Genomic DNA, 71,589 nt, shown 5'->3' on the forward strand with positions numbered 1-71,589 from the left:
TTCTGTATTTTTGCTCCTAAATGTTATATTATATTACTTAAGCCTGAGAAGAATACAAAAAAACATTTGATGGGAAAAGTGCCCTCAAAATCACTTTAGTGTGCTTTAAGATTCATGTTTAAAAAAACAAAAACACAAAATAAAAATGAAACATAAATTGAGAATTATATCATACCAAGTTTGTCATTAATACCTTTATTCTAGGTACAGTATTAGATTTTACAGTAGCTATGTCTGTAAGCCAGCACACTGTATTATCAGGCAAAATTTTCTGTTCCCAGGTTAGACTGGTTTTACCAGTACTAAACACTACTGGATGCTATAAATTCTGTAATAAGTTTTACAAATGCTCTGTAGTTAAGTGAATGCTATTAACATATTTGTACGGTTTGTAACGTCCTATAAAAAAAAGATTTCAGATGGATATTTTTAGCTGAGATATTACTTGTTAGTGTTTGCAAATATCTGTATTTGTTTATTTTGATATTGAAACATTTCAGACCACTGAATGAAGTGCCTGAAAAAAAAAATTCATAGAAAAATAAACAATTAACATAAACATTTTCTGTCACCCCTAAATGTATTTAATATCTGGGTTAGGATCATGGTCATAGAACAATTAAAATAAAAACATTACATGCATATTATTTTATCAGTTTGTTTAAGGTCATTGCCCTGTTGTAGAAACTTATGCTTAGAAGTAAATTCCATAGACAGTAAAACAACATTATATATGAATGTTTGCTTATTTAGCTAATGCCAGGGAACCAACCATTTTCTCCAGATCTACTGTACCTGATGTCACTTTTATAGAGGTTAAGTTTTCTCTTTCAAACCAACAGAGCTGTTACTATTTAGCACACTGATTGGATACCCTTCTTTTGCTAGTAATGTTATATTTAAACAGATGTGATAATATGATTGATCCTTTAGATCCATTAGACTCTAAAATAGCTGATTGCCCGTGGGGATTTATCAGTGTTAAAGTGATTATCAAAGAGAAAACAGGACTTGGATTATAACATTTACATTTAGCTACTCTAATGTAAACTACATACTGATTAAAATGGGGAATTGATCTAATTGTCACCTGTGTTTATTATTTTTCCTACATAAAATTAATTGATAGGCTTCAATATAAATTCTCTATAATGTACTGAAGATCTCAATACTGAATAGTGATGCACATTTTAACATTTATATTTACTCTGCATGTATTAACACATTTATGATAGTAGTAGGCCGAATAGTACATTTCAAACAGGACAGTAGTTAGACAACTAAACAGAATAGCGTATATAGCTGTGAAATACAGGACTATAACACAAAATAATGTACTATACCAATAAACACATTAAGGAATAACTTGAAAGTCTGTTTAAAACTGCATATGGAATGTGCCATATCTTTCTAATTATTCTCTCTATATAGAATGGCCATAGCTTCAAATAAAAAAGTATATCTCTTAATTTCACATTTCCTAAAGATTTGTTGTATGCATAAAATAAAATTGTGCATGTTTACACTTTTCTCTGTACTTTTGTAGCTTTCAAATCGATATAGTAACAGTACAGAAATTACAAAAAAAAAAAACAAACAAAAAAAACCAACAAATGCACATATCCCTTTTTAAACTTAAACAAATTTAAATGAATCCCACTGTATATTTATTTCAGTCAGCTGTGCTATTATGTGCTACCATATTATCATAAGCATGTTTTATTAATAGCATGTGCTTACTGTATTTTTAATCAACTACTATACATGTATACCAATGTAGTGCACTATATTATTTTTACAATACTTGGAACAATACTGATATCTTGTCATTTTCATGTGGTTATATTTCCCTATTATCAATTCATTTATTATTAACAATATTCACCTTTAATATACGGGTCATTACATTACAAATAAACACAGTGTTCTAAATTAATTACAAATATAAAACAGAAAATAATTGATTGCATAAGTATTCACCCCCTTTGCTATGACACACCTAAATGAGCTCTGATGCAACCACTTGTCTTTATAAGTCACATAATTAGTTGAAACGAGTCCACCTGTGTGCAATTAAGGTGTTTCACATGATTTCAGGTTATATACACCTGTCTCTGGGAGGTCCCACAGTTGGTTAGTACACTTCCTAACAAAAACTACATCATGAAGATGGAAGGAATATTCAAAGCAAATCCGGAATAAGGTTCTTCAAAAGCACCAATCAGGGGTAGGATATAGGAACATTTCCACGGCACTGACTATCCCTTGGACACAGTAAAGTCCATTATTAAGAAATGGAGAGAATATGGCACAACTGTGAATCTGTCTAGAACAGGCCGTCCTCAGAAAGTATCCGGGCGAGAAGGTCACTAGTCAGGAAGCCCACCAAGAGGCCTATGGCAACTCTAAAGGAGTTAGTCTTCCACGGCTGAGCTGGGAGACCCTGTGCATACGGCGACAATAGCCCGGGAACCTCACAAAACTGGCCTTTATGGAAGAGTGGCAAAAAAAAAACCCACTGTTGAGACTAAGTGGAAGAAGATTCTATGGTCTGATGAGACCAAAATACAGCTTTTTGGCCTCAACGCTAAGCGCTATGTTTGGCGCAAGCCTAACACCGCACAACATCCTGAGAACAACATCCCTACCGTGAAGCATGGTGGTGGCAGCATCATGCTATGGCGATCCTTCTCTGCGTCAGGGCCTGGAACGCTTGTAAAGATAGAGTGGAAAATGGATGCAGCAAAGTACAGAGAAATCCTGGAGGAAAACCTGCTGAAGTTTGCAAGAGACCTGGGACGTGGGAGAAGACTCATCTTCCAGCAGGACAATGACGCCAAACATACAGCCAAAGCCAAACTGGAGTGGCTTAATAACAAAAAGGTCAATGTCCTGGAGTGGCCCAGTCAAAGCCCGGACCTCAATGCAATTAAGAATATGTGGAAAGAGTTGAAAATTGCTGTTCACCAAAGGTCCCCATCCAACCTGATGGAGCTTGAGCAATTTTGCAAAGAAGATACAGATGCAACAGGAGCTTGTTTACTAAATTCTACTCAAGTGGATTATGTTTTTATTTCACATTGCAAAAAGTTGAAACAGAGCAGTGGCAGACGTATGAGCCCCCTTCCAAGCGAATCGAGATGACCATTTTGTGATCTCGGTTCACTTGATTTGAAGCACATCCTGGTGTGATTACGTGGTTCTCAGAGCTTTCACATATCACTCCAAGTGAACCGAACAGCACAAAGGGTCAAACAAACTAGGTGTGAAAGTGCCCTAAGACTCCCATTGCATAGCAGTTTGAACCATTCTGGGTTTTACTATAAGTTCTCATGAGCATGTTACATATGCAGTGCCGTGAAAAAGTATTTGCCCCCTGTCTGATTTTTTCTGATTTTTGCGCATTTTCCACATTGAATTTGGTCAGATCTTGTTGTGGGTTGTAATAGTATATAGAGGGAGTCTGAGAGAAAAAAATGACACAAAATTTTGGTGCTTCTTTCATTTGTTTGGTGTGCAAGGTATCCAAACATGCAATCTTCAGGTGTGAAAAAGTAATTGCCCCCCTAGTTAATTCAACCCAATTAAAGGGATAATTAGGGTCAGCTGTTTGAATACTTTGATTAACAATCAGGCCTGATTTGGGCCAACCCTGCCCAATATAAATCTGACTAACTTTGGCCCTTACCGTCAGAGTGAAGTTGTCAGCACACAGGTTCTAGAGGCACATTCATGGCAGAGCAGCAAGGCGGAAACCACTGCTCACTAAGAAAAACATGAATGCTCGTCTCAAGTTTGCCAAAAAGCACCTGGATGATCCTCAAGAGTTCTGGAACAATGTTCTATGGACATATTAGTCAAAAGTGGAACTTTTTGGCAAACATGGGCCCTGTTATGTCTGGAGAAAACCAAACACTGCATTCCACAGTAAGAACCTCACACCAACAGTTAAGCATGGTGGGGTAGTGTCATGATTTGGGGATGCTTTGCTGCATCAGTTCCTAGATGACTTGCCATCATTGAAGGAACCATGAATTCTGCTCCATATCAGAGAATTCTACAGGAGAATGGCAGGCCATCCATCCATAAGCTGAAGCTAAAGTGCAGCTGGGTACATGCAGCAAGGCAATGATCTGAAACACACAACCAAGTCCACATCAGAATGGTTGAAGAACAAGAAAGTTAAAGTTTTGGAATGGCCTAGTCAAAGTCCAGACCTAAACCACACTGAGATGTTGTGGCAGGACCTGAAATGAGCAGTTTATGCTCGAAAAACCCACAAATGTCACAGAGTTGAGGCAGTTCTGCATGTAGGAGTGGGCCAAAATTCCTCCAAGGCGCTGTGAGAGACTGATCAAAAACTATAGGAAGTGTTTGGTTGCAGTTACTGCTGCTAAAGGTGGAGTAACCAGTTATTGAGTCTAAGGGGGGGGGGGGGGGGGGATTACTTTTTCACACAGGGGCATTGGGTGTTGCATAACTTTCTTTAATAAATAAATTAAATAAGTATCAAAATGTTGTGTTATTTGTTCACTCGGGGTCCCTTTTATCTAATATTAGATTTTGGTTGAAGATCTGATAACATTCAGTGTCAAAACTATGCGAAAATGCAGAAAATCAGACAGAAGGCAAATACTTTTTCATGGTACTGTTTACTGGGGCTAATCAAGCACACACTATTAAAACCTGAAATGGGTGAAAATGCTATGCAGCAGGATTATTTCCATCACTGCATTACTCTTAAATGGCATTTATTTTCATATTGCATGTCCCTTAAACCCTTTATATTTGATTTAAATGTGCAGGTCGGCACATTTTCAACACAACTGGATAATCCTATGCCTTTGTAATTACTGGTACAATGCATAGTTAAAACATGTGATACTACATTAACAAGTTTACTTGCTAGTGATACTGTATTTATAAATACCATTATATTAATTATGTATATATTGCTTCATATATAATGTCTGCCAAATGTATTAAAATAATTAAATAAATAAATAAACAGCACTCTGTAATTGCTAAGTCACGAGATGATTAATACACATCTGTTCTTTTTCCTCAGGCAGATTCATACCTTTGAGAATTACTGCTTTGGTGGGAGTAAGAAACTTACTTCATATTAATTTCATCACGTGATTAGCATTGCACTACAGTATATATATACGCAAGAAATCATCCTATTTTTACTTTGACCAGAAAGTCAATTTTGAAATGCTACTCATGGCAGTAATATTAACTGCTCTTTTAACAAGGGCAGATGAGCCTGTTTGCAGTTTGCGAGGCAGACCACAATTGCCTCAGTTTTCAAAGGATGGAGACATTACAATTGGAGGAATCTTTCAATTACACCACAACCTTGTGAATGCCAAACCTGCCTTTAAAGGAGAGCCTGAACCACTAAAATGCAAAAAGTAAGTGAAAACATTAAAGGAAAAAATAATACTTTTAAATAGTTTTAAATGCTGTTATTCATAGGTTACTTTCATATTTATGATTTTGTTTTGTTTGATCAAATTTGTTACTTGCAGATACAGGTATATTAGCAATTCGACAGAAAGTACACTGTAGTTGCAGTATTCAATACATATTGCTTATCACAAAATCCTACTCTGTCACCAGAATGGTATTTACATTATAGAACAAATAACATGTATTACGTTATTATTTATTGTCTATAACCAGATGAATAAGTAGAAGTCACAATGGTATTGATGTATTGTCACATAAATAACACTGTGTAACAATTTTTTTTTTTTTTTTTTTTTTGTTCCTGGGTAGTAAGTGTTATTTCCTAATTGCTTATTCCTCAAAAGTATAGAAAATGGCTATTATTCCCCACAAACTTTGCTTTTGTGACCAGGACAGTGATATTTCGAAATATCACTATTTCCAATGGGAAAACGGGCAAATGTGTGTCTTTTCGTTCACATATACAAATACAGTATAATCGTAAATCTTGAAAAACTACTCGCTTCTAAATCTTTTGTAGTCATTTTTGTATTACTTTAGTATAAATACGTGTTAATTTGGATTCATATGTTGTTTTTTTCTGACTTTATGTGAACAAAAAGACACACATTTGCCCGTTTTCCTATTGTAAATAGTGATATTTTGAAATATCACTGTCCTGGTCACAAAAGCAAAGTTTGTTGGGAATAATAGCCATTTTCTATACTTTTGAGGCATAAGCAATTAGGAAATAACACTTACTACCCAGGAACAAAAATTGTGTTACATAATGTCATTTTCAGGTATACATCCGGTCATAGGTAAACTTGCAGTACTTGTCCAATGTTTTATACTATCAATGAACTGTGTGTACTTTTCATATTTTTAGTGTGTGCTGTTTTTTATTCTCAACAGTGTCAAATTCAGAGAATTCCAGTTTGCTCAAACCATGATATTTGCCACTGAAGAAATAAACAACAGAACAGATATACTCCCTGGTATTTCATTGGGTTATAAGATATATGATGACTGTAGCGCCATACCTTTGGCTATAAGAGCAGGGATGGCTTTAGTGAATGAACAGGAAGAAAATATGTACTCTAACAAGTCCTGTACCAAACCATCTACTGTCCATGCCATAATAGGACCCTCTAGTTCTTCACCAACTATAGGAATTGCGACAACCATAAGAGCTTTTCACATACCAGTGGTGAGATATACTTTTATATATTTTATAAAACTTTTACTACTGTAAAATATTAGAGATGTATTTATAATATTTATTTAACACCTATTTTTAATGCATCTTTCTTTTCATGTGTGTTGTCTTGTGTCCATTATGCTACAGTATATGTTGCCTTAGTAGCATAAATGTATTTATTTGATGGCATGTGTAGATGTATCCTTGCTGGAGGTGAGTTACTCCGTTCAAATCAATCTGAAAATCCCTTCGACCTATCCTAACCGCAACGTCAACTTGATTCTGTACAGTTTTATATTCAGACCCATACAAAAGGCATGCTCTAGCAGCTAGCAATTAAAAGGGATGCTTTGTACGAGATGTTAACATCAAATATAATGCTTTAAAATAAATAGTGAAATATTATAACAATTATTTAAATTAGACTATACAGTTATTAGATACATTACTTTTAAGATTATACTGACTACCTTTTCAACCTGCTTCGAATACTGGATTGATTCTTAAATGTAGAAACATGCTTAATGAAAGGTAAAATATCTGGTATGTAAAAGATCTTGATTTCATTTTCTATTATTTGTTTTCTATACAGATACATTTTCTTTCATTCATGAATAATATTTAATAATCCATTTTTTTCTGTTACTTCCAGATTAGTCACTTTGCAACATGTGAATGTTTGAGTAACAGGAATAAGTACCCTTCATTTTTCAGAACCATACCAAGTGATTATTATCAAAGCAGAGCCCTGGCACAGCTTGTAAAGCATTTCGGATGGACTTGGTTTGGGACAATTAGAAGTAACAATGATTATGGCAACTCAGGAATGGCTACTTTTGTGAAAGCAGCCAGGCAGGAGGGAGTTTGTATTGAATATTCAGAAGCCATTTATAGAACTGATCCGAGAGAGAAGATTCTTAAAGCAGTAGATGTTATCAAGAAGGGCACTGCAAAAGTTATTGTAGCTTTCCTGTCTCAAGGAGAGATGGCAGTTTTGTTACAAGAAATGTTGCTTCAGAATGTTACTGGTTTTCAGTGGATAGGAAGTGAAGCTTGGATTTCTGACAAAAACCTTGCAGCAGGAGAAAGCTACAGAGTTCTGGGTGGAGCACTGGGTTTCACAGTCACTAATGCAGTAATTACAGGTTTGGAGGAGTTTTTACTGAACGTCCGTCCATCTGATACCCCTGGGAATTCAGGCTTTAAAGATTTCTGGGAAACTGTTTTCAGCTGCACCCTGACTACCCAAGAAAATACCTCACCGGTTAATCCATGTACAGGGTCTGAGAATTTAGCAGAGATAAAGAATGAGTACACTGATGTAACTGATCTGGGAAATGCCAACGATGTATATGAAGCTGTGTATGCTGTAGCCCATTCACTACACAATCTGTTTACATGCAAAACTGACCAGGGACCTTTTGCTGGTAAGACATGTGCAAATAAGAAGAAGATTGAACCATGGCAGGTAAGCGACTATGTTTTATACCAATAGAAATAACACTCCTGTGTGAATCATTGTGCTAACATCTTATCTTTTTGTAGGTAGTGCATTACCTGAAAACGGTTAATTTCACTACCAAGAATGGAGATAGTGTTTATTTTGATGAGAATGGGGATCCAACTGCAAGATATGCATTAGTTAACTGGCAACTCAATAAGCAGAGCATGACGAAATTTGTTACAGTTGGTCTCTATGATGCATCTTTACTGGAAGGACAACAGTTTATTATGAATAACGTCAGTATTGTTTGGGCAGGTGGTCAGGATAAGGTAATGTCTACCTAATACTATTTGACCTTTGTCAATGTTGTATTAATGTTCATCCTGTAGATATATGCAGAAATGTAAGTGTGAAATACAGACACACAGTAGGTTGGAGTGAATGACAGCCTTGGAGATTAAAATACAATTAATAAGCACTAAATTCATCACTAGCAGGGGATAATAGTCTGGCTAGTTTTGATACATTTTGCAATACTAAAAAATAAAATCAAGTAATATTCCTGTTATCCCCTCCATTTCCATATAATTTTACCAATAAATTTTTTGAAAAATAAAACACATTACAAATAATGATCTGTATCTATAAATATAGAGATATATAAATTAGGTTTACAGTTTTATATTGTCTTAACCATTGTGTATGTTCAGTCAACAAAAATCATACTTTTGAGTCTGTCAGCTCTTCATTTCATTTTCATGGTTTGTAAATGTAATTTGAATAGTAGTTTAATTTTCTTATGTTGGATGAATAAACTTTCATCTGTTCATATTTTCTCCATATGTACCCTAATATTACTGTATGTGTAGGCTACTATCCTCTCCTAGCAGCTAAAAAAATAAGAAATTACTTCGTTATTTAATTTCATGGCCAAGATTCCTGTCAACAGGCAAAATAAAATAAAACTTATTTTTTTGTTCAGTTTATTTAACCAGTATATCAATTTCCTCTTGACTGAAATTAAACAGCAGTAGGATCCATTCTTGTTTTCAGTATGAGTTTAATAAGCTGAGCTACACCTGAGCTTGTTACCTTTACACTGTGGCTAATCAAACTCCTATTAAAACCTGGAATGGGTGTAACTGCTATACAATAGGAGTTTTAATTCCATCCCAGCTTTTGCGTCTTTGCATTTGAAAACATGCTGCAATACAATCGGAACTTGGAAGCTAAGTTGTATTTGTTGAATATGAAAATGGTCACATGTCGATCATGTATCTCAATTTGACCTCAAGCAATATATGCAATAATTCATGTCCTGATTATTGAATCTTGTGAGTATGTTGACATAACGTAATATATTGTAATCTTTTTTAAGGTGCCTAAATCAGTGTGCAGTGAGAGCTGTCCTCCAGGCACTCGGAAGGCTGTTCAGAAAGGAAAGCCTGTTTGTTGCTTTGACTGCATACCATGTGCTGATGGAGAAATCAGCAATCAGACAGGTAGGTAAAGAAGGAGCATTGGACAAATAAAACACTCACTACACTAACCTCTGAGGATCTGTACTTAAATGCAATAATAATAATAATAATAATAATAATAATAATAATAATAATAATAATAATAATATTTTTTTTTTTTCTTGCAGATGCTATTGATTGTATGAAGTGCCCTTTGGAATACAGGTCGAATAACCAAAGAAACCACTGCATCTTAAAAGCCATTGAATTCCTGTCATTTGGAGAAATCATGGGGATGTTGCTGATGATCCTTTCATTGATTGGGGCTTGTTTAACCACTGCTATAGCGATTGTTTTCTTTCGATTCAGAGATACCCCCATTGTTAAAGCTAATAACTCTGAACTCAGTTTCCTTCTTCTGTTTTCATTAACACTGTGTTTCCTTTGTTCACTTACTTTCATTGGCCAGCCCTCTGAGTGGTCCTGTATGTTGCGCCACACTGCCTTTGGGATCACATTTGTCCTGTGCATTTCTTGTGTTCTGGGGAAAACAATAGTCGTGTTAATGGCATTTAGGTCTACCCTTCCTGGTAATAATATGATGAAATGGTTTGGGCCAGCCCAGCAGCGGCTAACTCTTTTTGCATTCACATTCATTCAGGCCTTAATTTGCACTCTTTGGTTAATTCTATCCCCTCCTTTTCCAAACAAAAACATGAACTCTTTCAAAGACAGAATCATTTTAGAATGTGACCTGGGATCTGCAGCAGCATTTTATGCTGTGTTAGGGTATATTGGGTTTCTTGCTGCCATGTGCTTTGTGCTCGCTTTTCTGGCTCGTAACCTACCAGATAACTTTAATGAAGCTAAATTCATTACATTTAGCATGCTCATATTCTGTGCTGTTTGGATCACTTTTATCCCAGCTTACATCAGTTCACCTGGGAAGTATACAGTTGCTGTAGAAATATTTGCAATTTTATCTTCCAGCTTTGGTTTGCTCTTCTGTATTTTTGCTCCTAAATGTTATATTATATTACTTAAGCCTGAGAAGAATACAAAAAAACATTTGATGGGAAAAGTGCCCTCAAAGTAACTTTCAAAAAAATAAATAAATGGGGATTTATCAAAGTTTTAAAGTGATTATGAAAGAGAAAACAGGATTTGATTATAATATAATATGTACATTTAGCTGCTCTAATGTAAGCTACATAGACATTACAGTGCATAATTGATCTAATTGTAGTCTGTGCTTATTTTTTTTTACTATGCACAATTAAGAGGCTTTACTATTTCATTCAGTGCAACCTTATACCTCCTAGACAGATCACTGGTGATAGGCTTCAATATACATTCTCTGTACAGCTATGGTCAAACATTTTGTATCACCTACAATTTTAGGATTGAGACATCATTTAAATATATATATAATTTATATATTTTACTTAACATCATGCAATCAAAATGACATTACAAAAGTCTACCACAAGCCATAAGAGTACTATAGTATTGCATGTTAAATTTTAAAATGTCACATTTAAAACTATTGTCAGTTTTTTATATTTTATATGGAAAACTACAAAGTGGTGTGTAATTCAATATGTTAACATAACATTTTTTCAGCAGGTTTCATTCGACCTTATGAAGCAAAATTAGTTCATTCTATTGGGTGATAGAAAACATTTGGCCAGAGCTGTATATTGACGCACATTATAGTATTTATATTCGCTCTGCATTTTCGTGTGGTTATCTATTCATTGATTATTAACCTTTATCACCTTTAATAAATGGGTCATTGCTTTACAAAATAAACACTTACTTATGGTATGAACAATAAATTGACAGGGTTTATGGTAAGTCTAAAAGCTTGGCAAATTGCCTTTTTAATTCATATTAATTCAAACATTTATGGCATCATATTTGTACACTTTAACTGAAATAAGTATTTACATGCAATGTGGCAAGAACTGGACCTTAAATCCACCTAGATATATAAATAATAAAGTAATCAGATGATGAATATGTACCATGAAGTTAAGTAGTTACAGTAGTTTTTCTCCCTTCTTCAAATATAAGCATATTTGAATGGGCAAGCACTATCAGTAGAACAGTGATACCAAAAAATCTTATAGGTGAGGATTGATTAGAGACCTTATATATTCATCTCCTTCATAATTCTGAATAAAAGAACACCTTTTTACAAGTGCAGTGGACAGTGCTTCCCTCAGAATGCCCGGGCCCAGACAAAATTCCCAGTGTGCCCCCCATACACCCCCCACCCCCACCTTGGTTAACTGCTTTACACACTTACTTCTTTCACAGCTGTGAAAACACAATGCAAGGAAGGCATAAAGCAGTGGATTGTCAAGTGCAATGAACCCTGAATATTCCAGTCTAGATCATTATAACAACCACATCCTAAATTAGTAACTGAAATGGATGAAGGGCCAGAGTCTATAGACACATGTGCAGACAGACTGACAGACAGATGACCACCTCCACTATATACTAATACCAGGGGGATACATACTCACATTACATGGCAGTTGGAGCCAATCCTGGTTTTACTATGAGTTTAATAAGACACACCTGAGTTATCTATACTAGGGCTAATCAAGCACATATTAAAACCTGGAATGGGTGAAGCTGCTAAGAAATATTAGTCTTATTTCCATCCCTCCATTACTGTTAAGTGACATTTATTTTCACATTACATGTCCCTTGTAAACTCCTGATACTTGACTTAAATATTCAGGTAGGCACATTTTAAACAGCTAAAAAAAAAAAAAAAAAAAAACATAGGCCTTTGCAACTACTGTACAATGGATAGTTAAAACACATCTTTGTTTTTGTAAGTGGTACTATATTTTCAAGTTTACTTGCCAGTGATACTGTATTTAGAATTTGCATACATAATGTCTGCCAAATGTATTTAAATCATTAATTAAATTAATTAATTAATTAATTAATAACTAAACAAACAGAACTCTGCAATTGCGAAGTCATAAGATTCACAGTGGCTTAGGCCTAGATGATTACTGCATAACAACTTATTAATTTCATCACATGTGATCAGCATTGCACTACATTACTATACTCAAGAAATTCTCCTATTTTTACTTAGACCAGAAAGTCAATTTTGAAATGTTACTTATGGTAATAATATAAACTGCTCTTTTAGCAAGGGCTGAAGAGCCTGTTTGCTGTTTGCAAGGCAGACTATAGTTGCCTCAGTTTTCAAAAGATGGAGACATTACAATTGGAGAATCTTTTCATTACACGACAACCTTGTAGATGCCAAAACTGCCTTTAAAAGGAGAGCCCGATTACTAAAATGCAAAGAGTAAGTGAATACAAAAATAAAGAAAAAAATTAACTTTAAAATAGTTTTAAATATCGCTATTTACAGGTTAAGGATTTCTTAGTGTTCTATGCTAAAGCGCTTTGACGTTTATGTATTTTTATAATAAATGTTTTATCAAATACAGAACTGGCAGAAACAAGTCCATTAATAATTAAACTGAAATTACACTGTAGTTGCAGTATTGAATATCAGTGTTTATCACAAAATCGTACACTACGACCAGAAAAATATTAACATTTTTGAACAAATAACATGTATCACATTATTATGTATTGTCTATGACAAGATGAATAAGTAGAAGTCACAACGGTTTTGACGTATTGGTAAGCATAGGTAAGCATACCATACTTGCCCAGCTTTTGATTATATAATTAACTGTGTGCACTTTTCCTGCTACCTGTGTTTCAGTGCTGTTCTTAATGTCTTTTCATTCACAAAATGTAACCCAATTACAACCAATACAGAATTACCAGGGGGGTATTAGCTATTTTTTTTCAACAGTAACAGACATGAGTAGTTTCAGAGAATTCCAATTTGCTCAAACCATGATATTTGCCACTGAAGAAATAAACAACAGGACAGATATACTCCCTGGTATTTCACTGGGATATAAGATATATGATGATTGTAGTACCATACCTTTGGCTATAAGGGCAGGGATGGCTTTAGTGAATGAACAGGAAGAAAATATGTACTCTAACAAGTCCTGTACCAAACCATCTACTGTCCATGCAATAATAGGACCGTCTAGTTCTTTAGCGACTATAGGAATTGCAACAACAATGAGAGCTTTTCACAAAACAGTGGTTAGAAATACTTCATATTTTATAAAACTTTTTCAAAATAAGTATATAGTACCATATTAGAGATTTATTTATTTGTCACAAACACACATTTATCAGATGAGTGAATTAAGTTTTATTCTACAAGTTTTAAATGTAGGCATATTCTTACTAAAATCACTGAGAAAATATTTAACAAATCGATCATTTTGTGATTGACTCCCCATCCTTTTCATCACCTTTACTGGGACTGCACCTTCAACGATGCACTTTAAGGGTATTCTAAAGATGAAGTTTCACAACTGCAGTCAATCATGAGAATGATCTTGAAACTTCAAGTACTACCATTATCGGGAAACAGCCCCCTGGACAACGACATTTTACACAACATTCTGAATACATGTTTTTTTTTTTTTCCTTGAACTACCGCATTTGATCTCATCAGATAAAAAAAGAAAAACAGCGGATCTGGTACTGTAAATTGTGAGAAAAAAACAAGCAAAGCAGATAAATAAATACATAGTTTATAACATTACTTTTTTTTTTTTACTGTAGTATAGATATATATAATATATATATATATATATATATATATATATATATATATATATATATATATATATATATATATATATATAATATATATATATATACATACACACATACAGTACCTTGCAAAAGTATTCAGACCCCTGACCAATTCTGTCATATTACTGAACTACAAATGGTACATTGAAATTTCGTTCTGTTCGATATTTTATTTTAAAACACTTAAACTCAAAATCAATTATTGTAAGGTGACATTGGTTTTATGTTGGGAAATATTTAAGAAAAATAAAAAACTGAAATATCTTGCTTGCATAAGTATTCAACCCCCACACATTAATATTTGGTAGAGCCACCTTTCGCTGCAATAACAGCTTTAAGTCTTTTGGGGTAAGTATGTACCAGCTTTGCACACAGTGTCGGAGTGATTTTGGCCCATTCTTCTTGGCAGATTTGATGCAGGTTGTTCAGGTTGGTTGGACGACGCTTGTGGACCGCAATTTTCAAATAGTGCCACAGATTCTCAATAAGACTGAGATCAGGACTTTGACTGGGCCACTGTAGGACATTCACCTTTTTGTTCTTGAGCCACTCCAATGTTGCTTTGGCCTTGTGCTTGGGATCATTGTCCTGCTGAAAGGTGAATTTCCTCCCAAGCTTCAGTTTTTTAGCGGACTGAAGCAGATTCTCTTGCAGTATTTTCCTGTATTTTGCTCCATCCATTCTTCCTTCAATTGTAACAAGATTCCTAGTCCCTGCTGATGAGAAGCATCCCCACAGCATGATGCTGCCACCACCATACTTCACTGTAGGAATGGTGTGTCTTGAGGCATGGGCAGTGTTAGGTTTGCGCCACACATAGCTCTTTGAGTTTTGGCCAAAAAGCTCTATCTTGGTCTCATCTGACCACAAAACCTTTTCCCACATCTCAGCTGGGTCACTCTCGTGCTTTCTGGCAAACTCCAGATGTGCTTTCAGATAGTACTTTTTGAGTAACAGCTTCTTTCTTGCCACCCTCCCATACAGGCTAGTGTTATGCAGAGCTCTTGATATGGTTGACTGGTGCACCATTACTCCACTCCCAGCCACTGAACTCTGTAGCTCCTTCAAAGTGATTGTTGGCCTCTCCGTGGATTCTCTCACAAGTCTCCTTCTTGTTTGAGCACTGAGTTTTGAGGGACGGCCTTTTCTTGGCAGTGCCTGGGTGGTGTGATGCAGCTTCCACTTCCTGATTATTGGTCCAACTGTGCTCACTGGGATATCCAAACACTTGGATATTATTTTGTACCCTTTCCCTAATCTATGCATTTGTATTCCTTTATCTCTAACTTCTGTAGAATGCTCTTTGGTCTTCATTTTCCTTCAGATTCACAGCCTTACCAATGATCCTTCAATAGTGGGGTTTTTATCCAGAAAATGTGACAGCAACTTTAATGGTTCACAGGTGGAGGCCAATGGTAAGGTAACTGTGTCCTCGTTAGGGCAATTTCTTTCATTGGTGCAAACTGGGAGCTTCCACAGCACAGGGGTTGAATACTTATGCAAGAAAGATATTTCAGTTTTTTATTTTTCTTAAAAATATTTCCCAACATAAAACCAATGTCACCTTACAATAATTGATTCTGAGTTTCAGTGTTTAAAATTAAAATATCAAACAGAACAAAATTTCAAAGTACCATTTGTAATTCGGTAATATGAGAGAATTGGTCAGGGGTCTGAATACTTTTGCAAGCCACTGTATATATATATATATATATATATATATATATATATATATATATATATATATATATATATATATATATATATATATTATTATACCAAGTGGCTATATACAGTGGCTCCCAAAAGTATTCACCTCCCTTGGACTCCCAATCCCCTGTGAGATTCTGATACATTCAATAAGCTAAAAATTGTCCTAACCAAGTCTGTTAACAACTAAGTAAGTTTCTTAAGATACTTCATATGTACAGTAGTTTTCTAGAAACATGTAAAACTATATGTATGTAAAAACAAAAAACAACAAAAAAAAAACAGGTGTTATATTATTATAAAATGACACATGTGAGAAATAAGTCAGTGATAGTAAGATATTTACATATATATCTTATTGTAAAATGAGTAGAGATAAAAAAAAAAATAATTAAATAATAAAACCTTGGTTAGCTGCTTTACACACTTAACCCTTTCACACCTGTGAAAACACAATGCAAGGAAGGCATAAAGCAGTGGAACGTCAAGAGCAGTGGACCCTGAATATTCCAGTTCATGGTCATTAAATTCATGTCCTAAATTAGTAACTGAAATGGATGAAGGGCCAGAGTCTATACACACATGTGCAGACAGACTGACAGACAGATAACCACCTCCACTATATACTAATACCAGGGGGATACATACTCACATTACATGGCAGTTGGAGCCAATCCTGGTTTTACTATGAGTTTAATAAGACACACCTGTGTTATCTATATACTGGGGCTAATCAAGCACATATTAAAACCTGGAATGGGTGAAACTGCTAAGAAATATGAGTCTTATTTCCATCCCTCCATTACCTATTCTGGCATGGCTTGGAACTTTACGATTTACTCAGATGGTGTGGCAGAGCACAACTCTACCCTTAATGAAATCGGCAGGGATGGGGTTATATTCCCCTACCTGCCTGGGTTCATTGTGTTCAGGTGGCTGGGGTTGATTAGATGATTAGTTTAATTAACGATCAATTAGCGCCCAGCCACCTGACATAAAAGGAGGCCTCTGCTTCTCATTTAGGGAGAGGGAGTTGAGGAAGCAGGTTGGTGGTTGGTTGGTTGGTTGGTTGGTTGGTTGGTTGGTTGGTTGGTTGGTTTTTGTATGTATGTATGTTGTGAAGGCATTGCCCAGCCTGGAAATTGTTATTTTTGCTTTTTGTCTTGCTTTATTTGTGTTTAAATCCCTTTATTTCGGCCCTTGTGCCCTTTCATTTTTGAGTTTATTTATAATAAAATAGTAATTTTTTTGAACTACAGACTGTCTCTGGGCCTCTATCCACTCGCCAGCCTGCCACATTTGGTTTTAGAAGTGGGATAGCACCAACTAGAGGCTCAGAGCAGTATTTTTGTTTTGTGGAATTTTTGGGATAATTAAAAAAAAAAAAAAAAAATGGGAAAGAAGATCAGACAGCGGCAAAGGCAGGACAAACAGCAGCTGAGGAAATGTAAGCTGCTGCAGCCACCGCTGGAGGACCCGGCCAGCCTCTTCCCCTGGTGTTCCTGGTACGGAAAGGAGGACCATCGTGCTCTCTGAGGCAGACCTCGTCCACGATCTCCCCATAGTTATCAACACACTGTGGCGTCGAGATGGGGAGAGGTGGGAGGAACAACACCACCCGGCCTCCTTCCCAGAGGTTGCCCTCATGGTGGTTAATTACCTGGTGGTAGACATGGGAGATGCCCCGGTCACTCCAATAAAGATGGGTGAGCCGCCTTCCCGAGAGCCAGAGAGGGGTGAGGAGCCGTCGCCCCCCCGTCTCCCAGAGCCCGAGAGGGGTGAGGAGCCGCCGCCGCTCCCAGAGCCGGAGAGGGAGGAGGAGCCGCCGCTCCCAGAGCCCGAGAGGGAGGAGGAGCTGCCGTCGTCCCCAAGGCCCGAGAGGGAGGAGGAGCCGCCACTCCCAGAGCCCGAGAGGGAGGAGCTGCCGTCGTCCCCAGAGCCCAGAGGGAAGGAGCTATGGCCCAAGGATGCCTGCCTTGCACTGCCCAGGGATGCCACGCCCGCTCTGCTCAGGGATGACTCATTTGCATCGCCTGGGGTTGCCTGCTGCTCTGCATCGCCTGGGACTGCTAGTGTCTCCTTTTTGTTTTCTAGGGTTGCTGAGGGTCCGCTGCCGTCGCCGCCTCCGCCACTAGAGGGAGCCGGGCCGCCGTACTACCTTGGAGATCCGGGGACCCCTCAACTAAAGAAGGCTTGGGGGCTCCGACATGAACCCCGCCCACCACCACCCACCATAACAGCCCACCCAAGGGACATAATTGGACTCTTGGGGGGGGGGGGGGGGGGGGTTGGCCGATTGCGGCCGGTGTACGTTGTACATGGGGGGAGGTGTGTGGCAGAGCAAAGCTCTGCCCTTTAGAAATTGGCAGGGATGGGGTTAAATTCCCCTACCTGCCTGGGTTCATTGTGTTCAGGTGGCTGGGGTTGATTAGTTGATTAGGTTAATTAATGATCAATCAGCGCCCAGCCACCTGACACAAAAGGAGGCCTCTGCTTCTCATTTAGGGAGAGCGAGCTGAGGAAGCAGGTTGGTGTTTTGTTTGTATGTTTGAAAGTTTGAATCCAGTAAAGGCATTGCCCAGCCTGGAAATTGTTATTTTTGCTTTTTGTCTTGCCTTATTTGTGTTTAAATCCCTTTATTTTGGCCCTTGTACCCTTTCATTTTTGTGTTTATTTATAATAAAATAGTAATTTTTTTGAACTACAGACTGTCTCTGGGCCTCTATCCACTCGCAGCCTGCCACAGATGGATTCACTTAATAAGCGATTCACACTGGCAGGGGTAGTGCAGGGTGGGGATGCACTGGTACTGAACCACATTTCAACAGCCTGTTGTTTGCTATTGATTTCATATTGTTAAAAAATAAATAAAAATCAGCAATTCCTAAGTCAGATTCATTGGTTTCAAACACAGGTGATTAATATTCAGTTGTTCTTTTTCCTCGGGCAGATTAATTCAGAAATTGAATTTACCTTTGAGAATTAATGCTTTGGTGAGACACAGAACTGACTCTCATTCAATCCCAGGTGATTTCATAACTAACTATTTAAACACGTGAAATCATATCTTCATGAGTCTGATGAGAAAGAACATTGTGAAATGTTACTGCTCGCAGTAGTATTAACTGCTCTATTAACAGAGGCAGAGAACCCTGTTTGCAGGCTACAAGGCAGACCAGAATTGCCTCTGTTTTCAAAGGATGGAGACATTATAATCGGGGGAATCTTTTCATTTCATGATAACCTTGTAAATGCCAAACCTGAATTCAATGCCATGCCTCCACTACTAAAATGCAAGGAGTAAGTTAAAACTACAAAATATTTCTAAATGTTTGTTTTATTATTAAGTTACAGACTACTCTACTTTAAATATGCATTTATTCTACTATAAATATTACTGCTTGTTATTATCTGTATGTACAACTTTTCAATACTGTGAAAAAAAACATTGTACATGTCTTCTAATATCCTATAATGTTTTCCATTTGCTAACAAAGCAGAATGAAAAATGAATGCAAACTGTGGGATATTTGCTGCATGCACTTTAATCACAATTGCATTAAAGGGCCAGCTGGGTTGGAGCCACACCTAATCGGGGAGGGTAGTCTTTTTTAAGTCTGTATGATTATTTTGTGCATTTTCCCTTACAGTTTAAATTTTAGAGAATTTCAATTTGCTCAGACTATGATATTTGCCATTGAAGAAATAAATAACAGCTCAGAGCTACTTCCTGGTGTTTCTCTGGGCTACAAGTTATACGACGATTGTAGTTCCATTCCATTGGCAATACGAGCAGCACTGGCTCTAGTGAATGGACAGGAAGAAGGAACGGATCTCAACTCCTGCGCCAAACAATCTACTGTTCCTGCTTTTATAGGACAATCTGGGTCATCACCAAGCATAGGAGTCGCAACAACTCTTAGACCTTTTCAAATCCCAATGGTGAGGAATGTATTATATTTTAAAATCTTTTTTTTATATAAAAAATGTAAACAGTACAAATAAAACAAAACATTTGAAAATATATTATAATAGGTGAAAAACTACTTAGATACAGTAAACTGACACAGCTGTCTAGCGTAGTTTCCAGTAGTGACCTATACAAATATTGTGCTACATTTAAAGTAGTTCCCTTATTTACTGCAAACAAAGTTTAATTTGTTTTAATTTTTAATTGTGTTTATTAGAAATATAGCACTTTAAAGTAATTAAAAATTACTGGTTAAAAGACACATTTTAAATTCTTATGCATGTTGCTGACACTGCAATTTGTTAAAAGATAATGCATAAAATAAAACAAATTCTACAAGTACAGCATGTTCCATGAATACTTAAATTGATGGGGTTTTTTTGCACTTATTATTGTTTTTAAGATTACTTTATATAAAATATGTGTTTCTCTTTACCATTCCGCATAATATTTGCAGGATTGTTATTTCATATTTTCCTTCAATACAGATAAGTTATTTTGCAACCTGTGCATGCCTTAGCAACAAAAAGGAGTTCCCTTCATTTTTCAGAACCATACCAAGTGATTATTATCAAAGCAGAGCCCTGGCACAGCTTGTGAAGCATTTTGGATGGACTTGGGTTGGGACAATAAGAAGTGACAATGATTACGGCAACACAGGAATGGCTACCTTTGTGCAAGCTGCCAAAGAACAGGGGGTTTGCATTGAATATTCAGAAGCTATTTACAGAGCTAATCCGAGAGAGACATTTCTTAAAACTGTGAACACTATAAAAGAATCTTCTTCAAAGGTTATTGTGGCTTTCACTTCTTTTATAGATACATATTTTCTATTAAAAGAACTGTTGCTTCAGAATGTCACTGGCTTGCAGTGGATAGGCAGTGAAGCTTGGATTTCTGAGGAAACTCTAGCAACAGAAACAAGTTACAGAGTGCTTGGTGGGGCAATTGGATTTGCTATCAGTAATGCACAAATAACAGGATTGAAAGAATTTTTACAGCATGTTCGTCCATCTTACACACCAGGGAACATGGGTTTGAACACGTTTTGGGAAACAGTTTTCAGTTGTACATTGACTACTCAAGAAAATACTTCAAACATTAATCCATGCACAGGATCTGAGAATTTTGGAGAAATAAACAACCAGTACACTGATGTATCTGAGCTGAGAATTACCAATAATGTTTATAAAGCAATGTATGCTGTAGCCCATTCACTACACAATCTGATTACATGCAAAAATGGACCTTTTGCTGATATGACATGTACAAACCATATGAAGATTGAACCATGGCAGGTACAGTAAGGATTATGACTTATAATATAAGTTATATATATAATTCAATTTAAATTCATATGTGCACCACTGTACTAATATATTGCCTTATTTTAGGTATTACATTATCTGAAAACAGTTCATTTCACTACCAGGAATGGAGAGAGTGTTTATTTTGATAAGAATGGGGATATAACAGCAAGATATGAATTAGTAAACTGGCAGCTGAATAAAAAGGGCAAAACACAATTTGTAACAGTTGGTCTCTATGATGCATCTTTAGCAGAAGGGCGTCAATTTATAATGAATAACATCTCCATTGTTTGGACAGGTGATCAAGATAAGGTAAGATCATTGGAAATATATATATATATATATATATATATATATATATATATATATATATATATATATATATATATATATATATATATATTTATGCATTTTGTATTTGAAAAATTTACGTATTTTTCCTGGCTTTCTTATTCAATTTTTGCATAATTTTCTATAGGCAAGAAAACAAAAAGCACATAATAATAAATAAATAAACCTCTATATCCAATTCCTATAACATCAAATAGAAACAAAAAAAAATTTAAATTATTTTTTAAGGTGCCAAAATCAGTGTGCAGTGAGAGCTGTTCTCCAGGCACTCGGAAGGCTGTTCAGAAAGGAAAGCCTGTTTGTTGCTTTGACTGCATACCATGTGCTGAAGGAGAAATCAGCAATCAGACAGGTAATTGAAAAGCAATAAATGAAGCACCAATGGAAATCTTTAAAAACCCATATTTTAAGACACAGTCCAAGTAAGATTAGTTGTGATCAGTTTTCCAGCAGTTTTTAATTATATTTATCAATATGTTGGTGATAAAATTAGTTGAATATGTACACTACACATAGGGCCATAATAAAAAGAAGGTAAACAAAGTTTTTTTTTTTATTGTTTTGTTTTGTTATTTCCTCGCAAGTACGGATGCTAATTAGCTCTACAAAGAAAAAAAAAGATTACTTTATTACGTGATAATATTGCATTGTTTCTCAATAATTACTGTACTCACATTACTCAGGTCACTAGTCCCATTTAGTCTCTTCATTTGCTGTAAAGTGAGTGTATGATTGTAATGATAAACTAGGACAAAGTATTGTAATATACTGTAATATACGTTATAGGCATTTCGATTTGCGCAAACTGACAACATTGTAAAAAAATAAAAAATAAATTAGGGGAACTGTAATAGAGATACTTCACAGTTTTTCACTGTTCAGCTGCACTTCACTTCTGCTACACTATGACATATTTATCGCTGATGAAAACAATCTTATTATGTTGTAAATACAATATTATCTTGTAATAACGCAATAAAAATGTGTGAGTGTTGCTAATGATCTTCTGTACACAGGCTGACATTTATTTTCTTGCAAACACCAATATTGACAAAAACAGAGGGATATGATATCTCTTTCCCCTCCTTTCTGTTCAATTTTGTTTTGTTACCCTGAGCTAAAACACGGCTTACATACAGTATAATAAGCATAGCCCCTGCTGCTGTGTACAAAAAAAGCAGCAGAAGATGACGGTTTAATTTAAAAAAAAAAAAAAACCCATAATGTAACAAAAGCCTTCAATTATTTTTATTCCTTTCTTTCAGATTCCATTGATTGTGTGAAGTGCCCTTTGGAATACAGGTCGAATGAGCAAAGAGATACATGTATCTTAAAGGACACTGAATTCCTTTCATTTGGAGAACTCATGGGAATATTGTTAGTGATATTCTCATTGACTGGAGCCTGTTTAACCACTGCTATAGCTATTGTTTTCTTTCGTTACAGAGATACCCCCATGGTTAAAGCTAATAACTCTGAGCTCAGTTTCCTTCTACTGTTTTCATTAGCACTGTGTTTCCTTTGTGCACTTACTTTCATTGGCCAGCCCTCTGAGTGGTCCTGTATGTTGCGCCACACTGCCTTTGGGATCACATTTGTCCTGTGCCTCTCTTGTGTTCTGGGGAAAACAATAGTTGTGTTAATGGTGTTTAGGTCTACACTTCCTGGTAATAATACGATGAAATGGTTTGGACCCGCCCAGCAGCGGTTAAGTGTTTTTGCATTCACATTCATTCAGGCTTTAATATGCACTCTTTGGCTGGCTATATCCCCTCCTTTACCTCATAAAAACATGAGATCCTACAAAGACAGAATCATTCTAGAATGTGACCTGGGATCTGCAGCAGCATTTTATGCTGTGTTAGGGTATATTGGGTTTCTTGCTGCCATGTGCTTTGTGCTCGCTTTTCTGGCTCGTAAGCTTCCAGATAACTTTAATGAAGCTAAATACATTACATTTAGCATGCTCATATTCTGTGCTGTCTGGATCACTTTCATCCCAGCTTACATCAGTTCACCTGGGAAGTACACAGTTGCCGTAGAAATATTTGCAATTTTATCTTCTAGTTTTGGTTTGCTCGTCTGTATTTTTGCTCCTAAATGTTACATTATAATACTGAAACCTGAGAAGAATACAAAAAAACATTTGATGGGAAAAGTGCCCCCAAAATCACTTTGAAAAATAAGCTTATACACTATAGTATGAATGTTTAAATTGTGCTCTTTTTTGTTTTGTTTTTAATAAATTGCTAACGTGTATACAGGTGTCCTAAAGTGTGAAGCATACACTTAATTACAGTTTTTATACTGTATTCAAAATCTTCTAGGTTTATATAGTAGAAAATAAAAATGTTAGTCAAAGAAGTTTCAACAAGAATTGCACACAGAAAGAATGCAGGTACATAGAAATATAAATATGATTGTAGGTGTTTGTTTGAAACAGTTGTTTTAAAAAAAATATATAAATATTTAAGGATCATTTCAAAGTGTTTTAGCATGTTACATGTATGTGTAAGGTAATTTCAAACCATGTAGAACAAAATGACACGTATTTGCTTCTTTTAAATGACAGGTAAGCAAACATTTTCTAAAAATCTGGCAACATCATAAATGCACTGTCTGTCATGCACCGACTCTTCCATCCTTATAGGACATGTCACTCAATGACATCAGTTTATGTGATTATTAAAGAGTAAACCAGTATCGTTTCACCAGTGCTTTCACTTTGTAAAGCACCCTTTTACAGTGAATTAGTATGTCAAATATTTACTAAATAAAATTAGTAATTGATCTGAATGCAGTTTGTGTTTTTGTGCTGTATTTTCACTGTGTTTATGTTCTGTAATTTCTGCTGTAATTGTGTTCCCTTCCCGCTCTGTATTTCCTGCTGCTGGTTCAATGTGCCTCTGACTGTGTCTATGTAGTCTTAGTTTGCTTGTAGTGCATAGCCTGTGTCTCCCCTGTGATTGGTCCTATCTGTGAGACACTGTGTGTGCACGTGTTCTGTGTGTTCCCATTGGCCCGAAGCGTGCGGCTGAAGACCAATGGGATGTGTAAGCTCTGGTATTCTGTTAGCATAAAGGGACGGAGCTAAGTTTCTAAAAGGCGCTCCACCGCCATTTTATGTGCTGCTGCTGTTCTGGTTGCTGAGTTCCTGTTTTTAGCTGTTTGAATCGTGTGTTGCTGACCAAGCTGTGGTCTCTGTTCTGGGTGCTGCGAGAGCGTCCAGTATTGTTGTAACAGAGCTGTCGACTCTGGTTTGGGTGCTCGAGATAGTATCTCTCTGTTTACTGCCCCCTGCTTGATATGCTATAGTATCCACTACATACTTGTTGACTGCAATATGCATCCCTACACAGAACAAGACTATGATCTTGTCATTAAGCTACAAAATTCATGGTAAGTACTACACCTAGTTGCTGTTTTTTTTTTTGTTCTTTCTCCCCAAGCGGGATCAATCAAACATGCAATTTGATGATCAGACTTTGATGAAACCTAGGAATTTAACTCAGTAATTATATGTCAGGTATTTTACAACGTAAACTCATGAAGTCCTAGTTTTGGTCTCTGATCAGAAAGCCCATTTTGAAATGTTACTGCTTACAGTAGTAACTGCTCTTTTTATAAGGGCAGAAGTAAGCCTGTCTGCAAGTTGCAAGGAAGACTAATATTGCTTCTGTTTTTAAAGGATGGAGACATTACAATTGGGGAAATATTTTCATTTCACAAGAACCCAGAAGATGCCAAACCCACATTTACCGGGGCAGAGGGAAAAACAGGTCGCAAAAACACCTTTGCGACACCAGATAGGTGGCAAAATGTATTTTTTAAAAGGAGTATGTCAGTGGCACAGTGAAATTTTAGGTTTTGTGCTTTTTTACAGCTTGTTAAGCAACTGACATTTATAACTGGTTCTATTTTGCAAATAATGGCTTATTTTCAAAAGGTGCAAAATACCAAAATTTAAACTTATTAAAACTGTGAACGCTGCCAGGGCTACTGAGCTATAATCTACAATTCTTTGACTGCAGCACGAGAGGTAAGGGTTGAGAAAAAAACAACCCTATCCTAAACCCAGCATACTTCATCCCTGTCAGATATTTCTAGATCTAACTATAAAACAAGTTATGAGTAGATACAGATTGCAAATAGGCACTATAACAGAGATGTGTGATCTGCTTAAGTCTGATTTAGAATCACTAACAGCCTGTAGTCACGCTATACTTGCGCCTGTAAAGGTTACAGTAGCAATTAATTTTCATGCAACGGGTGCCATCCAGACAGCAGCTGGGGATAGATCAGGCATCTGTCAGTCTTTTATGTCAAAGATACTGCCCGATGTCACAGATGCACTTTTCCGTTGGGCTAGGGTATGTACTATTTCCAACTGGGGATGTAGAACAAAATAAAACCAAACAGAAATATTATCAGTTGTCTGGCTTCCCAAACATGCTATATGTGTAATAGATTGTAATATCTCCAGATTCAAGGAATGAAAACATCATAATTCTTTAACTGTGCAAGTTTTATGTGATGCTAAATGTATTATCACAGATGTAATTGCCAAGTACCCAGGCTCATGCCACGACTCATTTATCGTGGAGAACAGTGCCTCATAAGTGGAAGCTGGCTAATTTTAGAATATATGAAATACATCATTAACATGTGACCATTCGAAAACATATCTAACAAACGCATATTAATGTTTAACATTTTTAATGATCTTTCACAAATATAAACATTAAGATATTGCAAGTTAACAATGAGCAAATTATACTATAACAGGGACAGCATACTGTCACTGGCTTCTCGGGTACATGCCTGCATCTGCAGGAAAGAGTCAGACGCGCCACCTGTGATATTCTACCAGCTGTAATTACAGGGAATCACAGCTGAGGATTCGATGGCTGAGGTTCCTTGACTGGCTTGCGAGCGTGGCTCAATATAAAAAGGGAGCCACTAACACACCCCTGGCCTGATTAGTCAGAAAACACTGGTCTTTGTCACAGAGATCCAAGGCTCAAAGGATCAAAGAAACAAAGCAAAAAAGGAAAATAAAAATTGCGAGTAAAGAAACCCAAACCATTGATCACCGCAAGTGGAACTGGGGTATTGATTTTAGCAATTAGAATAGCGTTTAGTTAAAGGATTTAAAATCCCATCAAAGTATATGAAGGGCATGTTAGGATAGGTTCCTGGAGAAGAGGGACCTCCCTTTTCAGTATTAGCTGTGTTTTTCCCCACTGTGTTTTATTTAGCATTTTGTCTTTCTTTTGTTTACACTCTAGTTTGTGTATATGCACCCGTGAGCTGTTCCATCGCTGGTACAGTCAGGTTGTTTACCTGACCTCTGCTCTACCCTGCCAGAGGTGTTACAACTGCTGGTATTTCAACAACAAGAAAGTCTGTCAATATTGTAAATAAATCTCGGGTGCCTGTGCAGCGTTGCAAAGTCAATTCCTGTGTCTATCTCATCAGCGGATACCCACAACCCCCTTTTAAAGATACAATAAAACATACATCTAATTTTGTGTCAGTTTGCAGCAGTGTACTTTTTACCCCCACGTTGATTTTATTTTTTCTACAATGGTAAAAATAATATTTAAAAAAGGAAAAAAGTATAAATAAAACTAGCAAGTTTTTATTTTTATATTTCTTAGTTGAAATACATACCTTGTATTCATGATCTACTTGAGGCAAATGGTTCAGTATCAGTCTAAATGTAACTGTTTCATGAAGAACATGTCTTCAGTCACTTTCAATGCTTTTTATTTACAGCACCAACAAAGCTTTAAATACAGCAGTTTGCATGGCACCTGGGTTTGCTGCTATTTAGCACCCTGATTGGGGACCCTTGGCTTGTATTAATTGTATATTTAACCACTACATGAATTCTTGGAGCTCCATAGTGGATACTTATATAATAATTTAACTAAACATGATTAAAAATAGAAGATAATATAAACTGGTACTCTTGCAGGCAAACAAAGGGTTATATAGATATTATGTAGACCAATAAAACCTAATCTTTTAGCTGATGTACTTTTGTTTCTGTGTACATTGACATAAGTTATTTACAGGGATACTTTACGGAGTGCAATCCTTTATTGGTTAGCATATGTGGTTTCATTCTTCCCATTTATCTGTGTGGCAGAGCAAAGCTCTGCCCTTTTTAAATTGGCAGGGATGGGGTTAATTTCCCCTACCTGCCTGGGTTTATTATGTTCAGGTGGCTGGGGTTGATTAGTTGATTAGGTTAATTAACGATCAATCAGCGCCCAGCCACCCTACATAAAAGGAGGCCTCTGCTGCTCATTTGGAAGGAGGGAGCTGAGGAAGCAGGTTGGTGGGTTTTTGAGTGTGTGATTTTTGAATTTTGACAAATCCAGTGAAGGCATTACCCAGCCTGGAAATTGTTATTTTTGTTTTTTGTCTTTCTTTGTGTTTAAATCGCTTTGTTTTGGCCCTTGTGCCCTTTTTTGTGTATTTATAATAAAATAATTACTTTTTTGAACTACAGACTGTCTCTGGGCCTATATCCACTCGCCAGCCTGCCACAATCCTCTATATAATTTAATAGATTTGAAACCTTACAATAAAAAGTGAATTATTAGAGTCAGTTAACATGGATTAGTATAAACACTGAATTTGTACGATATCATAAATAAAAATTTACACAAATTATTAACAAAACAGATGCACACAGATAAGAATCAGTACTGAGAGTTTGGAATTTTGCAAATAATCCAGCAGACTTTTTTTTTTTTAAATGTCTTTTGTCAGGAAATGTTCAAGCTTATTTCACTCACAAGGAGCTGCAAACACAAATGAATATCTTCCTTTTTCTACAGCATTTCTATTTTCATGAGCTGGGTGCAAGAGGCTTACACTCACAGTAACACAGCAAACACCTTTTAAAAATGAATGATTCTGCACTCGAATAATATTTATTTATCTGTTTATTATCCTATGATATTATTAGTCAGTGTGTTTTGCTGGTTCAGCTAACACTAGTATATTTAATCTGTTGGACAGTCTCAGGTATCAGATGGCAGCCATAGCTTTGCTGAAGCAGGCATAGTAGCGGCAGGGGGGACTGTTTAGTTCATAGAGTAGCTAGAAAGCTTCCAGGAAGGAGGGAGCTAGTGTAGCATTTTGTAATGCAAACAAACTAAAACAATGTCTGTTTTTTTGATGAAGCACAGAAAGCTAAACAATGGAATATTGTTCTATAGTAAACTGTAACCATTACATATGCATATGATCTGTATTTCAGTCATTAAAACTCACTCATACTGTGTGATCAGTCAAGCTTTCCTTATTTCAAATTGTAAGCAAGAGAAACCCTCCTTTTTCCAAGCCTATATCATTTTCAGTGTTTTTTTTATGTTTGTTGCTTTTATATTATTAAAACAACAGAAAAACAAAACATCCCAATACCCCCATAGCAATTACAAAGTGAGATTCATTGAAGTTTCTTTCAGACATAGACGATTATTATGTGGTTGTTCTTTCTTCAGGCAGATTCAATCAAACATTGCATTTACCTTTGAGAATTAAAAGAGACTAAGAACTTGGCAGTTCAATCCCAGATGATTTCACAACATACTATTTATACAGGTGAAACCATATCTTCATGAGTCTGATGAGAAAGACCATAGTGAAATGTTACTCCTTGCAGTAGCATTAACTGCTCTATTAACAGGGGCGGAGAATCCGGTTTGCAGACTACAAGGCAGACCAGAATTGCCTCTGTTTTCGAAGGATGGAGACATTATAATTGGGGGAATCTTTTCATTACATGATAACCTTGTAGATGTCAAACCTACATTCAACGTCATGCCTCAACCATTAAAATGCAAAGAGTAAGTTAAAATTAGAAAATATTTTAAACTTGTTATATTATTATTATTATTATTATTATTATTATTATTATTATTATTAGGTTACTGGCTATTCAGTACTTTTTAAAATACTGTTCTGCTATAAACAGTACTCTTAAATGTATTAAGGAATTAAATATTTTAAAAGTATTATATTAAAGTTTGTATGTATGAAACATTTTCATAGTTTCATTGACATGCACATTTACTTCACTCAAACAGACTGTTACATGTATGTAAACAAACAAACTGTTACATGTATGCAATTATATAAAAAATTTATGATTTGTAGACTTGATTGATCAAATGGATGTAATAAGCAAGGTTCTCACAAGTACAGTGGTACACCGAATGTTATCTAATTACTACAAATGCAGAATTACTTGGGGGTGGTGGGGGGGGATATTTAGTTTTACATTTTTTTCGCAAAGGTAATAGCCAGGACTGGTATCACATTTACAGATTTAAATACTGCATGCTGTTTATTTACTCTGTTGACTGGAGAGGTTTTTTTTTTTTTTTTAAATCTTTGTAATTAATCTGTAATTTTCCTCAGTTTAAATTTTAGAGAATTTCAATTTGCTCAGACTATGATATTTGCCATTGAAGAAATAAATAACAGTTCAGAGCTACTTCCTGGTGTTTCTCTGGGCTACAAGTTATATGACGATTGTAGTTCCATTCCATTGGCAATACGAGCAGCACTGGCTCTAGTGAATGGACAGGAAGAAAGAACGGAACTCAACTGCACCAAACAATCTACTGTTCCTGCTTATATAGGACATTCTGGGTCATCACCAAGCATAGGAGCCGCAACAACTCTTAGACCTTTTCAAATCCCAATGGTGAGAAATATACTATTTTTTATAATCAATTTTCAATATATTATAATCTGATCAGTACACAAAGTAAAACATTTGTAAACAAAGTACAGTATTATAGGATAAAACTAGCTGTGCATTACTGGATGGCAATGAGGAGATATTATGGCACTTTTATAGTACAGATATACAACTTTTAAAGCAGTCCCTAAACCAGCTGCAAAGAGCAAGTTCAATGTCTTCTGTTCATAAATATATGTCACTTTTTTAATACTGTAAAAAAGATTAACTGGCAAATTAACACTGTTCCTATTAATAGTTTCAATTTCCATGTTGTTAATGTTAACATATATTAAGGAGGCTATGTGGTCCATAAAAAAATTATATATATAAACTATTTTAGTTTCCCTAATTCCCTTTAATAAGTAAGTTATTCTGCAACCTGGGCGTGCCTTATCATTAAAAACTGAGTTCCCTTCATTTTTCAGAGATCTGGTATTTTTTGACAATTTTAGTATTTGTAATTTACTCTTAATAATCATTTCATTGACTAACAACATATTGTTGATAACTGAATTGGTTCAATACATATAATGGTTGCTGGGTATGGGTGAAAGTGCTCTCAGAACTGTCGGTGGAGGTGACTTTGTGTGTTCTTTGTAAGTGAGGTGTTACTGATATCTGGGGGCTGATTGTCAAGGAATGTTTGGGCTGTGGGTGAGGGGTAGAGAGGCTTTATGTAGTGTTGCAATGTTAAAATCAGTACAGTTGTAAAAGCAGGAGAGAGCTAACACTGCCAATTGTCCAGGGTTAATAGATAAGTATTTAATTTATATTACTCTGTATCAGAACTAATTCATAAAATCTAGAATTAGTGAATTTCTCTGTATAATTTTACTTGTATGTTGATAATAAAGCTTGATTACTGTGATTTGAAATTGTTAGTTGTGTCTGGTAATTTTCACTTTCATGTCTCAATAAATACAGTAAGAAAATATTAGGCTTTATTTTCTTACAGTACAACTGAAGAATGGACTTTTGAGATCTTAAAAACTACTGTTTGTACATTGTAGCGATAATAAACAGTATCAACTATTAAAATAAATAAATAAATAATACATTAGAAAACAATTAAAATACAAACAGTAATGGCTGGTTATATAACACATTAATAGATTATATTTATAACACAGTATGTTATTTACATAAAGTATATACTTGTACTTAATGTCTTGTAATAAATTTCAAATATTTAATGTATATTAATAGTTTTCAATGTACATGCCAATGCTGCAAAGCTTTTATACGTTTTTTGCTTATAAAAGCTAAAAGTTTTTTTTTTTTTTTAAATAATTAAATTAATTTGTTATTTCCTATTTTCCTTCAACACAGGTAAGTTATTTTGCAACCTGTGCATGTCTCGGCAACAAAAAGGAGTTCCCTTCATTTTTCAGAACCATACCAAGTGATTATTATCAAAGCAGAGCCCTGGCACAGCTTGTGAAGCATTTTGGATGGACTTGGGTTGGGACAATTAGAAATGATGATGATTATGGCAACTCAGGAATGGCTACCTTTGCACAAGAAGCCCAAAAACAGGGTGTCTGCATCGAATACTCAGAGGTTATTTACAGAACATATCCAAAAGAAAAATTCATTAAAACTGTAGACGTCATAAAAAAATCCTCATCAAGGGTTATTGTGGCTTTTACTGCTGACATAGATCTTGAAATTCTGGTTAATGAACTGTTGCTTCAGAATGTTACTGGATTTCAGTGGGTAGGCACTGAAGCTTGGATTTCTGCTGAATCTCATAAAAGAGATGCAAGTTACGGAGTGATTGGTGGGGCAATTGGATTTGCTACCAGTAATGCAGAAATAAAAGGATTGAAAGAATTTTTACAACATGTTCGTCCATCTTACACACCAGGAAATACAGGTTTGAACAAGTTTTGGGAAACAGTTTTCAATTGCAGCTTACCTACCCAAGAAAAGACAATTAATCCATGCACTGGATCTGAGAGTTTCAGTGAAATAAATAATCAGTACACTGATGTATCTGAGCTGAGAATTACCAATAATGTCTATAAAGCAATGTATGCTATAGCCCATTCACTACACAATCTGATTACATGCAAAAATGGACCTTTTGCAGATAAAACATGTACAAACCATATGAAGATTGAACCATGGCAGGTACAATAAGTTATGTTTTACTACAATGTTAATACATGAAATCCATGTGTGCACCACTGTACTAATATATTGTCTTTTAGGTATTACATTATCTGAAAACAGTTAATTTCACTACCAAGAGTGGAGAGAGTGTTTATTTTGATGAGAATGGGGATCCAGCAGCAAAATATGACTTGGTAAACTGTCAGCTTAATAAAAAAGGCAAATCAGAATATGTAACGGTTGGTCTGTATGATGCATCTTTATCAGCAGGACATCAGATTACAATGAATAATGTCAGAATTGTTTGGGCAGGTAATCAGGATAAGGTGAGGTCATTATTATTATTTTTAACAGAATACATTAAAATGTGTCTTTTTCACTTTTTAAAATAATACATTTTTATAAATTACAAATATTATCTACTGAAGGTGGAAATAGAATAAAATTAACATACTAGTAAGTTAAATTGTTAAACACACAATTTATTTCTAATGCATTTAATCTTTAAACATTTTAAATGTTTCCAAGGTGCCTAAATCAGTGTGCAGTGAGAGCTGTCCTCCAGGCACTCGGAAGGCTGTTCAGAAAGGAAAGCCTGTTTGTTGCTTTGACTGCATACCATGTGCTGATGGAGAAGTCAGCAATCAGATAGGTCAGCTGAAAGTTATAAATGAAACATAAATGTTAATATTCTGAAACATAGTATTATTATTAAATTTTGAGTGTGATACAATTAGTTGACTACTGAACATACAATACACATTTTAAGATCACAACAAACTGAATATAATAAAGTCTTACGGTGTAGTGCTGGTGTATTTATTTATTTTTACAGTTTATTTATTTATGTTTCCTCACATGTACCAATATAAAAGTTAGTTTTCCTAATCTTTCTTGTTAAAACTTATCAGTAAAACCACACAAAACTAAAATAAAATCTATTATTAGATGTTATACTATTATTCATATGATGTTGTTATCATTACTATCATTAGAAATAGTATTATTTTCTTTCAGATTCCATTGACTGTATCAAGTGCCCTTTGGAATACAAGTCGAATGAGATAAAAGATCACTGCATCTTAAAGGACACTGAATTCCTATCATTTGGAGAACTCATGGGAATAATGTTGGTGATATTCTCATTGACTGGAGCCTGTTTAACCACTGCTATAGCAATAGTTTTCTTTCGTTACAAAGATACCCCCATGGTTAAAGCTAATAACTCTGAGCTCAGTTTCCTTCTTCTGTTTTCATTAGCACTGTGTTTCCTTTGTGCACTTACTTTCATTGGCCAGCCCTCTGAGTGGTCCTGTATGTTGCGCCACACTGCCTTTGGGATCACATTTGTCCTGTGCCTCTCTTGTGTTCTGGGGAAAACAATAGTTGTGTTAATGGTGTTTAGGTCTACACTTCCTGGTAATAATATGATGAAATGGTTTGGACCTGCCCAGCAGCGGTTAAGTGTTTTTGCATTCACATTCATTCAGGCCTTAATATGCACACTTTGGCTGGCTATATCCCCTCCTTTACCTCATAAAAACATGAGATCTTACAAAGACAGAATCATTCTAGAATGTGACCTGGGATCTGCAGCAGCATTTTATGCTGTGTTAGGGTATATTGGGTTTCTTGCTGCCATGTGTTTTGTGCTCGCTTTTCTGGCTCGTAAGCTTCCAGATAATTTCAATGAAGGTAAATACATTACATTTAGCATGCTCATATTCTGTGCTGTTTGGATCACTTTCATCCCAGCTTACATCAGTTCACCTGGGAAGTATACAGTAGCTGTTGAGATATTTGCTATTTTAGCTTCTAGTTTTGGTTTGCTTGTCTGTATTTTTGCTCCTAAATGTTACATTATAATACTGAAACCTGAGAAGAATACAAAAAAACATTTGATGGGAAAAGTGCCTTCCAAGTCACTTTGAAAAATAAAAGTACATGCTACCGTATGAATCTTTAATTCATTCTTGAATTTTTTTTCTTTTTTTTTTGTTTTGAATAAATTGCTATATTCCCCCCCCCCCCCCCCCGAAAATTATATATATCTATATATATATATATATTATATATATATATATATATATATATATATATATATATATACAAGCTCACAGCTCTGGAAAAAATTAAGAGACCACTGCAAAATTATCAGTTTCTCTGTGTGGCAGGCTGGCGAGTGGATAGAGGCCCAGAGACAGACTGCAGTTCAAAAAAATAACTATTTTATTATAAATAAACACAAAATGAAAGGGCACAAGGGCCAAAACAAAACAATTTAAACACAAAGAAAGACAAAAAGCAAAATTTACAAAAATAACAATCTCCAGGCTGGGCAATGCCTTCACTGGATTCAAGCTCTCCAAACAACCAAAAAAAAAACCAACCTGCTTCCTCAGCTCCCTCTCTCCCAAATGAGAAGCAGAGGCCTCCTTTTATATCAGGTGGCTGGGCACTGATTGATCGTTAATCAACCTAATCAACTAATCAACCCCAGCCACCTGAACATAATAAACCCAGGCAGGCAGGGGAAGTTAACCCCATCCCTGCCAATTTAAAAGGGCAGAGCTTTGCTCTGCCACACTCTGGTTTTACTATTTATAGGTATGTGTTTGGGTAAAATGAACATTTTTGTTTTATTCTATAAACTACTGACAACATTTCTCCCAAATTTCAAATAAAAATATTGTCATTTAGAGCATTTATTTGCAGAAAATGACAACTGGTCAAAATAACAAAAAAGATGCAGTGTTGTCAGACCTCGAATAATGCAAAGAAAATAAGTTAAGATTCATTTTTAAACAAACAATACTAATGTTTTAACTTAGAAAGAGTTCAGAAATCAATATTTGGTGGAATAACCCTGATTTTCAAGCACAGCTTTCATGCGTCTTGGCATGCTCTCCACCAGTCTTTCACATTGATGTTGGGTGACTTTATGCCACTCCTGGCTCAAAAATTCAAGCAGCTCGGCTTTGTTTGATGGCTTGTGACCATCCATCTTCCTCTTGATCACATTCCAGAGGTTTTAAATGGGGTTCAGGTCTGGAGATTGGGCTGGCCATGACAGGGTCTTGATCTGGTGGTCCTCCATCCACAACTTGATTGACCTGGCTCTGTGGCATGGAGCATTGTCCTGCTGGAAAAACCAATCCTCAGAGTTGGGGAACATTGTCAGAGCAGAAGGAAGCAAGTTTTCTTCCAGGACAACCTTGTACAGACTGTGTTACTACACCCTCTTAAGCATTATTTGGACAGTATTGCACTGCAGGAAGTAATATATTGCTATCATAATGGCGAGAAAAAGGCAATTAACAAAGGAAGACAGACAGACCATTATAACCCTTAAAAGTGTAGGTCTTTCCTTTAGAGAAATTGCAAAGAATGTCAAGGTGTCAGTGAGTACAGTTTCCTACACCATCAAAGGGCACTTGGAAACTGGAGGAAACTCTGACAGGAAGAGTTCTGGCAGACCCAAAGCCACAACATAATCAGAAGACAAGTTTCTGAGAGTCAACAGCTTGCGTGATAGGTGGCTTACAGGACAACAGCTTCAAGCACAGCTTTTAACACTGGTCGAAGTAAGCAAGTCTCAGTTTCAACTGTGAAGAGAAGACTTCGAGCTGCAGGTTTGACAGGTCGAGTGGCAGTAAGAAAGCCATTGCTAAGATGGCAAAATAAGAAAAACAGGCTTGCCTGCAATGAAGCACCGCCAGTAGACTACTGAAGACTGGAAGAAGGTCTTATGGACTGATGAATCAAAATTTGAAATCTTCGGTTCATCACGCAGGGTTTTTGTACGCCATCGAGTAGGCGAAAGGATGGTTCCTTGGTGTGTGACACCAACTGTCAAACATGGAGGAGGAAGCGTGATGGTCTGGGGCTCTTTTGCTGGATCCAGAGGCGGCGACTTGCACAGAGTGAGTGGCACCCTGAATCAAAACGGCTACCACAGCAATTTGCAGCGCCATGCAATACCCTCCGGTATATGCATTGTTTGTCAGGGGTTCATCCTACAGCAAGATAATGACCCAAAACATACCTCCAGGCTATGTCAGAACTACCTTAGAAGAAAAGAACAAGACGGTAGGCTTCAAATCATGGAATGGCCAGCACAGTCTCCAGACATAAACCCCATCGCGCTGGTTTGGGATGAACTGGACAGAAGGGTGAAAGCAAAGCAACCTACAAGTACAACACATTTGTGGGAACTTCTGCAACAATGCTGGGAAGAACTTGCTGAACAATATTTGATTTCCATTGTAGAAAGAATGCCACAAGTGTGATTCATTGATTTCATTTTTATCTCCAATTGTTTATTTGTTCTATGTTTTAATTTCAGAGTACATTGAGACATTAAACTATGTAAATTTCAATAAAAACAGGAAAAATGGAGGTGTTCTAAAACTTTTGACCAGTAGTGTGTGTGTGTGTGTGTGTGTGTGTGTGTGTGTGTGTGTGTGTGTGTGTGTGTGTGTGGTATATATATATATATATATATATATATATATATATATATATATATATATATATATATATATACACACACACACACACACACACACACACACACACACACACACATATATACAGTTAACTGTATTACATTCACAATAGTATAGGTCAGTAATATACACAATAAAATGCTAGTAATTCACAAAAGTTTGGATAGGGATTGCAACAGACAAAACACAGTAAACTAACGATAAATATGAGTCTAAGTGTTTGTCTAGAACACTATTGCACACAATATTATAAAATTTAACACAGTTTAATTGGAAGTATTTTGTCATTCCGATCCATACAGAACAAAATGGCCTATTTAGCAAATTACAGGTAACCAATTTTCTCCAAATCAGCAACGCCAAAAATGCTGTGCACTTTTTGTCATGCACCTATCTTCCTTTTTTAGGACTTGTCATTGATATATCACAAAACACTGACACATTAGGAAATGTAATCATGATCCATTTGCACCCTGGTTTAGATTTGGTACCGAAAATAGTTCTTTTTTTTTTTTTTTTTTTTTTTTAGCAATAGTCCAAGTCCTGTGAGAAATAAAAAGTAAACAGGCACAGCATTGCTAGTGCTTTCACCTGTCAAAGCACCCTTTTATACTGAACTTACTGTATATGTCAAATATTTGCTAAATAAAACGAATAGCTGTTCTAAAATAAAGTTTGCTTAGATTGTCTTCTCTACCAACATTTTTTTTCTTAAACCGTCGTAATACTGTTGTTAAATTCCTACGTAAATTGTGTGATCCTTAATGCATGTCAGATGTCGTTTCATTATTGTGTTACTTCTAAAATCGTTAGTTATTTTAAATTGTAAACAACGGGGATATTTCAAGCTGATTTTTCACTGGCCAGCCCTCTAAGTGGTCCTGCATGTTGCGCCACACTGCCTTTGGGATCACATTTGTCCCGTGCCTCTCTTGTATTCTGGGGAAAACAATAGTTGTGTTAATGGCGTTTAGGTCTTTCGTTCCTGGTAATAATATAATGAAATGGTTTGGGCCTGCCCAGCATCGGTTACGTGTTTTTATTTTCACACTCATACAGTGCCTATAGTAAATATTCACCCCCCTTAGACGTTTTCTCAGTTTGTTGTGTTAAACCTGAAATCTTGATGCGTTTAAATGGGATTTTTTCCCCCTTTGATTTACACAACCTACTCAACACTTTGAAGAGGCAAGATCATTTTTATTGTGAAACAACAGTTAATGGAAAAAAAAATAAAAATAAAGAAATGTCTTGGTTAGATAAGCATTCACCCCCCCTGAGTCAATACTTGGTAGAACCACCTTCGACAGCAATTACAGCTTTAAGTCTTTTGGGGTAAGTCTCTACCAGGTTTGCACATCTGGTTCGTGCAATATTTGCCTGTTCTTGGCAAAATTGTTCAAGCTATGTCAAATTGCTGATGGAAAGCATCCCCATTGCATTATGCTGCCACCACCATGCTTCACAGTAGGGATGGTGTTACCTAGGTGATGTGCTGTGTTGGGTTTGCACCAGACATAACGCTTTGCATTTAGGCCAAATAGTTCAATTTTTGTTTCATCGGACCACAGAATCTTTTGCCACATCTTTTCAGGGTCTCCCACATGCCATTTTGCAAGCAGGATTTTACATGGGCTTTTTTCAGAAATAGCTTCTGCAACTCTTCCATACAGGCCAGATTTATGGAGTACCTCAGCTATTGTTGACAGATGGACAGTTTCTCCCATCTCAGCTATGGAATGGGTGTACTGGGTTTCTTGCTGCCATGTGGTTTGTGATCGCTTTTCTGGCCTGAAAGCTGCCAGATAACCTTAATGAAGATAAATACATTACATTCAGCATGCTCATATTCTGTGCAGTTTGCATCACTTTTATCCCAGCCTACATCAGTTCACCTGGGAAGTACACAGTGGCAGTAGAAATAAAATAGCTTTGGTTTGCTCTTCTGTATTGTTGCTCCTAAATGCTATATTATATTATTTAAGCCTGAGAAGAATACAAAAAAGTGCCTTTGAATATGAAAATTTAAACATTCACATCATTTCAGTTGTTGTATTAAATTTACAACATTACAATGTATAGAACAGTGCAAAACATAAGTTTGACTAAGAATTGAAAACAGACAGAATACAGTTATGTGGGATTATAAATATGAGGATAGGGGGCAGATTACATCTACATTCTGTGCTCTGCTTTAGCTAAAGTGGGATTAATGCTATTACAACAAAAATGAATGGCGCCACACAAAAGGGAGTTTGTGGCTTCTGTAATGTGACGCCACGTGGGGGGAGGGGGGGTCATTTTAACATGGTATAAAAACACATTAATTCAAGCGTTGTAGCCACCGCATTGGGTAACGCAGGTCCTTTTTTAAAGACAGCTTCAAAGTTGCTCTTATACAGCGTGCTTGAAGATTCACTTTTAAAAAACAATAACACAATATATAAATGAAATATAAAATGGGCACTATATCATACCAAATTTGTCATGTATACCTTTTTTTTAGGTACAGTGTGATATTATACAGTCTGTAAACCAGCACACTGTATTATCTGGCAGAATTTTCTGTTCCCATGTGAGGCCAGATTAGACAGGTTTTACTATACACTATTGGATGCAACAAATTCTGTAATACACACACATGCCCTATTGTTAAGTCACTGCTACTAAGATATTTTTACAGTTTCTAGGATTTGAATGAAAAATATTTCATCCAAAGATATTTAGCTAAGATTAATTGTTAGTGTTGAAAGATTTCTTAATTTTATTTTGGTATTGGAACATTTCAGCTGTAGGCTTGTGACAAAAATATAATGAGTTCTGGTTGTAAATCTCCCTCCCGACTTGTGAGGACACTAAGTAGCAAAAGGGAAGTCTTTGGACGGGCTGGCCTGACAATTCATTTCCAGGGTCTGGAAGTCAATCAGCCTGGAAGAAGGCGACGGAAGACCCGGAAGGTAAACAATGTAGCAGCTGCAGGAAATAGAGACAGCTGCAATCGTTTACCAAAGGGTCATGCATGATAGCATAAAGGGGATGGAGAATCGTAAAACTTTTCCTTCGCTTGCTTTAAAGATACGAGGAACTGGAAGGACCGGGAGATTTCCCTAATTAGAGAGAAATAAATAAAAAGAAAGAGTTTGTGAGTGTTTTGTTTGTTTTGTCTGTTTAGTAACTGTCTGTGTTTTGTTATCACTAGACGACTAAACACGAATCCGGAGCTGTTGCCAAGGGCCAGCACAAAACCGGATCAACACTGTACTACAGTCACAATTAACATTGTTATCACCATTTCTTCACCACTACAGCATGTATTATATTGTACCACATCAGAAGCACTGAGAGCACTCACTTTGGACTTTGTGATAGTGTGTGTGTGTGTGTCTAATTGTGTGTGTTAAGTACTGTGCTTATTATCTACAGGATTGCAACCCCCCTTTTTCACTGCACAATACACATTGGTTTATATCATCTATAGCAACTGTTTGAATAAAGTGTGTATGTATATATATATATATATATATATATATATATATATATATATATATATATATATATATATATATACATATACACACACACACACACACACACACACACACATATACATATATATGTCTCATGTTTTTGTAATAAATGTCTCATGTCGGTTGCTTCCTATTATCAATTCACAAGGTTTCTTTCTTCCCGCTTGCTTCTGTCAAGTGAATTTGCTATTGCTTTCACATGGTTAGAAAAAAAGAAAACAATTACTAATTCAAATTCACTGGTTTCAGACATAGATGATTAATATTCAGTTATTCTTTTTCCTCAGGCAGATTAATTCAGAAATTGAATTTACCTTTGAGAATTAATGCTTTGGTGAGACACAGAACTGACTCTCATTCAATCCCAGGTGATTTCATAACTAACTATTTAAACACGTGAAATCATATCTTCATGAGTCTGATGAGAAAGAACATTGTGAAATGTTACTGCTCGCAGTAGTATTAACTGCTCTATTAACAGAGGCAGAGAACCCTGTTTGCAGGCTACAAGGCAGACCAGAATTGCCTCTGTTTTCAAAGGATGGAGACATTATAATTGGGGGAATCTTTTCATTTCATGATAACCTTGTAAATGCAAAACCTGCATTCAGTGCCATGCCTCAGCCACTAAAATGCAAAAAGTAAGTTAAAACTACAAATTATTTCAAAATATGTTTGTTTTAGGTTGCAGAATATTCTGCTTTATATATTTATTTCTTCTGCTATACATATTACTGTCTGTTTTATAATTAGGTTACAGATTACTTTATATATTTATTTCTTCTGCTATAAATATTACTGTTTGGTATTATTTCTATGTACAACATTTCCATACTGTGAAAGACATTGCACATTTCTTTTAATTTCTGGATATTATTTTTACATATACTAACACACATACTTTATTCAAATAAATATGGTGGTACATTTTTGTACAAACAATAATAAATATTTATGCTTTGTTGAATTTATCTTCATTGATAAATTGATTTTAATAAGTAAAATTAATGACACGTGCAGGGGTACCTATAATGTTTTCCATTTACTAACAAAGCAGAATGCAAAATGAATGCAGTGTGGGATATTTGCTGCATGCACTTTAATCACAATTGCATTAAAGGGCCAGTTGGGTTGGAGCCATACCTCATTGGGGAGGGTAGTCTTTTTTTAAATCTGTGTAATTATTTTGTGCATTTTCCTTACAGTTTAAATTTTAGAGAATTTCAATTTGCTCAGACTATGATATTTGCCATTGAAGAAATAAATAACAGTTCAGAGCTACTTCCTGGTGTTTCTCTGGGCTACAAGTTATATGACGGTTGTAGTTCCATACCATTGGCAATACAAGCAGCAATGGCTTTTATGAATGGACAGGAAGAAAGAACGGACCTCAACTGCACCAAAGAATCTACTGTTGCTGCTTTTATAGGACCATCTGGGTCATCACCAAGCATAGGAGTCGCAACAACTCTTAGACCTTTTCAAATCCCAATGGTGAGGAATGTATTATATCTTAAAATTTATTTCTTATATTAAAAAAATCTAAACGGTCTAAATTAAGCAAAACATCTTGAAATACATTATACAAGGCTAAAAACTACTTAAAGATACAGTAAACCGACATATGTGGGCAAAGTCATGTTAGTGGTGACCTACACAGTTATTATACTACTTTTAAAAGAAGTCCCTTAACCTAATGCAAACAAAAAGCCAGTTTAATGAATTGTGTTCATGAAAAAATATAGCAATTTAATGTAATTAAACATAAACTGGTTAAGAAACAAATTAATCAGTATTCAATTCTTATACATGTTGCTGATATTGCAATAACATGTTCCAAGAACAGTTAAATTGATGTTTTTTAGCATGTGTTATTGTTTTTCAGATTATTTGATATAAAATGTGTGTTTCCCTTTACCATTTGCCATAACATTTGCAGAATTGTTATTTTATATGTTCTTTCAATACAGATAAGTTATTTTGCAACCTGTGCATGCCTTAGCGACAAAAAGGAGTTTCCTTCATTTTTCAGAACCATACCAAGTGATTATTATCAAAGCAGAGCCCTGGCACAGCTTGTGAAGCATTTTGGATGGACTTGGGTTGGGGCAATCAGGAGTGACAATGATTATGGCAACTCAGGAATGGCTACCTTTGTGCAAGCTGCCAAAGAACAGGGGGTTTGCATTGAATATTCAGAAGCTATTTATAGAGCTAATCCGAGAGAGAAATTTCTTAAAACTGTGAACACTATAAAAGAATCTTCTTCAAAGGTTATTGTGGCTTTCACTTCTTTCATAGATATTGATTTTCTATTAAAAGAGCTGTTGCTTCAGAATGTCACTGGCTTGCAGTGGATAGGCAGTGAAGCTTGGATTTCTAAGGAAACTCTAGCAACAGAAGCAAGTTACAGAGTGTTCGGTGGGGCAATTGGATTTGCTATCAGTAATGCACAAATAACAGGATTGAAAGAATTTTTACAGCATGTTCGTCCATCTTACACACCAGGGAACATGGGTTTGAACACGTTTTGGGAAACAGTTTTCAGTTGTACATTGACTACTCAAGAAAATACTTCAAACATTAATCCATGCACAGGATCTGAGAATTTTGGAGAAATAAACAACCAGTACACTGATGTATTTGAGCTAAGAATTACCAATAATGTATATAAAGCAATGTATGCTATAGCCCATTCACTACACAATCTGATTACATGCAAAAATGGACCTTTTGCAGATATGACATGTACAAACCATATGAAGATTGAACCATGGCAGGTACAGTAAGGATTATGACTTATAATATAAGTTATATATATAATTCAATTTAAATTCATATGTGCACCACTGTACTAATATATTGCCTTATTTTAGGTACTACATTATCTGAAAACAGTTAATTTCACTACCAGGAATGGAGAGAGTGTTTATTTTGATAAGAATGGGGATATAACAGCAAGATATGAATTAGTAAACTGGCAGCTGAATAAAAAGGGCAAAACACAATTTGTAACAGTTGGTCTCTATGATGCATCCTTAGCAGAAGGACGTCAATTTATAATGAATAACATCTCCATTGTCTGGACAGGTGATCAAGATAAGGTAAGATCATTGGAAATCTTTTTCTAAATTTAAATTATATTATATATATATATATATATATATATATATATATATATATATATATATATATATATATATAGATAGATAGATAGATAGATAGATAGATAGATAGATAGATAGATAGATAGATACACACACACACAGTATGCAACAGTTCTATTTTTATGAATAGTATTTTTTCACTTTTTATAGCTTAGTTAGTCCATTTTTTAGTAATTGTCTAACTTTTTATAGGTAAGAAAACAGAAAAAAACACACAATAGCAAATAAATAAGCCTCTATAGCCAATTCCTATAGCATCACGTTTTAAAAAATGTTAATTATTTTTCAAGGTTCCTAAGTCAGTGTGTAGTGAGAGCTGTCCTCCAGGCACTCGGAAGGCTGTTCAGAAAGGAAAGCCTGTTTGCTGCTTTGACTGCATACCATGTGCTGATGGAGAAATCAGCAATCAGACAGGTAACTGAAAAGCAATAAATGAAACACCAATGGAAATCTTTTAGAAACACACATTAAGACACAGTTTAAGTAAAATTAGTTGTGGTCAGTTTTCCAGCATATTTTGTATTACATTTATTAATATGCTGGTGATAAAATTAGTTTTATATGTACACTACACAGAAGGTAAAAAAAAAAAAGTCTTGAAGATTTAATTGTGCCGTTTCAATTTTTATTATTTATTATTTCCTTGCAAGTACAGAGCTAATTAGCGCCACAAAGAAACAAAAGTATTGTGTTATTATGAGATAATATTGCATGATTTCACAATAATTACTGTGTTATTTTGCAATAAATAAACAGCCCTTAAGTCTCCTTATTTTGCTGTAAAATTGGTGTATGATTGTACTTAATGATAAACTAGTACAAAAGTATTGTAATATAAGTTATAGAAAACTCTGAATGTGTTTTTTTTTTTTTTACAAAGCCAGGCATTCCAACTTGCACAAACTGACACCATTGCAAATATTTCACATTTAGGGAACTGTAATAGAGATACTTCACAGTTTCTCACTGGCCCGTTGCAATTCACTTCTGCAACACTATGACATCTATATCGCTGAAGAAAACAATCTATTATTATCTTGTAAATACAATATTATCTTGTAATAACACAACAACAAAACAATGTGTGTGACGCTAATGAGCTTCTGTACACCAGTTGAAAAACTCTCTATAACAAACACCAACATTGACAAAAACAGAGCGATATCTCTTCCCCTCCTTCCTGTTCAATTTAGGTTTGCTTCCCTAAACTAAAACACAACTAACATGGAGCTGTGCTGTTGTGTACAGTAGCAGCTGTGCCAGATGACGGTTTAATATATAAAAAAAAAAAAAATCAGAATGTGCCAAAAGGCTTAAATTATTATTTGTATTCCTTTCTTTCAGATTCTATTGACTGTGAGAAGTGTCCTGTGGAATACAGGTCAAATGAACAAAGAGAGCAGTGCATTTTAAAGGACAATGAATTCCTGTCATTTGGGGAAACCATGGGGATACTATTAGTAATATTCTCATTGATTGGAGCCTGTTTAACTACTGCTATAGCTATTGTGTTCTTTCTTTATAGAGATACTCCCATTGTAAGAGCTAATAACTCTGAACTCAGTTTCCTTCTTCTGTTTTCATTAACACTGTGTTTCCTTTGTGCACTTACTTTCATTGGCCAGCCCTCTGAGTGGTCCTGTATGTTGCGCCACACTGCCTTTGGGATCACATTTGTCCTGTGCATCTCTTGTGTTCTGGGGAAAACAATAGTTGTGTTAATGGCATTTAGGTCTACACTTCCTGGTAATAATATGATGAAATGGTTTGGACCCGCCCAGCAGCGGTTAAGTGTTTTTGCATTCACATTCATTCAGGGTTTAATATGCACACTTTGGCTGGCTATATCCCCTCCTTTACCTCATAAAAACATGAGATCTTACAAAGACAGAATCATTCTAGAATGTGATCTGGGATCTGCAGCAGCATTTTATGCTGTGTTAGGGTATATTGGGTTTCTTGCTGTCATGTGTTTTGTGCTCGCTTTTCTGGCCCGGAAACTTCCAGATAACTTTAATGAAGCTAAATTCATTACATTTAGCATGCTCATATTTTGTGCTGTTTGGATCACCTTTATCCCAGCTTACATCAGTTCACCTGGGAAGTACACAGTTGCTGTAGAGATATTTGCTATTTTAGCTTCTAGTTTTGGTTTGCTTTTTTGTATTTTTGCTCCCAAATGTTACATTATAATACTGCAACCTGAGAAAAATACAAAAAAACATTTGATGGGAAAAGTGTCCTCAAAATCACTTTGAAAAATAAACTTACACACTATGAATGTTTAAATTTTGCTCTTTTTTGTTTTTTTTTCAATAAATCGCTAAGGTGTATACAGGAGTTCTAGAGTGTGAAGATTTAAACATACACTTAACTATAGTTTATATATATATATATATATTAGTCAAAGAAGCTTCAATAAGAATTGTACACAGAAAGAATGCAGGTGCATAGAAATATATATGAGTATAGGTGTTTGTTTGAAACACTTGTTTAAAAAAAATATTTAAGGATCATACGTTTCAGCATATTGTATGTGTAAGGTAATTTCAAAACATATAGAACACAATGTTATATGATGAATATTTCACTCTTTTAAAATAAATGACAGCTAACCAAACTTTTCTCCACATCTGGCAAAATCATAAATTCACTGTTTGTCATGCACCTACCCTTCCATAGGACATGTCATTCATCAGTTTATGTGATTATGACAGAGAAAACCGGCATAGTTTTACCAGTGCTCCCATTTGTCAAAGCACCCATTTTTAATTGAACTTACTGTATGTGTCAGATATTTGCTGAATAAAATGAATAACTGATCTGAATAAAGTTTGCTTATATTGTCTTCTTTACCAATATTTTTTTTCTTCAACCATAGTAATATCATTAGGCTTGCTAAACTCCTAAGTTGTGTGACCATTCATGTGTGTCATATGTTGTTTCGTTATCATGTTACTTAAAAAATCAATATAAAATATTTTGATCTGATCCGTTATTTGATCGAATATATATATATATATATATATATATATATTATATATATATATATATATATATATATATATATATATATATATATAGAAAAAGAACACAACTACGAATATATTAACACGTAATTTTCAACATGTTGACGTCTAAGTATAAAACTGACGTCGTAATTTTTTTTTTAACTGGCTTGACTGAACAATAAAACTAATATCAATTCTTGTTATTTTGATTATAGTTAAGAAAACGCCAGCATATATATTTATATATATATATATTATATACACACACACACACACACACACACACACAGATATAAACAAATCCCTATCCAGTAAAATTAACCGCGAGAGAGAGAGACCCTTACATACGCATGATTGTACATTGTTACATGCTGCATGTCTTTAACATCCCCAGTGGGAGATAATGCATTGTGTTTGGTAAAGACTATTATTTATTTATTTATTTATTTTAACTCCAACAAGGTCATTGTAGCAATCATTAAGTGCTCTGGTTAATTGCAAGTTCATACCTACAGCAAGTTTATGATTACAATTCAGTTAGTCTTCCAGATCAAAAATTGATTTTACCTTTGAGAATACACGATTTGAGAGGAAAAACTTAACTTGGGAATTTAATCTCAGGTGATTTCACTACATACTATTTAAACTCATGAAGTCATAGTTTTGCAAGTCTGATCAGAAAGACCATTTTGAAATGCTACTCCTGCTCGTCGTATTAACTGCTCTCTTAACAAGGGCAGAAGAGACTGTTTGCAGGTTACAAGGAACACAAGAACTGCCTCATTTTTCAAAGGATGGCGACATTATAATTGGAGGAATCTTTTCATTTCATGACAGTCTTCTTGATGCCAAACCCACATATAACGTCAATCCTGAACCACCAAGATGCAAAGGGTAAGATAATTACAGGTACATTTTGTTCTATCATCGGGATACAGATACTCTTTATTTTACATTGTGTTCCCCTTTAAACAATAGCCTGAAACTTAACAAAATGTCTGAAATGAGAATATTAATTGATTCAAATATTAAATGGATAATGGTTCATATTCACATTGTTTTGAATCATATAATGTATGTTTTGTTTATTGTTCGATTGAATAAATTAATTAAATTATTCAAACAAAAGCTAAAAAAAATACTAGGCTAAGAGGAATGACCTTTTATTTAAATTAGAACATTAAAATAACGAAGAGGGATAATCTCCAACATAAATACACAATCATTCAGCTTAAAGGGATTTAAAACAAGAACATAATTCCTTTTTATTGTAGGCCTGCTGCCTTTTAATTATTATTTTTTGTGAATTTACCTTACAGTTTAAATATAAGAGAATTTCAATTTGCTCAGAGTATGATCTTTGCCATTGAAGAAATAAATAACAGTTCAGAGCTACTTCCTGGTGTTTCTCTGGGCTACAAGTTATATGACGATTGTAGTTCCATACCAATGGCAATACGAGCAGCATTGACTTTAGTGAATGGACAGGAAGAAGGAATGGATCTCAACTCCTGCAAACAATCTACTGTTCCTGCTTTTATAGGACATTCTGGGTCATCACCAAGCATAGGAGTCGCAACAACTCTTAGACCTTTTCAAATCCCAATGGTGAGAAATATATTATATTTCTATGATAAATATCATGTACAAATGTTTTTTTTAGAAATAAAGTATAACATGTTATCTGAACAAGCTAAAGTTACTGACATAACTGGCACAGTAAAGCTTATAAAAAATGCTTTGTTTGCAATTGATAAATACATGTAAAGCTATAATATTATGTTTAATCAAAGTCTTATCCCTTAGCAGTCCATTTATTCAGCACTTGTCATGTACATCAGGTCCAATTTATTTTCACACGCGCTGTTTATTTTACACACGCTGTTTAAAATATTTTTTGTTCAGAGTAAAACAGGTTTAAAAAGCACTGTATGGCAAAAGTACTCCACCTCCAGCCAAGCCCCACCCCTTGTTCACTGTATTTTTCACATACCTCTTTATAGACGTGCATACTGACAAAAAGCTCTGCAAATGTCTGTGGTATTTTTTGAGCGCTGCATGCGGAGCAGCTATCTCCTTTGTTTGTGTCTGTTTTAGCTCTGTGGTGCAGGGGCTCAGATACACCGCTTTATTTATTTATTTATTTAGGCTTTTCTTTTTAGGCTAATTTTTTCTAAATTTTTTCCGGAGAAAAAACGACTAGAGACCTGTACTTTACTTCTTTTTGATGGACTGGAAAGGGAAAATCGTAATGTCGGACCTGGTCACACACACACACACACACACACACACACACATATATATATATATATATATATATATATATATATATATATATATATATATATATATATATATATATGTATAAGAACAAGAAACTGTTTTTAACAATGTGTTTACATAAACTATGCACTTGTACTTTTTTGGATTACCTTGTTAAACGAACAGCTTTACTTTATATTCATTGTCATCATTTAATTGCTAATACTTTCAACAGAGGCATTTTTATCAATTAAAATACAATGATTTATTTTATATGTTGTCCCTTTTAAAGATTGCTTTACGTTTTACATAATGTTTTATTTTATTTTTATAATTAAATCATTGTGTTATTTCCTATTTTCCTTCAACACAGATAAGTTATTTTGCAACCTGTGCATGTCTCGGCAACAAAAAGGCATTTCCTTCATTTTTCAGAACCATACCAAGTGATTATTATCAAAGCAGAGCCCTGGCACAGCTTGTGAAGCATTTTGGATGGACTTGGATTGGGGCTATTAGAAATGATGATGATTATGGTAACTCAGGAATGGCTACCTTTGTGAAAGCAGCCCAAGAAGAGGGGGTTTGCATTGAATATTCAGAGACTATTTATAGAATGTATCCAAGAGAAAAACTAATTAAAACTGTAGATATTATAAAAAAGTCATCTTCAAAGGTTATTGTAGCTTTCACTTCTTACATAGATCTTGAAGTGCTGATTAAAGAACTGTTGCTTCAGAATGTCATTGGATTTCAGTGGGTAGGCACTGAAGCTTGGACTTCTGCTGAATCTCACAAAAGAGAAGCAAGTTACAGAGTTCTTGGTGGGGTAATTGGACTTGCTGTCAGTAATGCACAAATAACAGGATTGAAAGAATTTTTACAACAGGTTCGGCCATCTTATACACCCGGGAACATGGGATTGAACACATTTTGGGAATCAGTTTTTAGTTGTACCTTGCCTTCTCAAGAAAATACTGCAACAGTAAATCCATGCACAGGATCAGAGAGTTTTGAATATATAAACAATCAGTACACTGATGTGTCTGATTTGAGGATTACCAATAATGTCTATAAAGCAATGTATGCTATCGCCCATTCATTGCACAATCGTATTACATGCAAAAATGGACCTTTGCCAGATATGCCATGTGCCAACGATACCAAGATTGAACCATGGCAGGTAAAGTAAAGGATTATGTTTTACTACAATGTTAATACTATCAGAAATTAAATACATGTTTGTACTATTATACTAATATACTTACTTCTTTTAGGTATTACATCATCTGAAAACAGTTAATTTCACTATCAAGAGTGGAGAGAGTGTTTATTTTGACCAGAATGGAGATCCAGCAGCAAGATATGAAGTAGTAAACTGGCAGCTCAATAAAGAGGGCAAAACACAATTTGTAACAGTTGGTCTCTATGATGAATCTTTACCGGAAGGACAAAAGATTGTAATGAATAACGTCAGCATTGCTTGGGCAGATGGCCAACATAAGGTGTAGTCATCAAAAAAAAAAAAATACAATTGTATAATACTTGAAATCTGTATTTTTTTTTATAAAGATTGTTTTAACTATTTGTAATGTGTTTTTTTTGTGATTGTTATTATCTTTAGAGCAAGATAATAAAAATCACATGTTAAACACATTTAAATATCTAACTACACCTGCTAATGTGATTATGTCCTCTGAATTTACACCATTTTTTAAAATTGTTTCCAAGGTGCCTAAATCAGTGTGCAGTGAGAGCTGTCCTCCAGGCACTCGGAAGGCTGTTCAGAAAGGAAAGCCTATTTGCTGTTTTGACTGCATACCATGCGCTACAGCAGAAATCAGCAATACGACTGGTAAGCTAAAAAGCAGCAAGAGATAAATAAAAAACTAACACTTAGCTTTACAAACAATCAGTGAAGAAAAACACTAGCCATTTAAATAAAGGTGGGATGATCTGCTTTCATTCCTTGGCTTATTGTTGCTATGCTTCCCTGTGCTAAACAGAGCATTTACATTCAGTAGCAGGTAGTAGAGGGGTGGCAGTTTAGATCGAAGTGTGGCTAGGAGGGAGGAGTCTTGTATGCATGCCTGCAAAATTTTGGTAATGTTAACAAAGTGGTAACAAAACAATACCTGGTTTATGATGATGCAGAACGCAAAGAAGACTGAAGTATGGCAGAATATAGTAAACATTCACCCAGGAATCATATTTAAGTGTAACATTGAACATGATTGTAGGATATTACAATCACAGTTATTTTGTGTGTATATTAACTATCAAAAAGTTATTGCTCCAGCAACAAATAAGGTTTAATATTTTGAAGACATGTTTAAATATATAATTGTGAATTTTTTTTGGTTTGTTTTTGTTTTTTGGCATTTGTTTTCTACATGCCAATAGGCACTATATGTTGCTTTTACTAGAATCCTGTTAAAAGAAAAAAAAAACAATGCCTTTTTCTTTTTTGTTTGTGCAGATTCCATTGATTGTGTGAAGTGCCCTTTGGAATACAGGTCGAATGAGCAAAGAGATACATGTATCTTAAAGGACACTGAATTCCTTTCATTTGGAGAACTCATGGGAATATTGTTAGTGATATTCTCATTGACTGGAGCCTGTTTAACCACTGCTATAGCTATTGTTTTCTTTCATTACAGAGATACCCCCATGGTTAAAGCTAATAACTCTGAGCTCAGTTTCCTTCTACTGTTTTCATTAGCACTGTGTTTCCTTTGTGCACTTACTTTCATTGGCCAGCCCTCTGAGTGGTCCTGTATGTTGCGCCACACTGCCTTTGGGATCACATTTGTCCTGTGCCTCTCTTGTGTTCTGGGGAAAACAATAGTTGTGTTAATGGTGTTTAGGTCTACACTTCCTGGTAATAATACGATGAAATGGTTTGGACCCGCCCAGCAGCGGTTAAGTGTTTTTGCATTCACATTCATTCAGGCTTTAATATGCACTCTTTGGCTGGCTATATCCCCTCCTTTACCTCATAAAAACATGAGATCCTACAAAGACAGAATCATTCTAGAATGTGACCTGGGATCTGCAGCAGCATTTTATGCTGTGTTAGGGTATATTGGGTTTCTTGCTGCCATGTGCTTTGTGCTCGCTTTTCTGGCTCGTAAGCTTCCAGATAACTTTAATGAAGCTAAATACATTACATTTAGCATGCTCATATTCTGTGCTGTTTGGATCACTTTCATTCCAGCTTACATCAGTTCACCTGGGAAGTACACAGTTGCCATAGAAATATTTGCCATTTTAGCTTCCAGTTTTGGTTTGCTCGTCTGTATTTTTGCTCCTAAATGTTACATTATAATACTGAAACCTGAGAAGAATACAAAAAAACATTTGATGGGAAAAGTGCCTTCCAAGTCACTTTGAAAAATAAAAGTACTTGCTAACAGTACTTGTATATATATATATATATATATATATTATATATATTATATATATATATATATATATATATATATATATATATATATATATAATTGTATTACATTCACAATAGTATAGGTCAGTAATATACACAAAAAAATGTTAGTAATTCACAAAAGTTTGGATAGGAATTGCAACAGACAAAACACAGTAAACTAACAATATAAATATGAGTGTAAGTGTTTGTCTAGAACACTACTGCACACAATATTATAAAATTTAACACAGTTTAATTGGAAGTATTTTGTCATTCCAATCCATATAGAACAAAATGGCCTATTTAGCAAATTACAGGTAAACAACTTTCTCCAAATCAGCAACGCCAAAAATGCTGTGCACTTTTTGTCATGCACCTATCCTCCTTTTTTAGGACTTGTCATTGATATATCACAAAACACTGACACATTAGGAAATGTAATCATGATCCATTTGCACCTTGGTTTAGATTTGGTACTGAAAATAGTTATTTTCTTCTTTTGTTTTTTTAGCAATAGTCCAAGTCTTGTGAGTAATAAAAAGTAAACAGGCACAGCATTGCTAGTGCTTTCACCTGTCAAAGTACCCTTTTATACTGAACTTACTGTATATGTCAAATTTTTGCTAAACAAAACGAATAGCTGTTCTACAATAAAGTTTGCTTAGATTGTCTTCTCTACCAACATTTTTTTTCTTCCACCGTTGTAATACTGTTGTTAAATTCCTACGTAAATTGTGTGATCCTTAATGCATGTCAGATGTGGTTTCATTATCATGTCACTTCTAAAATTGTTAGTTATTTTAAATTGTAAACAACAAGGATATTTCAAGCTTTTTCATTGGCCAGCCCTCTGAGTGGTCCTGTATGTTACGCCACACTGCCTTTGGGATCAAATTTGCCCAGTGCATCTCTTGCATTCTGGGGAAAACAATAGTTGTGTTAATGGCGTTTAGGTCTACACTTCCTGGTAATAATATAATGAAATGGTGTGGGCCTGCCCAGCAGCGGTTACGTGTTTTTATTTTCACACTCATATAGTTCATGATATGCACCCTTTGGTTAACGTTATCCCCACCATTTCCAAACAAAAACATGAACTCTTTCAAAGACAGAATCATTTTAGAGTGTGACCTGGGATCTGCAGCAGCATTTTATGCTGTGTTAGGGTATATTGGGTTTCTTGCTGCCATGTGCTTTGTGCTCGCTTTTCTGGCTCGTAACCTACCAGATAACTTTAATGAAGGTAAATACATTACATTTAGCATGCTCATATTCTGTGCTGTCTGGATCACTTTCATCCCAGCTTACATCAGTTCACCTGGGAAGTACACAGTTGCCGTAGAAATATTTGCAATTTTATCTTCCAGCTTTGGTTTGCTCTTCTGCATTTTTGCTTCTAAATGTTACATTATATTATTTAAGGCTTTGATAGGAAAAGTGTCCTCGAATATGAAAATTTAAACATTCACATCATTTGAGTTGTTGTATTAAATTTACAACCTACCATGTATAGAATAGTGCAAAACATAAGTTTGAATAATTCACAAAAGTCTGAATAAGAATTGAAAATAGACAGAATACAGTTATTTGGGATTATAAACATGAGGATAGGGGCAGATTACATCTAAATTATGTGGTCTGCTTTATCTAAAGTGGGATTAATGTTATTACAACAAAAATTAAAGGGCATTTTGCAGCTTCTGTAATGTGACGCCATGCAGGGGGGGGGGGGGGGGGGGGGGGGTCATTTTAACATGATACAAAAACACATTCATTACTTTGTGCATTTCCTTTACAGTTTAAATTTTAGAGAATTTCAATTTGCTCAGACTATGCTACTTGCCATCGAAGAAATAAATAACAGTTGAGAGCTACTTCCTGGTGTTTCTCTGGGCTACAAGTTATGACGATTGTAGTTCCATTTCATTTGCAATATGAGCAGCACTGGGTAGATACTAGGTTAAAAACTACTTAAAGATACAGTAAACTGACATATGTGGGCAAAGTCATGTTAGTGGTGACCTACACAGTTATTATACTACTTTTAAAAGAAGTCCCTTAACCTAATGCAAACAAAAAGCCAGTTTAATGAATTGTGTTCATTAAAAATATAGCAATTTAATGTAATTAAACATAAACTGGTTAAAAAACAAATTAATCAGCTTTCAATTATTATACATGTTGCTGATATTGCAATAACATGTTCCAAGAACAGTTAAATTGATGTTTTTTAGCATGTGTTATCATTTTTAAGATTATTTGATATAAAATGTGTGTTTCCCTTTACCATTTGGCATAACATTTGCGGAATTGTTATTTTATATGTTCCTTCAATTACTTTGTGCATTTCCCTTATAGTTAAAATTTTAGAGAATTTCAATTTGCTCAGACTATGCTACTTGCCATTGAAGAAATAAATAACAGTTCAGAGCTACTTCCTGGTGTTTTTCTGGGCTACAAGTTATATGGCGATTGTAGTTCCATTCCATTGGCAATACAAGCAGCACTGGCTCTACTGAATGGACAGGAAGAAAGAACGGAACTCAACTGCACCAAATAATCTACTGTTCCTGCTTATATAGGACTGTGGCAGGCTGGCGAGTGGATAGAGGCCCAGTGACAGAGTGCAGTTCAAAAAAATATACTTTTATTATAAATAAAAACAAAATAAAAGGGCACAAGGGCCAAAATAACAGATATTTAAACACAAATAAAGCAAGCCAAAAAGCAAAACTTACAAAATTAAGGTTTCCAGGCTGGGCGATGCCTTCACTGGATTAAAAAAAAATCACAAACAAACACCAACCTGATCGTTAATTAAGCTAATCAACTAATCAATTCCAGCCACCTGAACACAATAAAGCCAGGCAGGTAGGGGAATTTAACCCCATCCCTGCCAATTTCTAAAGGGCAGAGCTGTGCTCTGCCACAAGGACATTCTGGGTCATCACCAAACATAGGAGCCGCAACAACTCTTAGACCTTGTGATAGAGACAGAAAGAATCGATGTTGCAAATCTCCCTCCCAACGAGAAAGGATGCTGTGTAAGGACAGTGCTATGCTGTCTCCTAGATGGTAGATGGAAATCAGAAGGGAACCATATTAGGAGGGGCGCATAGTTGCAAGTACCCAGAACGACTCCATTGCAAGCAGCTGCGGGACGGCCCTTTATTGGAGAAACCATGGCGACGGGTTGTTTGCAGGGAGCAGTGTATGGGTACAAAGGGGAAGCAGCTACGTCGGTACGCTGCCTTGCACTGAGAACGTAAACTACTAGCCGGAGGATTGCGTTTGTTGTGATACGTGTTTGTTTTGTTACGTGTTTGTTTGTTGTCTGCAGAGGAGGAATACGGAACCAGCGGCTGCAGCCACGGAGCCAGCCCACATCACTAGAGCACTACCCTCACCACATGACACCAGCAAGACCCGCCGGATTAAGAGCACACTTTCGTGCATAGGACTATTGTGGAGTGTTGTGGTAATTATTTGTGACTGAAAACCAGCCGTGTTGCCCCCGATACCATTGCTGGTAGAGGGGTGTTTTTTTTTTGTTCTTTTATTAAAAACACTGACATTTTTGAGAAAAAGAACTGTTTGGACATCGTTTTATACACCACACCAGTTGCACAGTTCACAGTTGGTGACCAGAAGTGGGATCCAGGATGGACGCAGCCACATTGGGAGCGATGTTGGAGGCACAGAAGCGAAGACACTGGGAGGGGATGGCGACCATGATGGAAAGAATGCACGCCATGTTCCTGGAAGCCAATTGGGGGAGGGAACCAGCGAGGGAACCAATGGTGCCCTTTCTCAAGGTAAGGGTGGTGAAGATGTCGCTGGAGGAAGATATCTGGTAGCCTTCGAGAGGCAGGCAACTGCAGCACAGTGGCCTCGGGAGTGGTGGGCTACTCAGCTGGGACCCAATTTGATCGGGGAAGCCCAGGCAGCTTACCAAGCCCTGACTAATGAAGACGCCCTCGACTATGACCAGGTGAAGCAACTAGATATCACAGAGGAGACACACCCAGGACTGCGCCCTCGCGTGGCGGCGCAACAACTTGCAGACCACGTGACCCGGTGGCTCTGCCCCGGCACCAACAATGCTGAAAAGATTGCAGAGCTCATAGCGATTGAGCAGTTCATAAAGGTGCTGGAGCCAGACACCCAGAACTGGGTCAGTCGCCACCATACCATGCTGAACAGAGGCAGTCAGATTGGCTGAAGGGTTCAGGATACCCTGCCCACCCCTCCAGTGGTTACTACATTGCCCCTGCCTCCAACAAGCCCCGACTAGCGGGACCACCACAAAGCCTCACCCCCACTACCCATGGACCAGCACTGCAACATCACCCCATGGATGGCCTCCCTCCAACACAATGGAGATCGAGGGCGACCCCCAGCGGGGTAAGAGCAGAGCACCCCTCCCCGCTGTCGACCTGGCAGCAGGACAACCAGGATCCGTGGGCGCCCTTTCACCCCACTTGTTACCGGTGCCAGGAGGTCAGCCACCTCGTCAGGAATTGCCCGATGGCTATGGAATGTGGTGTGACCTCCCATTATGTCCTGACAGAACCAGGAAAGTCCAGGGGTAATGATTGGAAGGGGCCTTGTATTGTTAATGTACGGGCTGGTGATGCAAGTATCCACGCATTAGTGGACTCAGGATGTGGGCAAACTTTAATTAGAAAAGCTCTATTGGCGGGGGTACCTTGGTGGTCATGTGGGGTTGTGGTCATTTCCTGTATCCATGGGGATGACAAGGACTACCCCCTCACTAAATTAGATTTGACGATTGGATGTCATACCCGCCACGTAATCGTGGCTGTGGCTGAAAAGTTGCCATATCCAGTTATTTTGGGTCGAGACTGGCCACATTTTGATGCTATGATTAATAAAATGGTAAAGCCAGTCTCCGATAAGACCTTGGGAGCAGCGGGGGAAATTATTGGGGATATTGTTCCGCTGCACACTGATTTGTTCCATTCCCAATTTTGCCCAAGAAAAACAAAAAGAGAGCCAAGTGTTGAAAAATGGGAAGGAATGTTAACAAAACAAGGCTGGGGTTTGGTGGGAGAAACTTCAGAATCAGTCAAATGTAAGGGAAAGGGGATCAGGACTAAGGGGGCAGGTTACCGAAGCCCCCAGTGCTGAAGCTACTTTAGCTCCGCTCGATATCCCGGACATTCTGGGACCGAGATGTGGACCTAGCGTTGGAGCAAAAGAACGACCCTTCGCTGCAACACATCTGGGGGCAGGTTCGGTCTATCGAGGGGAAGGATGTAGAGGATAACCGGCCGCTAACATATCCTCACCACATTATTGTTGGGCACTTACTGTATAAAGTATCCCAAGCCATGAGCACAAGTCAGATTGTAACACAATTGCTTGTTCCCCAGTCTTTTCGATGTGAGATCATGCGGTTGGCTCACAATGTCCCATGTTCGGGCATGTATCGATGTATCGCATTTAGGTAGCGATAAGACTCAGGAACGAATATTGGCTCGGTTTTATTGGATGGGAGTTTTTAGTGAGGTGACGCGATATATAGTGGAGTGTCCGGAATGCCAGCAAGTAGAGCCGGGGCAGGTTCGCCTGGTCCCGCTGGTCCCACTGCCCCTGATCTCAGTTCCCTTTGAACGCATTGCTATGGATATAGTGGGTCCATTGAGCCAGTCTGACTCTGGATATGAGCATATTTTAGTAGTGGTGGACTACGCGACCAGATATCCTGAGGCAGTACCATTGAGATCCACTAGTGCTGCAGTAATTGCTCGAGAGCTTGTACATATTATAGCGAGAGTAGGGATTCCAAAAGAAATCCTCACTGTTCAAGGAAAAAACTTTATGTCACAGTGTTTAAAAGAAATTATTGCAAATTAAGTCCATTCAAACCTCCGTTTATCACCCGCAGAAGGATGGTTTGGTGGAACGTTTTAATCAGACTTTAAAACAGATGCTGAAGCGGTTTGTCAACCAAGAGAAACATTGGGCTAAACTCCTCCCCTACCTGATGTTTGTAGTGAAAGAGGTGCCTCAGAGCTCGACCAGGTTCTCTCCCTTTGAGCTTCTGTATGGAGGCAACCTTGAGGTATCCTTGATCTTGTGAAAGAAGGGTGGGAGGAGCAAACAAAAACTTCCAAAAACATAGTCAAGTATGTAATTATGTTGAGAGACCGTCTGGAATTGGTTGGTCGTTTGGCGCAAGAAAATCTAAAACTAGCTCAGCATCGCCAGGAGCAGCAGTACAACAAACAAGCACGAATTCTGACATTTTTCGTCCAGGTGAATGGAAGTCATAAAGAAGATCATGGGACCATCCCTTGCAGGGTGAGATCACCCATGGCCCAAAACAATGGCAGACAGTTGTGGGGGGAATGTATAGGTCTTTGTGTAAAAGTCATACAGAACTGGCCATTTGCAGCAAGTACCTTGACTTGGTTTCTGAACTGGTTTCTGAGTTTAACATTGACTCCCTAAGAGAAGATAGTGCTAAGCTTTATACCTCTTGACTGCAAGAAGATTCTGTAACCTGCAATAAACGAATGCCAACGAAAGCTCTGTGTTCACGACTCCTGCTAATAGGAAAAACAGACGTCTGCGAGTCAGTTTATCTACGCGTCGAAAAGAACCATTCCCGGCTAGGACACAAGTTGCTGTTTCTAGTTTGTAATCACAGCATAATGAGATTGCCTTGGAAGCGAAGCAAGAAGCATTCAAGAAGAAAACACACCGGACGTGTGTGAAATCTCTACTTGGGTTTTGAAGATAAAGGAGCTCAACTTGGGTTTGAAGATTTGTGGAAATGAAGCAAAGAGCTACAACGGAAGACTTGCTCTGGAGACTTTTGGGGTCTTCTTCAAGGAACCGTTGACTATAATTCCCTTACCTTTCCCTTGTGGAACTTGTATAATTAATGGTAACTACAACACATAGAAATTGATAAATAGTTATCTTACACTGCGCTTTTAATGTGCGTAAGAAAAACTTCAGAGTTTGAACCTTGTTAAAAAGTAACTAAGCTGCTTAACTCATAGTCATATGAATTCCTTATTTTAAAGTATACTTGTGTAATTGTTAGTAAACAATTGTAGTCCAGCCTTAGCTGTGATATTTTATTAGAAGAACTGAAATTGAACAAGTTTTGTTTTGCATTTGAATAATAGACACTTGTGTTTAACTAGAGTTATTTAGCCTGTGAGCGTTTAGACGCAGGGCCACTGTCTGGGTAGTGAGCTGAGGGAACTGCCAGCAGAGTGACGTCATCATCTACTAGCAGTGACACGCAACCTGTACTGAGATTGAAACAGAGGAGTGACTGTACTGTGTTAGAATGAAATGCTGAACCTATACTGAATGTTAGGAAAGCAATACTATTCTACTTGTACTGTACTTTTAATTGTGCTATTGAGAAACAACATTATATATATATATATATATATATATATATATATATATATATATACAGCATGAATAAGTGTTTACTAGTACTGCATTGATATGTATGTGAACCGTTACTTTATACTAATTTTATATGTTTTTCCTTTCTATACCATTAGTATTATTATCTAATAAACTGCTACAATATTTAACCTACCTTTTTTGTGGTTGAAGGTGTTTTGTATGTTCATTATAATTCTTCGATCTTATACAGGTCATTAAATAAAATTATTATGATGAGGTCTTAATTAACATTAATGAATACTCAGATTATTTAAAATATAACTAATATATTGTCTGTTTAGCCAATAATCTAATATTTAATAATATTGTTTAGTATTAACACACATTAATTTGAACTATATTAATTATTTCCATTAATTGTTTAAAGTAATTATTAAACAAACTAATGTGATTAGCCCCAGATCTTTTTTAAAATCTGTATAATTATTTTGTGCATTTCCCTTACAGTTTAAATTTTACAGAATTTCAATTTGCTCAGACTATGATATTTGCCACTGAAGAAATAAATAACAGTTCAGAGCTACTTCCTGGTGTTTCTCTGGGCTACAAGTTACATGACGATTGTGGTTCAATTTCATTGGCAATACGAGCAGCACTGGCTCTAGTGAATGGACAGGAAGAGGGAATGAATCTCAATTCCTGCACCAAACAATCTACTGTTCCTGCTTTTATAGGACAATCTGGGTCATCACCAGGCATAGGAGTCGCAACAACTCTTAGACCTTTTCAAATCCCAGTGGTGAGGAATGTATTATATTTTAAAATCATTTTTTTATATAAAAAATATAAACGGTACAAATAAAGCAAAACATTTGGAAATATATTATAATAGGTGAAAAACTACTTAGATACAGTAAACTGACATAGCTGTCTAGCGTAGTTTCCAGTAGTGACCTATACAAATATTGTGCTACATTTAAAGTAGTTCCTTTACTTACTGCAAACAAAGTTTAATTGATTGTGTTTATTAGAAATATAGCACTTTAAAGTAATTAAATATTACTGGTTAAAAGACACATTTTCAATTCTTATACGTGTTGCTGACACTGCAATGTGTTAAAAGATAATGCATAAAATAAAACAAATTCTACAAGTACAACATGTTCCATGAATACTTAAATTGATGGGGTTTTTTTGCACTTATTATTGTTTTTAAGATTATTTTATATAAAATATGTGTTTCTCTTTACCATTTCGCATAATATTTGCAGGATTGTTATTTCATATTTTCCTTCAATACATTTTGCAACCTGTGCATGCCTTAGCAACAAAAAGGAGTTCCCTTCATTTTTCAGAACCATACCAAGTGATTATTATCAAAGCAGAGCCCCGGCACAGCTTGTGAAGCATTTTGGATGGACTTGGGTTGGGACAATAAGAAGTGACAATGATTACGGCAACACAGGAATGGCTACCTTTGTGCAAGCTGCCAAAGAACAGGGGGTTTGCATTGAATATTCAGAAGCTATTTACAGAGCTAATCCGAGAGTGACATTTCTTAAAACTGTGAACACTATAAAAGAATCTTCTTCAAAGGTTATTGTGGCTTTCACTTCTTTTATACATACATATTTTCTATTAAAATAACTGTTGCTTCAGAATGTCACTGGCTTGCAGTGGGTAGGCAGTGAAGCTTGGATTTCTGAGGAAACTCTAGCAACAGAAGCTAATTACAGAGTGCTTGGTGAGGCAACTGGATTTTCTATCAGTAATGCACAAATAACAGGATTGCAAGAATTTTTACAGCATGTTCGTCCATCTTACACACCAGGGAACATGGGTTTGAACATGTTTTGGGAAACAGTTTTCAGTTGTACATTGACTACTCAAGAAAATACTTCAAACATTAATCCATGCACAGGATCTGAGAATTTTGGAGAAATATACAACAAGTACACTGATGTATCTGAGCTGAGAATTACCAATAATGTCTATAAAGCAATGTATTCTATAGCCCATTCACTACAAAATCTGATTACATGTGAAAATGGACCTTTTGCCGATACGACATGTGCAAACCATGTGAAGATTGAACCATTCTCATTGATTGGAGCCTGTTTAACTATTGCTATATCTGTTGTGTTCTTTCTTTATAGAGATACTGCCACTGTAAGAGCAAATAACTCTGAACCAGGTTTCCTTCTGTTTTCATTAGCACTCTGTTTCCTTTGTGCACTTACTTTCATTAGCCAGCCCTCTAGAGTGGTCCTTTATGTTGCGCCGCACCTCCTTTGCGATGACATTTGTCCTGTTTTTCTCTTGTGTTCTGGGGAAAACAATAGTCATGTTAATGGTGTTCAGGGCTACACTTCCTAGTAATAATACGATGAAATGGTTTGGACCCGCCCAGCAGAGGTTAAGTGTTTTTGCATTCACATTCATTCAGGCTTTAATATGCACTCTTTGGTTTGGTATACCCCCTCCTTTACCTCATAAAAACATGAACTCCTTCAAAGAGAGAATCATTTGAGTGCAACCTGGGATCTGCAGCAGCATTTTATGCTGTATTAGGGTATACTGGGTTTCTTGCTGCCATGTGCTTTGTGCTCGCTTTTCTGGCCAGGAAGCTTCCAGATAACTTTAATTAAACTAAATTCATTACATTTAGCATGCTCATATTCTGTGCTGTTTGGATCACCTTTATCCCAGCTTACATCAGTTCACCTGGGAAGTACACAATAGCTGTAGAGATATTTGCTACTTTAGCTTCTAGTTTTGGTTTGCGCTTCTGTATTTTTGCTCCCAAATGTTACATTATAATACTGCAACCAGAGAAAAATACAAAAAAACATTTGATTGGAAAAGCGAAAAATAAACTTACACACTATGAATCTTTACATTTTGCTCTTTTTTGTTTTGTTTTTAATAAATTGCTAACATGTATACAGGTGTTCTACAGTGTGAAGATTTAAACATACACTTAAATATAGTTTTTGTATTGCAATCACAATCTTATAGGTTTACACAGCAGAAAATAAAATAAAAATATTAGTCAAAGAAGCTTCAATAAGAATTGCACACAGAAAGAATGCAGATGTATGGAAATCTAAATATGAGTATAGGTGTTTGTTTGAAACAGTTGTTTAAAAAATAGAAATATTTAAGGATCACTTAAAGTGCTTTAGCATATTATATGTATGTGTAAGGTAATTTCAAACCAAAAAAAAATTAGATTCTTTCTGAAAGGTAACCAAACACTTTCTCCACATCTGGCAAAATCATAAATTCACTGTTTGTCATGCACCTACCCTTCCTTAGCACCCTTTTTTAAAATTAACTTACTGTATATGTCAGATATTTGCTAAATAAAATGAATAACTGATCTGAATAAAGTCTGCTTATATTGTCTTCTCTCCCAACATTTTTTTTCTTCAACCATAGTAATATCATTAGGTTGCTAAACTCCTAAGTTGTGTGACCGTTTATGTGTGTCATATGTTGTTTCGTTATCATGTTACTTCTAAAATCATTATATTCATTATTTCAACCTGCTTTTTCCTACATACTTTTCTTAAAACTTATTTTAAATTGGATGATGGCAAGACAAAAAGAAAGCTGACTGCTGTCTTTTTTAACATGTGATTCTATCCAATTAACCTCTTAGTTATACTATATATACAGCAGAGAGTATCAATCTTACTGTCTTTTCATTTCCTCCCTGCCCAACTTATTGATTTTAATATCTGCTCACCAGGCTATGCCCCTTGGGATCACAACTCATTTGAAATGAGGTCCTGGAGCACCAGAAGACTCAGTGTGCATACACAAAGTCATTCACACTACATTTGTACACTAGCACAAATCGAAATATTTACACTAATATTATTTCCTAAAAAGATAGACTACAGCTACGAAGCAAATTTTTAAATTTATTCTTTTTTTAAATAACCCATCAAACTTTTTAAAATGTACTCTGAGTCACAACATTCTCAATGTCATTTCAATCACGACGAGCTGCTAATACAAATGAGCCCCTTCCCTCATTCCCGCACGTCTGTTTTCATGATCTGTGTTGTTGATGCTCAAGTCACTGGGTGCAGTAGGCTGCTACTCACATGAACACAGTATTAACACCTTACACAGGAATACTTTCTGCCATCTGAATTACTATAATATTAATGTGTGTATCCTTTTATTATCCCATGATACAGTATGTGTTCAAAATCGCCATATATTTCTGTTTCTGCTCTGACCACTATGTTTTACCTGGAAGACAGTTTCTAAAGAAGCCCTGAGTTCTCCAGTAAGTCTGGTTTAAAATGACCACTAGTCATTTCTTCAATAGAAATTATCAGACAAACTCACTGGTTCAGGGGGAATGAATTGACCAGCACATACACCAAGTGTACCCCTGTGGACATTTTTACATTGGTCTCATAAACACTTTAAGATAAACATTTCCACCTTGCATGCTATTGCTCACAGACTGTCACAAAAATGCTGGTGATGTTAAAAAATATAGTAAATGAGAAGCAGAAATAAATGATGACGAAATGTGAACAAAAACAAAGCATACTCAGAAGCCTAATCAATAGCATTTATTCCATATACCACCAGATTCCAAGACTTTTAATAATTCTGAAACAAGTTTCATCTCAATTGAATATGTACTGCGTAAAAGAGATTGTGAGATATCTACGGTACTGCTATACTGTAAATCTCTGCAGTGGATTCTAATGCTCAACAACTTTTGCTAAAGAATACAATTAATAAGTTCACAATTGAACTTCTCTAGATATACGCAACACTGTACATTATTACATGTTGCATGCCTTTAACATCCCCAGTGGGATTTGGTATAGATTATTATTTATTTTTATTTTTTAAAATCCAACAAGGTCATTGTAGCAATCACTAAGTGCTCTGGTTAATTGCAAGTTCATACCTACAGCTTATAGTTTATGATTACAATTCAGTTGGTCTTCCAGATCAAAAATTGATTTTACCTTTGAGAATACACGATTTGAGAGGAAGAACTTAACTTGGGTAATTTAATCTCAGGTGATTTCACTACATACTATTTAAACTCATGAAGTCATAGTTTTGCAAGTCTGATCAGAAAGACCATTTTGAAATGCTACTCCTGCTCGTCGTATTAACTGCTCTCTTAACAAGGGCAGAAGAGACTGTTTGCAGGTTACAAGGAACACAAGAACTGCCTCATTTTTCAAAAGATGGTGACATTATAATTGGAGGAATCTTTTCATTTCATGACAGTCTTCTTGATGCCAAACCCACGTATAACGTCATTCCTGAACCACCAAGATGCAAAGGGTAAGATAATTACAGGTACATTTTGTTCTATCATCAGGCTACAGATAGTCTTTATTTTACATTATGTTCCCCTTTAAACAATAGCCTGAAATTTAACAACATCTCTGAAGTGGGAATATTAATTGATTAAAATATTAAATTTATAATGGTTCATATTCACATTGTTCATCATATGCTTATGTTTTGTTTATTGTTCAATAGAATAAATTAATTAAATTATTCAAACAGCGCTACAAGTGCATTTCTTTAGCATGCATTTATCATTTGACTGCTTTTTCATTGTTTACTACATTATATCAGCCTGGGGAGCTTGTTTACAGTAAAAATAAAGCAAACAAGCTAAAAAAAATACTTGGAAAGACCTATTATTTAAATTAGAACATACAATAACTGAAGAGGGATAATCTCCAACATAAATGCACAAACAATCATCCAGCTTAAAGGGATTTAAAACAAGAAAATACTTTCTGATGTCTGATGCCTTTTTATTTATTTTTTTTTGTGCTTTTTCCTTACAGTTTAAACGTAAGAGAATTTCAGTTTGCTCAGAGTATGATTTTTGCCATTGAAGAAATAAATAACAGTTCAGAGCTACTTCCTGGTGTTTCTCTGGGCTACAAGTTATATGATGATTGTAGTTCCACACCTATGGCTGTAAGAGCAGCACTGACTTTAGTGAATGGACAGGAAGAAGGAATGGATCTCAATTCCTGCAAACAATCTACTGTTCCTGCTTTTATAGGACATTCTGGGTCATCACCAAGCATAGGAGTTGCAACAACTCTTAGACCTTTTCAAATTCCAATGGTGAGAAATATATTATACTTATATGATCAATATCATGTACAAATGTTTTTTAGAAATAAAGTATAACATGTTATCTGAACAAGTTACAGTTACTGACATAAGTCAAGCTTATAAAAAAATGCTTTGTTTGCTACTGACAAATACATGTAAAGATGTAATATTATGTTTAATCAAAGCCCTAAACCTGCTGCAATAAAATAAAAAAAAAAATTGAGTGTCATTGAAAAATAAACATATTTAGATTGATCTGATGATCAACTTCCTATAGCAATTTTATTTTTTTTTAATTTGCATGGTGGTAATGCTGCAGTTCTATATATATATATATATATATATATATATATATAATATATATATATATATATATATATATATATATATATATATATATATATATGAATGACTTTTGAATTACCTTGTGGAAACAAACAGCTTAACGTTATAGTCATAGTCATCATTTAATATGCTAATACTTTCAACACAGAGTTTTTTATCATTTAAAATACAATGTTTTATTATATACTTTGTCTGCTTTAAAGGCTGCTTTACGTTTTACATAATGTTTTATTTTATTTTTATAATTAAATGATTGTGTTATTTCCTATTTTCCTTCAACACAGATAAGTTATTTTGCAACCTGTGCATGTCTCGGCAACAAAAAGGCATTTCCTTCATTTTTCAGAACCATACCAAGTGATTATTATCAAAGCAGAGCCCTGGCACAGCTTGTGAAGCATTTTGGATGGACTTGGATTGGGGCTATTAGAAATGATGATGACTATGGCAACACAGGCATGGCTACCTTTGTGAAAGCAGCCCAAGAAGAGGGGGTTTGCATTGAATATTCAGAGACTATTTACAGAACATATCCAAGAGAAAAACTAATTAAAACTGTAGATATTATAAAAAAGTCATCTTCGAAGGTTATTGTAGCTTTCACTTCTTACATAGATCTTGAAGTGCTGGTTAAAGAACTGTTGCTTCAGAATGTTACTGGATTTCAGTGGGTAGGCACTGAAGCTTGGACTTCTGCCGAATCTCACAAAAGAGAAGCAGGTTACAGAGTTCTTGGTGGGGTAATTGGACTTGCTGTCAGTAATGCACAAATAACAGGATTGAAAGAATTTTTACAGCAGGTTCGGCCATCTTACACACCCGGGAACATGGGATTGAACACATTTTGGGAATCAGTTTTTAGTTGTACCTTGCCTTCTCAAGAAAAGACTGCAACAGTAAATCCATGCACAGGATCAGAGAATTTTGAATATATAAACAATCAGTACACTGATGTGTCTGATTTGAGGATTACCAATAATGTCTATAAAGCAATGTATGCTATCGCCCATTCACTACACAATCTTATTAAATGCAAAAATGGACCTTTGCCAGATATGCCATGTGCCAACAATATGAAGATTGAACCATGGCAGGTACAGTAAAGGATTATGTTTTACTACAGTGTTAATGCTATCAGAAATTAAATCCATGTTTGTACTATTATACTAGTATACTGTCTTCTTTTAGGTATTACATCATCTGAAAACAGTTAATTTCACTATCAAGAGTGGAGAGAGTGTCTATTTTGACCAGAATGGAGATCCAGCAGCAAGATATGAAGTAGTAAACTGGCAGCTCAATAAAGAGGGCAAAACGCAATTTGTAACAGTTGGTCTCTATGATGAATCTTTACCGGAAGGACAAAAGATTGTAATGAATAACGTCAGCATTGCTTGGGCAGATGGCCAACATAAGGTGTAGTCATCAAAAAAAATATATAATTGTATAATACTTGAAATCTGTATTTTTTTATAAAGATTGTTTTAACTATTTGCAATGTGTTTTTTTGTGATTGTTATTATCTTTAGAGCAAGATAATAAAAATCACATGTTAAACACATTTAAATATCTAACTACACCTGCTAATGTGATTATGTCCTCTGAATTTACACCATTTTTTAAAATTGTTTCCAAGGTGCCTAAATCAGTGTGCAGTGAGAGCTGTCCTCCAGGCACTCGGAAGGCTGTTCAGAAAGGAAAGCCTATTTGCTGTTTTGACTGCATACCATGCGCTACAGCAGAAATCAGCAATACGACTGGTAAGCTAAAAAGCAGCAAGAGATAAATAAAAAACTAACACTTAGCTTTACAAACAATCAGCATAGAAAAACACTAGCCATTTAAACAAAGGTGGGATGATCTGCTTTCTTTCCTTGGCTTATTGTTGCTATGCTTCCCTGTGCTAAACAGAGCATTTACATTCAGTAGCAGGTAGTAGAGGAGTGGCAGTTTAGATCGAAGTGTGGCTAGGAGGGAGGAGTCTTGTATGCATGCCTGCAGAATTATGGTATTGTTAGCAAAGTGGTAAGCAAGCAATACCTGGTTTATGATGAAACAGAATGCACAGAAGACTATGGCAGAATATAGTAAACATTCACAGTTATTTTGTGTGTATATTAACTATTAGAAAACAAAAAAAGAATAGTTGTTGTTCCAGGCAACAAACAAGGTTTACTACTATGAAGACATGTTTAAATACATAATTGTGAATTTGCTGGAACTATTTATGGGTTAAAACGATCAGCTCTTTTTTTTTTTTTTTTGTACTTGACATTTGTTTTCCACATGCGAATACGCATTGATGAAATGTTGCTTTTACTAGAATCCTGTTAAAAGAAAAAAAAAAACCAGTGCCTTTTTTTTGTTTGTACAGATTCCATTGATTGTGTGAAGTGCCCTTTGGAATACAGGTCGAATGAGCAAAGAGATACATGCATCTTAAAGGACATTGAATTCCTTTCATTTGGAGAACTCATGGGAATATTGTTAGTGATAGTCTCATTGATTGGAGCCTGTTTAACCACTGCTATAGCTGTTGTTTTCTTTTGTTACAGGGATACCCCCATGGTTAAAGCTAATAACTCTGAGCTCAGTTTCCTTCTTCTGTTTTCATTAGCTCTGTGTTTCCTTTGTTCACTTACTTTCATTGGCCAGCCCTCTGAGTGGTCCTGTATGTTGCGCCACACTGCCTTTGGGATCACATTTGTCCTGTGCCTCTCTTGTGTTCTGGGGAAAACAATAGTTGTGTTAATGGTATTTAGGTCTACACTTCCTGGTAATAATATGATGAAATGGTTTGGGCCCGTCCAGCAGCGGTTAAGTGTTTTTTCATTTACACTCATACAGGTCTTGATATGTACACTTTGGTTAATACTATCCCCTCCTTTCCCTAATAAAAATACACACTCCTTCAAAGATAGAATCATTCTAGAATGTGACCTAGGATCTGCAGCAGCATTTTACACTGTGTTAGGGTATATTGGATTTCTTGCTGCCATGTGCTTTGTGCTCGCCTTTTTGGCACGCAAACTTCCAGATAACTTCAATGAAGGTAAATTAATTACGTTTAGCATGCTCATATTCTGTGCTGTTTGGATCACTTTTATCCCAGCTTACATCAGTTCACCTGGGAAGTACACAGTAGCTGTAGAAATATTTGCTATTTTAGCTTCAAGTTTTGGTTTACTTTTCTGTATTTTTGTCCCTAAATGTTTTATAATATTACTAAAACCAGAGATTAACACAAAGAAACACTTGTTGGGCAAAGTGCCATCAACGTCACATTAGAAATACAGTAGTAGGTATACAGTAGGCCTACATAATACATAGAAATACATAGAATCACCATATTGATACTGTACATATATATAGGTGTGAGCTGGAATACTATATTACAAATCTGAGCATTAAACAAAGAGCATAACAATTAGAAGAGTATAAAAAACTCAATTAGTGTATTCATATCAATTATTAAAAAACAACAAAACAAAACAAAAAAAAACATAAATAAATGGCCCAGAATAATGTCATTTAATAACATATGTAATGAATGTATTGAAGTATGCTGTTTTTCTGCATCAGTTGTGTTTTGTTTCATGTATTAAAAACAATACAAAAAATGACACTTGTATTACTGGTCTGGCAAAATAACAGAATGTAAATTATCACTTAATTAAAAAAAATGGTTTGATCTTTGGGGCATTTTCTTTAATGATGTGGACCTTTTCAGTTTATTGTGTTACATGTTCCCATGTTTTGCTACAACTGTTTACGTAAGGCATGTGTATTGCTTTATTTATTTATTTATTTATTTATTTATCTATTTATTTATTTATTACATTTGGACCACTTTTTAAAACTTTTAAATTGCATTCTCTCAGAACTACATTTCCCATCACCCTCTTGCTCATACATGTAACTGAGACTGATTTACCAGTAAGAAGGAGGATGATGGGAAATGTAGTCTCTTGAGGTTTATGCAGGTACATGTGAAGCCATCTTGAGGCAGTGAATGCAATTTAAAAGTCTAAAAAAGTGGTCAAAATGTAAATAAATAAATAAATAAAAACAATACACACACCTTATGTAAACAGTTGTAGCAACACATGGGAACATGTAACATAATAAAATAAATGTACCCTTAGAAGCATTATAATCATTATAATCTTTTTTTTAAAGTTTTTTTTAATCCTTTCCTTTACTGTTCAGAATGTATTTAACTATACAGCAGCCATCTTTCCCCTGTTAGCCTGCACTAATTAAGAGTCTTTCATACATGCAAAATTTATACATATATTCAGTTGCCCTCATATCCAGTCGCATAGTAATAGTTTGCAAAATATCAGGTGTTTTTCTGCTGCTGTGACTGCAGTGAAAAAAGATGCACAGATGTATACCCAGATGCACCATGTGGAAGCTGGACAACGGGATCGAATTGTCAAACTTTTTGATTTGGGATACAATGTGTTCAGGTCTGAAATCCCATTCATAATATTTACAGGACTCGTCCGTATCAGCAGGAAGATTGGTGCTGACTTGGGAGAGGCTACAAGCGACAATGATCTGAGAATGATTATTTTTATTATGATTATTGCCTGAATAGTGTTTATTATTAGGATTAGTGTAAACCTGTTAACCTTTTAGCATTACTGTTACCATATGATAACAGCTCAGTTGTGGGTTTGCTTGTAAAAAAAAAAAAAAAAAAACTGTATCATTTGTACACATACATTTTCAAATCTCGAATACAGTATTTTCATTTTCTGACAAGCACGGCAATGTTAAATGGCTGAAGTAATACAAAAGCATATACTGAAAGGCTTTGATTAGCCACTTTTTAAAATTTAAGACCTGGGCTGTCTTTGGTTACCGTACACATTACTAAACATACAGAAATGAAAAACCATCATGAAAGAATATGCGTGCGAGCTAAGGTTTTTTTTTTTTTTTTTTTTTTCCCCCTTTGAGTCTTTTTCAGGACCAAGTCTGCTTGTGTTCACAATGCAGTTTGCAAGTGCACTCGGCTAATTTTATATGGTGTGTGAACTGGATGTTTACAATGTCCTGCAAGGCATACTGAAAGATGGCAGCTATTGATTTATTACTCTGGTTTTTAATATATCAAGTTTTAGATTCTAACATTATTGCTGTGGAAGAAAGCACTGGGGGAGCACTTGGTTAACTTAATGAATACATTTCTTGAATGCCTACAGTATGATTATGGAAATTTTGCATAGTTCTCCTTATGTCGGCATTTAACAGATTCATTTGAGAAGACTGAATATACAGTATT

At 35.8% G+C, this 71,589-nt stretch overlaps 7 protein-coding genes and 1 pseudogene across 8 annotated transcripts in view; all 8 read left to right on the top strand.

The window, feature by feature from the left end:
* The window catches only part of LOC121323498 (extracellular calcium-sensing receptor-like), a 4,323-nt gene extending 4,224 nt beyond the window's left edge, over positions 1 to 99 (top strand). The window contains exon 6 of the mRNA XM_041264593.1: positions 1 to 99. This exon is cut by the window's left edge and continues 815 nt beyond it. Coding sequence (XP_041120527.1) covers positions 1 to 99 — 99 coding nt within the window.
* A 5,117-nt stretch (positions 100 to 5,216) lies between these two features.
* LOC121322729 (extracellular calcium-sensing receptor-like) lies at positions 5,217 to 11,042 on the top strand. The gene is made up of 6 exons (XM_041262980.1): positions 5,217 to 5,417; positions 6,370 to 6,664; positions 7,308 to 8,123; positions 8,201 to 8,428; positions 9,478 to 9,601; positions 9,748 to 11,042. Exons 1-6 carry the CDS (start codon positions 5,218 to 5,220, stop codon positions 10,653 to 10,655), a joined length of 2,571 nt encoding a protein of 856 aa, XP_041118914.1. The 5' UTR covers position 5,217; the 3' UTR covers positions 10,656 to 11,042.
* A 6,952-nt stretch (positions 11,043 to 17,994) lies between these two features.
* Positions 17,995 to 23,813, top strand: LOC121323374 (extracellular calcium-sensing receptor-like). Of its 2 annotated transcripts, none has more exons than XM_041264406.1 (6): positions 17,995 to 18,018; positions 19,652 to 19,945; positions 20,462 to 21,271; positions 21,368 to 21,595; positions 21,863 to 21,986; positions 22,900 to 23,813. In XM_041264406.1, the coding sequence occupies exons 1-6, from the start codon at positions 17,995 to 17,997 to the stop codon at positions 23,811 to 23,813; spliced, it is 2,394 nt and encodes a 797-aa protein (XP_041120340.1). The 2 variants fall into 2 exon arrangements, with proteins under 2 accessions (XP_041120340.1, XP_041120339.1); XM_041264405.1 differs by lacking the exon at positions 17,995 to 18,018 and adding an exon at positions 19,104 to 19,303 and having other exon boundaries at positions 19,654 to 19,945.
* A 5,645-nt stretch (positions 23,814 to 29,458) lies between these two features.
* Positions 29,459 to 34,447, top strand: LOC121323404 (extracellular calcium-sensing receptor-like). Its single transcript, XM_041264456.1, has 6 exons — positions 29,459 to 29,499; positions 30,074 to 30,362; positions 31,731 to 32,534; positions 32,615 to 32,842; positions 33,045 to 33,168; positions 33,534 to 34,447. Exons 1-6 carry the CDS (start codon positions 29,474 to 29,476, stop codon positions 34,445 to 34,447), a joined length of 2,385 nt encoding a protein of 794 aa, XP_041120390.1. The 5' UTR covers positions 29,459 to 29,473.
* A 6,545-nt stretch (positions 34,448 to 40,992) lies between these two features.
* On the top strand, positions 40,993 to 45,976 carry LOC121322587 (extracellular calcium-sensing receptor-like). The gene is made up of 6 exons (XM_041262729.1): positions 40,993 to 41,192; positions 41,757 to 42,045; positions 42,522 to 43,331; positions 43,428 to 43,655; positions 44,009 to 44,132; positions 45,063 to 45,976. Exons 1-6 carry the CDS (start codon positions 40,993 to 40,995, stop codon positions 45,974 to 45,976), a joined length of 2,565 nt encoding a protein of 854 aa, XP_041118663.1.
* Positions 45,977 to 47,423: 1,447 nt separating this feature from the next.
* Positions 47,424 to 52,384, top strand: LOC121322588 (extracellular calcium-sensing receptor-like). Its single transcript, XM_041262730.1, has 6 exons — positions 47,424 to 47,623; positions 48,049 to 48,337; positions 49,365 to 50,174; positions 50,269 to 50,496; positions 50,723 to 50,846; positions 51,471 to 52,384. Exons 1-6 carry the CDS (start codon positions 47,424 to 47,426, stop codon positions 52,382 to 52,384), a joined length of 2,565 nt encoding a protein of 854 aa, XP_041118664.1.
* A 4,410-nt stretch (positions 52,385 to 56,794) lies between these two features.
* On the top strand, positions 56,795 to 62,791 carry LOC121323467 (annotated as a pseudogene).
* A 2,162-nt stretch (positions 62,792 to 64,953) lies between these two features.
* On the top strand, positions 64,954 to 69,584 carry LOC121322589 (extracellular calcium-sensing receptor-like). The gene is made up of 6 exons (XM_041262731.1): positions 64,954 to 65,153; positions 65,672 to 65,960; positions 66,581 to 67,390; positions 67,485 to 67,712; positions 67,933 to 68,056; positions 68,671 to 69,584. The coding sequence occupies exons 1-6, from the start codon at positions 64,954 to 64,956 to the stop codon at positions 69,582 to 69,584; spliced, it is 2,565 nt and encodes an 854-aa protein (XP_041118665.1).
* Positions 69,585 to 71,589: the final 2,005 nt, after the last annotated feature.

The sequence above is a fragment of the Polyodon spathula genome, chromosome 11 (genome assembly GCF_017654505.1).
Source record: "Polyodon spathula isolate WHYD16114869_AA chromosome 11, ASM1765450v1, whole genome shotgun sequence".
Lineage (NCBI taxonomy): Eukaryota > Metazoa > Chordata > Actinopteri > Acipenseriformes > Polyodontidae > Polyodon > Polyodon spathula.

What these genes read in the sequence shown, in the direction of transcription:
- LOC121322729 (XM_041262980.1), top strand. Translation starts at nt 5,218, where the DNA reads ATGCTACTCATGGCAGTAATATTAACTGCTCTTTTAACAAGGGCAGAT. An exon ending in GAACCACTAAAATGCAAAAA is followed by an intron (nt 5,418 to 6,369) that starts GTAAGTGAAAAC and finishes TATTCTCAACAG; the next exon opens with TGTCAAATTCAGAGAATTCC. An exon ending in GGGCAGGTGGTCAGGATAAG is followed by an intron (nt 8,429 to 9,477) that starts GTAATGTCTACC and finishes ATCTTTTTTAAG; the next exon opens with GTGCCTAAATCAGTGTGCAG.
- LOC121323374 (XM_041264405.1), top strand. Translation starts at nt 19,104, where the DNA reads ATGTTACTGCTCGCAGTAGTATTAACTGCTCTATTAACAGAGGCAGAG. An exon ending in CCACTACTAAAATGCAAGGA is followed by an intron (nt 19,304 to 19,653) that starts GTAAGTTAAAAC and finishes TTTCCCTTACAG; the next exon opens with TTTAAATTTTAGAGAATTTC. An exon ending in GGACAGGTGATCAAGATAAG is followed by an intron (nt 21,596 to 21,862) that starts GTAAGATCATTG and finishes TTATTTTTTAAG; the next exon opens with GTGCCAAAATCAGTGTGCAG.
- LOC121323404 (XM_041264456.1), top strand. Translation starts at nt 29,474, where the DNA reads ATGCCTCAACCATTAAAATGCAAAGA. An exon ending in TGAAGATTGAACCATGGCAG is followed by an intron (nt 32,535 to 32,614) that starts GTACAATAAGTT and finishes ATTGTCTTTTAG; the next exon opens with GTATTACATTATCTGAAAAC. An exon ending in AGAAGTCAGCAATCAGATAG is followed by an intron (nt 33,169 to 33,533) that starts GTCAGCTGAAAG and finishes ATTTTCTTTCAG; the next exon opens with ATTCCATTGACTGTATCAAG.
- LOC121322587 (XM_041262729.1), top strand. Translation starts at nt 40,993, where the DNA reads ATGTTACTGCTCGCAGTAGTATTAACTGCTCTATTAACAGAGGCAGAG. An exon ending in TGAAGATTGAACCATGGCAG is followed by an intron (nt 43,332 to 43,427) that starts GTACAGTAAGGA and finishes GCCTTATTTTAG; the next exon opens with GTACTACATTATCTGAAAAC. An exon ending in AGAAATCAGCAATCAGACAG is followed by an intron (nt 44,133 to 45,062) that starts GTAACTGAAAAG and finishes CCTTTCTTTCAG; the next exon opens with ATTCTATTGACTGTGAGAAG.
- LOC121322588 (XM_041262730.1), top strand. Translation starts at nt 47,424, where the DNA reads ATGCTACTCCTGCTCGTCGTATTAACTGCTCTCTTAACAAGGGCAGAA. An exon ending in CCAAGATTGAACCATGGCAG is followed by an intron (nt 50,175 to 50,268) that starts GTAAAGTAAAGG and finishes TACTTCTTTTAG; the next exon opens with GTATTACATCATCTGAAAAC. An exon ending in GGGCAGATGGCCAACATAAG is followed by an intron (nt 50,497 to 50,722) that starts GTGTAGTCATCA and finishes ATTGTTTCCAAG; the next exon opens with GTGCCTAAATCAGTGTGCAG.
- LOC121322589 (XM_041262731.1), top strand. Translation starts at nt 64,954, where the DNA reads ATGCTACTCCTGCTCGTCGTATTAACTGCTCTCTTAACAAGGGCAGAA. An exon ending in GACCTTTTCAAATTCCAATG is followed by an intron (nt 65,961 to 66,580) that starts GTGAGAAATATA and finishes CCTTCAACACAG; the next exon opens with ATAAGTTATTTTGCAACCTG. An exon ending in TGAAGATTGAACCATGGCAG is followed by an intron (nt 67,391 to 67,484) that starts GTACAGTAAAGG and finishes GTCTTCTTTTAG; the next exon opens with GTATTACATCATCTGAAAAC.